The sequence below is a fragment of the Lampris incognitus genome, chromosome 15 (assembly GCF_029633865.1).
Source record: "Lampris incognitus isolate fLamInc1 chromosome 15, fLamInc1.hap2, whole genome shotgun sequence".
Lineage (NCBI taxonomy): Eukaryota > Metazoa > Chordata > Actinopteri > Lampriformes > Lampridae > Lampris > Lampris incognitus.
This window is the reverse complement of record NC_079225.1, coordinates 30,445,006-30,511,297: the sequence shown is the minus strand read 5'-3', so window position 1 is coordinate 30,511,297 and position 66,292 is coordinate 30,445,006. Positions and strand designations below refer to the sequence as shown.

The 66,292-nt window shown below is 41.2% G+C and overlaps 3 protein-coding genes across 5 annotated transcripts; 1 reads left to right on the top strand and 2 right to left on the bottom strand.

Annotated features, from left to right (window-relative positions):
- The first annotated feature begins 13,716 nt into the window (after positions 1-13,716).
- Positions 13,717-25,723, top strand: gzf1 (GDNF-inducible zinc finger protein 1). Its single transcript, XM_056294259.1, has 8 exons — positions 13,717-13,741; positions 14,309-15,337; positions 16,045-16,228; positions 16,638-16,807; positions 17,448-17,542; positions 19,551-19,718; positions 20,117-20,274; positions 24,997-25,723. The coding sequence occupies exons 2-8, from the start codon at positions 14,322-14,324 to the stop codon at positions 25,702-25,704; spliced, it is 2,499 nt and encodes an 832-aa protein (XP_056150234.1). The 5' UTR covers positions 13,717-13,741; positions 14,309-14,321; the 3' UTR covers positions 25,705-25,723.
- Positions 25,724-27,207: 1,484 nt separating this feature from the next.
- napbb (N-ethylmaleimide-sensitive factor attachment protein, beta b) lies at positions 27,208-34,009 on the bottom strand. Its single transcript, XM_056294260.1, has 11 exons — positions 33,835-34,009; positions 32,155-32,234; positions 31,779-31,895; positions 30,250-30,296; positions 29,420-29,497; positions 29,083-29,138; positions 28,494-28,578; positions 28,262-28,366; positions 28,108-28,176; positions 27,952-28,002; positions 27,208-27,346 (listed from the first exon to the last, which is right to left on the bottom strand). Exons 1-11 carry the CDS (start codon positions 33,933-33,935, stop codon positions 27,245-27,247), a joined length of 891 nt encoding a protein of 296 aa, XP_056150235.1. The 5' UTR covers positions 33,936-34,009; the 3' UTR covers positions 27,208-27,244.
- A 1,288-nt stretch (positions 34,010-35,297) lies between these two features.
- gpcpd1 (glycerophosphocholine phosphodiesterase 1) lies at positions 35,298-62,172 on the bottom strand. 3 transcript variants are annotated; one of them, XM_056294029.1, is made up of 21 exons: positions 62,122-62,172; positions 61,627-61,768; positions 61,309-61,496; positions 60,753-60,843; positions 60,508-60,592; positions 58,942-59,017; positions 57,819-57,860; positions 57,508-57,631; positions 56,991-57,231; positions 56,070-56,232; positions 54,439-54,568; positions 51,876-51,930; positions 51,690-51,782; positions 51,235-51,312; positions 50,865-50,904; positions 50,551-50,609; positions 49,114-49,179; positions 48,061-48,197; positions 47,351-47,486; positions 46,490-46,650; positions 35,298-36,756 (listed from the first exon to the last, which is right to left on the bottom strand). In XM_056294029.1, exons 3-21 carry the CDS (start codon positions 61,379-61,381, stop codon positions 36,558-36,560), a joined length of 2,049 nt encoding a protein of 682 aa, XP_056150004.1. In that variant the 5' UTR covers positions 61,382-61,496; positions 61,627-61,768; positions 62,122-62,172; the 3' UTR covers positions 35,298-36,557. The 3 variants fall into 3 exon arrangements, with proteins under 3 accessions (XP_056150004.1, XP_056150006.1, XP_056150005.1); XM_056294031.1 differs by lacking the exon at positions 62,122-62,172 and adding an exon at positions 61,874-62,087; XM_056294030.1 differs by lacking the exon at positions 62,122-62,172 and adding an exon at positions 61,882-62,087.
- Positions 62,173-66,292: the final 4,120 nt, after the last annotated feature.

The following is a 66,292-nucleotide window of genomic DNA, read 5'->3' as shown; positions in this document are numbered from 1 at the left end:
CCCCTCTCTCTCTCTCTCTCTCTCTCTCTCTCTCTCTCTCTCTCCCTCTCTCTCTCTCGTCTCTCTCCTCCTCTCTCTCTCACTCCCTCTCTCTCTCATCTCTCTCTCTCCCCCCCTCTCTCTCCTTCTCTCTCTCTCCCTCTCTCTCTCCCCCTCTCTCTCTCTTCCCCCCCCTCTCTCCTTCTCTCTCTCTCTCTCTCTCTCTCTCTCTCTCTCTCTCTCTCTCTCTCTCCCTCTCTCTCGGAGTAGGCGGGAAGCAGGAATCCGCCCTCACACAGCAGTAGTGATGAAGATCTATTTTGGTGCACGCCACACAATGGCCACGAGCACCCACACAGACTCGCTGGGTAAGGTGATCGGTAAGCCTGGACAAATAGTCTATTTATGAGCGTTGCAAGAGTGGGTGTTTGTCCTTGAGCGGGTTTGTCTGCCTTCCGAAGTGCGAAGTGCTGTATACAGTTACAATGGACAGAGCATTCACAAGGACAACTGAAGGGAGGGAGGGAGGGAGGAGGGAGGAGGGGGGTGGTGAGGGGGGAGGGCTGGGGGGGCGGCAGTGGGAATAGAGATGGTGAGTCAGAGGCCATTTGGAAGGTAATCTCATCTCTGAATGCTGTATATCTTTTTCATCAATGAAAGGAAAGTATTTTCTGAGCCAGGCAGAGAAGAGGGGGGGAGGGGGTGGGGAGGGGGGACATGTCTGGTTGGTGAAAGAGAGCTTATTCGATGGGGTGAAGGGACGGCTATCATTCACAGGTATTTTTGCCTCCTGAAGGTGCAGGTGGGGTTGTTTACGACAATGCACCGTGCAGAAAGAGTGCCAAATCTAGAACGGTCCTGACCTCCGCCCGGCCTGCTTGTTCTTATCTTGTAGCGTGTACGGGGCCCTGTCCTTCTCCGGTCCCCCTAAGAGAGAGTAAAAAAAAAAAAAACCAACAAGGAAAAAATATCCTTCAGAAATCTTTGCCAAAGAGACAACATTTCTACTTTACGGCACTAATAGTCCTCTGCAATTTTTGGGAAGTCATCAGTTTCACATGGCCCAGTCTGAGTTTGAGGTTTGGTGAGTTCCTGCCATATTCTGGACAGGCTGACTGCGGTGTGGCGTGCGGCCATTGGAAAAGGGGAAGGCGAGGGGAGCGGAGAAGGAGCCAGAGTGAAGTGGCGACAACAACCACCAAAGTCAGACCTGGACTGCTCTGTGTATCCTGGCAAAGCCCCGGCGTATCAAGGTCTGTGCCTTGGCCTTGACAGGACTGTACAAACATGTGAAATATTTGACTCTTGTCCATTTTCCTTTCATAAATATGGGTGGAGATCCACGTACACTGGCCAGAAAAACAACGAAAACGACTTGGATCTGCATAAAATCAACAAAGGCTATGCCCGGGCAGGGCAGCGGAAAGAAAACACGGCGCTGATAAGATGCCTTACATGGAAATCACAGAGCAGGAATAAACTATCTCATAGGGCACGGTCTCTTTAAACTCGTGCGTTCAGGGCGTCCGGGTGGCGTCGCGGCTTATTCTGTCGCCTAACAACACAGAGATGGGGCGGTTCGCACCCCCCCCGTGTTACCTCCGGCTCGGTCGGGTGTCCCTGCAGACACAACTGGCCATGTCTGCGGGTGGGAAGACAGATGTGGGGGGTATGTGTCCCGGTCGCTGCAGTAGCGCCTCCTCTGGTCGGTCGGGGTGCCTGTTCAGAGAGGAGGGGGAACTTGGGGGGAGTACCGGGACGGCTCGGAAGAGTGGGGGGGGGGTGGCTGGATACAGTTGGGGAGAAAAAGGGAGAAAATTTATTCTGCTGTTGTTGTTTGTCAGGCATTAGCTGTTTGGCGGAGCAGGCAAGCAGAGAGAGAGAATGCTGTGGTTTATATTGGACCACCACCGCCACACTTCCATGTGATGTTCTAGTGTTTATCGTGACTCCTTCAGTTAATCTGCTTCGATTATGAATCAGCCCATGCTGGAGAATCACAGCGAGGTCCTGCGAGGACACAGACTTATCCTTAGTGCATCCAAATCTATGTGTTTGTACGACTCCAGCGCACAAACCAAGCCAGAATATTTCTCCAACCACCACCACCACCGCCATCACGCTCCAAAATTCTTCGTTTTCTGTGTGTGTGTGTGTGTGTGTGTTGGTTCACCGAAACCCCACTTTTAAATAGGCTGGCCTTTTTTTTTCTCCAGGTTTTACTTCTTTTTCTTTTTTGTTTTCTTTTTTGCTCTCACACAGCGAACATTTTGTCATGTTGTTTGTGCACCGTGGTACGTCAGCGCAGATCGTTTTGGTCGCGTGGAGGAGTCGACCCCGGCAGAGTAAACACAGCACAACGTCGGCAGAGTGTTTTGCTCGCCGAGCGATCATCTTTCGACGGGCGCAGCAACACATCCTGCTCTGCGGCAACAACCAGAGATAAATCTGTGAGACTTTTAAGTCGTAGCTGGGATGTACCGATGGCATAGGTGGGCTCGGAAGCACACTATATAGTAGACCGGGTCTGGGGTCAGATGTAATGCCTTGACCTCGGCTGACGTCCAGTGACATCTACTTTCCTCTAATTTTCAATAAACCGAGATCCCTAAAAGCCTTGTTTGGTCATAGTACATCAGCCGTTAATTTTACCGTGACCCGGCGATAGTTCTGACTGGTTTTGGTTCGCTGATGCCCACTCATGGCAGCAGCAGCTCGGCTGTGTTGTAATGACAGCGCTGACTTACTGGAGTTCAACACATTTCCGTCTGATAGGTCATTTTGATTGGTTAGATCTGCACGAGCAACTTTTTCTGTGACATATACCACTCTTCTGCGCTTCGATGCCCAGAGCCGTTGTGTCCATACGAGATGGGCCCTGAAGACTTGACTCTCCCGTGCACATTGTGAGTAAATCATTTATCCTTCTCCAAGCCCGAGTCTTGGCCTTGGCACTAGATAGATCTTTGCATTATTGACACCATATTGAGGAACAGTTTTGCTTGCCAAATTGGAATTAACTTTCAGGCGCTAATGTCTGATTTGCAGCAACTTGATGAAACTCTTGCTCCAAACTATATTTGTGGTCACATATACCTTACAGTAGACTTCACAGAGTAGCAGGCGAGGCTCTCATACTTTGCGCCATATACAAAGGCACTTGATTCCCCTGAGCGAGAGCGGTTTTAAGATTATTAAATCTGTTAGACCTTTCATGTAAAATACAATTGATATATGCTGTTAATGAACAAAATGAATTCCTCTGAATTAGCAGTAGCGGAAACGGGAGGGAACCATCGTCTGAAACATTGATTATGGCACGTTACATGGTGTTATATGAGTCTGTGTGTGTGTTCAAGTTGTATGCATGCATATCTTTCTGAATCGTCATTATTAATTTGCATGACAGAGGAAGGTGTGTGTGTGTGTGTGTGTGTGTGTGTGTGTGTGTGTGTGTGTGTGTGTGTGTGTGTGTGTTTGTACCAGGGTCGTCACAAAAACCTGAAACCATATACCTTGTGGGGACATTTTATGGGCCCCCATGAGGAAAAGGGTCTATTTTAGGGTTAGGACCTTGGGTTTAGGGTTAAGGTTAGAATCAGGATTAGGTTACGGTTAGGGTAAGGGTTAAGGTTAGGCATGTAGTTATGATGGTTAAGGTTAGGGTTAAGAGCTAGGGAATGAATGTAGTCAGCGAGGGGGTCCCCACAAGTATAGGGTGACATGGTGTGTGTGTGTGTGTGTGTGTGTGTGTGTGTGTGTGTGTGTGTGTGTGTGTGTGTACTGGTAATGAAGCAGGAGACAGGCAGACACCGTGTTCCAGGTCAGCGCTTAAAACTGCACAGTCTCTGGTCCAGAGAGTAGCATGAGTCACCGGAACAGAGCAGATTGCTAGCTTGCAGAATTCATTAAGACAAATGTAAGGTATATGGATTTCCTCTGCCGGGGAGAGAAAAAAGAAAAAAGAAAAACCTTGGCAGCTGCAGAACAGCACCCCAGTGAATCCTAAAGTAGCTTTCCATACACTCCTTAAAATGAAAGCGCACAGTCTGAATCTGTGTTGATGATTTATGTTGCCCTTACTCTAAACTCGGTAGTTTCACCTAAATCATTTATATTTTTTTTCTGTACAACAAGGCTATACTTTTTTCTAAACAGTAAAACATTTTCCAAAATGCGCTGTATGCCTGTTTCTGCAAGGATGCTCACGTAGGAGATACTTCACGACTGAATCTGAATCACATTGAATGAAAATGCTGTTTATAGGCTGTAAAGGTGAAAGAATCACTGAACTAAGTAAATGCTATAAATTAGTATGGTGGTGGTGTCTAGACAGAAATAACACGTCTTTTCCCCCCATCTGGACCCAATGTGACAAGAGAATGTAGACAATATTAGAAAAAAAAAGTACTATATTTGTGTGTATGTAGTTTAACACTGAAACTGGGAAAGTTGTTGGAAGATAGGGATGGACGGACGGGTCTTTTTTTCTGTAACTATAAGAAATGTACACCTGAATTACTGGATGTTTTTCATGGTATTGGCGTTTTGCAAATTAAAACGATCTTAATGCAATGGTCGCTGGGGAGCTTGGCCATCGTCTGGCGTCTGTCTAATGCTGCCATCTTGTGGACAAAAGGAAGCAATGCATACCAAAAACACCAGCTTTATCTCCCAAAATACTTCCAAATCTGTAGGTGAAAATAAAAATAAATCAATAAATTCTGAGAGCCGATAAGCTGATTGCGCAGGCTATCGTGTCGTAAGGTGGATTATGTAGGACAGAGTCCCTTTATTTTTTTTTCAAAAGGAACATAATAGTGGCAGCCAGTTTGAAGCAGATAAACACAATATACTACGAAGTTATACAAATATATCAACTATTAAAGCATACTTATAATTATTATATGCAACTTATAATAATAATAATAATAAACTAAATGATACTATTATACTTCTATAGTAAAGATGGTATACTTAAATCACCATTCGGTTAGCTGTGATATAGTCACAATTTATCACGGTGAGCTATTGCTTTTATACAACGGTTACCAAGTATGGCAATATGAAGGATCGTTTTTATTAACATGTTCATAAAGCATTGTTCTTACAAAGAAATAGGTCCTCCTGGCTGCCTGCACATAGTGCAAGGCGGTTGCTATGCAACGAACTAGCTTATTAAATGTTTTCATTTTGTAGCAGTTTACTGGTTAGCTAACTAGTTTGTTAGGCTAACCCCCCCACAACCACCACCACCACCACCATCTCACAAGCGGAGTGATACTGAATTGTGTAAAGGAATTGGACTTCATCGCCGTTGTATACAGTTATTGTATCACGGCTAACAACCAATCAAGTTGCTTGATTTGAGCTATTCCTTTACTGTGTTACACAAAGGCTAATATGCTTATGTTTTTTATTGATATACTTAACTACTTACCAGTCACTATATATTGTAGTATTTACTATCTACTATACTGATACCATTAATTAGTATAGTAATATACTTTATCAATACTATAATACTATGCTATGATAGGATTAGTAACAGTGTATTGTCAGCTGATCTTTAATTTAGCGACCTCACATGTCGACAAAAAGCAGTTCCAGGGATGAGATATATTTGCCATTATGTGTTTCTGTCTGTGAATTGATTAAGGGACAGTTTATCATCGGCAATACAACACCTGTAAAGGCGACGCTTAGATGGAGGACTGATCTCGGATCAGACAATAGGTTCCCATTATCGGTCAGAGAAGCGCCGACTTGCACCAGTGACACGTGTGCGATGGTGGTGATCTTCTATTATCGAGTCTTTTAGATAACCTAGACATCTCAAGTAAGACCAGATAATGAGGAAGCAGAAGAATCAGTTGCTGGATATGGCATCGGAGTCGGACAGCGGAATTGGAAATGGAAATGAGGACACGAGAAGATTTAATACTAAAAAGAAAAGGAAGAATACATCAAATTACTCAAGTGATTCTAGTCAGTCACCGAAAACTGGGGAGACCAGGGGCAGATTTAAACATTCTAGGGCGGGCCCAAGGCAAACACAGGCATGGAGCCCTCCGCATCCCTCATTCTCCCTCTTTTTCAATCCTTCTTTATCTAAGAAAGACCTACTTGTAATGTCTTCTCTTCGCCAGTCTTCACACAGCAATGATGTCCAGACTTCTAGTTTTGCATCTAGTTTAACAAATACATCAACGGTAAAATCTTATTTTCATAAACAATATGATCTCTGTACAGTAAGATTGTACTTTATTGTCCATTCACATGGAAGGTCTGTCATTGGTTGTCATCATTCACCTTGATCTTCAAGCAGGTTCTCTAATAAAATATCCTCAGTGGACCTGCTTGCTGCTGCCCAAATTGGAGAAGCTGTTTATAGTCTTCTGTCTTCTATCTTGTGTTACTAAAGGGAGAAGATAACACACAAGGCAATAAGAGGTCAATTATGGAGACACAAAAATAATAAATATAACATACTGTTATAAATGTCTATCTCTTTGTCTCTGTCTTTCTCTTCCTCTCCCTTCAGTGTTTTAAAAAAAATGTTTTTAAATTTACGTCAGTTGAGTTTGTCTCGCTTTCTCTCCCAACTCAGCTTTAGCATTTGGGGAAGATATGAAGGGACTCTTGAGCTGTTGCTGTATTGTTGTGTCTAGAATAATCAGAACAGTGATTGGTCTCTTCCATGGATTCTCAGAAGTTGTGGTACGTCATACATGGTGAAGCTATATTGTGTATGGCTGGGAGGCACAGTTTAGATGGCCATGCTAAAATTTGACCTCGCAAACCTTGGCCTCAGCAAATCTTCAGCTAATTCCATATCAGGTGACTTCCTGACTTCATGCTCAACTGAGAGAACAGAAAGTGTAGATAGCCTGTCCTGTGACATAGTTAACCAGAGGTAGGTTTTAATGAGTATCAATGATGAGAAACTTCTCTCAACTTAAGCTACTGTCATGGGCAGAGTGAGACGTCTGAGAGCTATACTCAAATTTGGATAGATGTCAAGGATATTCTCCTCATATATACGTATATGTATAACCAAGCATCTCAGATGGTGATGAGATATGTGTGGGGAAGGCTCTAACTGTACCCTTTACCTCAAGTTTTGGATCCTCTGCATCAATATCATTCATTCTCTGCTCTAATCTGTGGCAGCATTCACCCAGCTTCCCTCCCTTCTCAGTGCTTCACGTTATGTTAATGGAGTAGAGAAATCCATACAGCTCATAGAAGGTGCCCATGTGTGAAAATCTCTCCTCTAATGTGACAAGGGCTTTAAGGGCAGGAGAAAACTCTCTTGAAGAGATTTCTGCAGTTGACTGAGTTTGCTGTCTTCATTCATACTCAAACTGTCTAGTTGTTCTTCTCTGATGCACCTCTGGTCAGCTCATCTCCACCTCAAGCTTATCCGCTATCTCCCTAGCATCTGTTTTGGCAGAGTTGAATCCACGATCTCAAAATTTCTGAAAGAATTCTGTCACTGCCCTGATATCGTTCCTCTGTCTCAGCTGAAATTTTGGGGCTCTGCAGGATCTTGCTCACTTTATCTGGAATAGCACATTGTACCACACAATGGTACTTAGCACAAAAGGCCATCCCTGCATCTCCTGGTCGATGCTTCCAGTTGTTGAGACAACATCTGCATCCCATTTCTCTGTAGTATACTCCTTTAGAGCAGTCAATACCTTCACGATTTCAGGCAGCTGGTAGTGAACAGTTTTAACAGCTTCAACCCTTCACTCCCATCTGGTTGTAGACAATGCCTTCAGTGTAAAGTTCTTGACAAGTTCTGCGAGAATGGTCCTGCGGTGAACTGAGGAGTCGAACAGGGTGTAAAGTTACTGTAACAAACCAAAGAAGTTGATCGATGTCATAGCTGACTTGGCTGCGTCACCAGCAACAAGGTTCAGTATGTGGCTTCCACAAGGTACACATAGTTCCAGCACTCTCTTTTGGACCCCCCCCCCAACTTTTTTACCCTGCATGTTACTACCATTATCACAAGACGGGCCTCAACAGCTGGAAAGATCCAAACCTAGTGTTTCTAGGTGCCCTAAAAATGACTCACATAAACTTTTTCCTGTTGTGTCAAGCACGTAAAGAAAACCAACAAAGTGCTCATGAATGGAGACAACTTTTGAGGTGTCGCAATTTAAAATTTATAGAACCACAGATAGATGCTCATTGTGACTGAGGTCTGGAGTGCAGTCCATGATTACTGCATAATATTTGGCTTTCTAAATTCTCTCAACAATTGCATCAGTTGTACACTTTGCCACAAGGGAAATTAGTTCATTTTGAATATTCTTGCTTCAATAAATGTCACTTAGCTAGTTTTCCTGAATTCTCCTCAAATGCTCTCGCATGGCTGGGTCAAAATGAGCCATCGGTTCTACTTGCCCAAGGAAATTTCGATTGCCAGACTCAAACAATCTGTCTGAGTGGCCACGAAATGCAAGATTATGCTGTGCCAGATGATTCACAATTGCAATTAATCTTCTTGAAATCTCTTTCCAGCAGCTTGCTTCAAGAGCAATTGTGGTTAATAGGATGAACATTAAACATTATGGCTTCCAAGTCACTACATGGCACATCTAGAATGGTACATGATTTTTGTGGTAGAAGTCAACACCACCATGTCGTTCTTTTTGTAAACCTGAGCAAATTGCCATGTTGCTGTATGATTGAGACCTAAAAACATTCTTGGTTCACCTGATCCTTAGCTGTGTGTGTTTGTAGTTTCTGTGATAGATTGCGCCAGGTATCGTGTTTGTGATGTGTTCAGCAGACTTTTCATACTGTCTCAAGTGGGCTGAAAGATTTTTCCAGTTATTGAACCTATCCCCTTAGCTGAGTGCTCTTTTCCCGGTTTCCAAACAGGCGACAAAAAAGCACATAGTCTTTTTTCTTTTTACTGTTCACAAGCCAGTACCTGCTTGTCGTTTGTCCATTCTTCATTTGTATGTAATAGTTACTGCTTGTAAATCTGTGCCACTCTTGATTTTTTTTTGTTGAAAAATCCTGTGCTTGACCTGAACTAGTCCTCTCTGCAATATTGAGCAGCACTCTTTGAAAGCTGTTTCAACCAGAGAGCTGGGTCATCTTCAAGTGTAACACACTGGTCAGGTAGGGTGACTGCTAGTTGCTGATCTGTAACGCCATCTTCGTCATAGCCATAGTAATGGAAAGGGAACACAGCAGTTCTGTTACCATCTCCAGTCGAAGGATCTTGTAAGGTTGTCTTGCATGTAGCAGCAGCAGCAGCACTTGAGCAACCCGGACTGACACTAACTAGTATTAGCAATGCCCACACTAGTTCTAGTGCAAGCAGCGGCTTCTTGCTGCTCTTTAGTAATGTTAATTTCCTCGGTAGCCGCTGTGAAAAAGGTTGTTATCTTTGGCAGTTTTGCTAATAGTGTTTTGATTTCCTCCCCGCTTCCTCTTTTTTCCAGCTCAGCTGGGGTAGCTTCACTTCGTTTTTCAACAGTGTGCACACCATGGCCAGCCTTTTTCTTTTAAATTATTTTTTACTCGAGTTGGCTACTGTCTCCCTGAATCATTTATGCAGATGCGCAGTAAGATCGTGGTATAGCCCAATGTATTGGAGACTGGGGGGGAAGGGGGGGGGCTGAGACACTCATAAATTAAGCATTCTGATACCATTTTAGCGTATGGGTTTTTAGAAAGAGATAATTAATTAGCAAAAGTAAACAAAAAAAACCCTTTCTCCTCTAGAGCCCTTAAGATGATGTATTTGGAGGTAGTTGCTGTGTGTCTTGCTCCCCACTCATATCGAGAACAAAGGTGAAGGGAGTGATAAGTGGCGTGCCACTGTCGGTAGAGGCTGGGTAATTTCGGGATGTTGCAGGTGTGTCTGAGGCAAGAATAATGGGTAGCTTTCGAGAAGGGCAGAAGGAGGACAGTAATTCTGTGTGTTTGACTTTTGAAGGGGAATTGCTGGAAAGAGAGTACGTTGAGCGTATGAGTTACAGGGTGAGACAATATGAGAGAGCACCTCTCAGATGTTTTTTTCTGCCAAGAATATGGGCATGTTGCTGCATTTTGAAGGGGAGTCGGAAGATGTGGGAGGGACAACTGCAGAGTGGAGGAGTTTAAAGTTGAAAAGGAGCAAGCAAAGCACCTGCATTGCAAAGGAAATCCTGATACGGGGTCAGCACAGTGTCCAAAAAGAATTAGGGGAAAAAAGTTAACAAGATGAGAGCAGAAATGGTATTGTCGTACTCCGAAGCTGCTATGAGAATGGAGAGAAATGACGAGATGGTGGAAGTGCAAAAAGAACCGGAGCAGAAAAGGAATGGAGCTGACCAGAATAACTGCATGGACAAGAAAAGATTTTTTTTTTTTTGCATTCATTGCCATGGTCATAAAAAGGGGAAGTTGGAAAGAGTCAAGATGGTGCTGGACGCTGCCAGGAGATATTTGAATTACGGACAAATCAGAATCAGAAACATATCGTTTCCCCCAGCCCAAAGCACTGCAACACAAAAACAAAAACATCCAAAAACTACAAGAACTTCAAGAACACACATACCCAAACTAACACATATATCTAAACTACAAAATAAGTAAGTAAGTAAATAAATAAATAATATATATATATTAAATCACCGTCCAAGGGAACGAACGCCAGCCAGGATGACTGTCGGATCTGCCGGTCTCCATGGGCTAGCAGTTAGCTTAGCCTGCTCCGCTTCCGCGTCCTGTCAGACTGCCCTCGGTGCTTCTTTCTCGGGTGCAGTTCCAGGCAGGGTCGGTGGTTCTTGAACCCAGTGGACGCAGCAGATCAGGCCCCCCAGCTGATACAACGCTAGCTCCCCCAGCCAGACTCCCTCGACACACCTCCTCGCACTCCACACAACGACGCCAAAAACACCACAGTCAACGCCAGGCAGGGCCGCCGCCAGACAGCCCTCGGTGTTATCGGAACTGCCGGTCTGCATTGGCTAGCAGTTAGCATAGCCTGGCACGCTTCTGCGTCCTGTCAGACCGCCCTCGGTGTTACCTCCTCTGTCGCAGCTCCAGGCAGGGCCGTGGTCCCTGGGCCCACAGGATGCAGTAGGTCAAGCTCTCCCAGGTGATCCAGCACCAGCTCTCCCAGGCCATCAAACGAAAACAAAACTTAAACGCAGACATGGACAAAAACACTGCATGGAAAGTACTGGTTGAGGCCGCCGCAAACATTAATTCGCGCCGCCGTCTTCTCACACCGGTAGGGTGAAGCCGCTGCAAAAGTGAATTCGCACCGCCATTTCCCCACATGGATTATCTATCTGGAGAAGCTCTAGATGTTACACTACGGAAAGGATTTGCATCAATTTAGGCTGGGTCTGAGTTCTAGAATGGACGTCGTGAATGGGATCACTTTGGGTGTACAATGTAAATAATCAGTACTGTGAAGTTCTTACGTTTCAGTAGGTGGCGGTAATGCAACATTTCGGATGCTGATTGCCAATAAAAAAACATCAAGAAGAAGAAGAATCAGCGGGGGAGAACCACAGCGAGATGTCCAAAGGAGTTGAATCAAGTGCAACTGGACTTGGTATATATCCGTGAAGACGTTTCGCCTCTCATCCAAGAGGCTTCCTCAGTTCGTGCCTTTCTGACTAGACCAAGCTAGTCTGACCGGCTGGTGATGAGACTCAGTATTTATCCTCTAGGAGTCGTTGTCAGAGCTGTTGATATGCGTTGCTCTTTGTGATCAGAGCCATATCTATGGCAAGTCCAGTTGCACTTGATTCAACTCATTTGGATAACCATGACCTGGATGAATGAGAACATTCACAGACACAACGAGATGGCATCAGACAGTGGAGAGGAGACTCGGGAAATGGAAGTTGAGAATTTTGAATTTAGAAGCGGGAGAGCCTCAGTGACGAGAAAGAAAAAGAAAGTAGATTCATCAAGTCATAGTGAGAGTGACGACGAAAAAGAAGCCTACGTGGTTGGAATGAAGATTCGGGGTTTGAAAGAAAGTGCTGGATGTGGAGCTTTGTCAGAAAAGCACACTGTGGCAAGATGGCTTAAGAATGAAGTGAGCGAAGTTAAATTGATCGACACAAAGTGATACGGCTTGATAGTTGTCGAAGTGCATGTTAAAGTCACAGATGGAAAAGGCCTTGAAAGTCGTTTTGTTGGGTGTTGGATGGGAAATAGCAGCGTCATTTTCCGTTCAGCAAGAAAGCTCCCAATTAAAGCTGTCGTTGATGGCGTTTCACGCAGAGTGGTTGCAAGGAGATTTTATTAGTGTAAATGAGTGACTGACAGCTACAGAATGAATAGGTTTGACGAAGTTGTTAATGAAAAGTACGAGACTAAATCTGGTATGATACAATTTGATTTGGAGTAGTTTCCTGATAGGGTGTTCTTGGAACCCCTGTGTTGTACGCAGCAAGGCAGCATCCAAACCTTTGCAGTGTAAAAATTGTTGGAAATTTGGTCATAAGTTATTTGCATGTAGGGGTGATTTTACCACATGTGGTAAATGTGGAGGGAATTTGTGCGAAGGAAAACTGAGAGATCCAGAATATATTCTTCGCAAAGAGAATCATACAGCATGGGAGGCTAAATGTTCAAAGAGAATAAGGGTGGCAGAAGTAACCAGGGTTAGATCTAAGAGAACTAATCATGAGGTAAGAAATATTGTGATGTGAGACAAGAATCTAAGGGGACAAGTCAGTCAGGAAGCATGCTGAGTTTTGCTTTTGTAAAGATCAGTTGAAGATTTTGGCAGTGGTAATTATCTGTACAACTGGAGTAAAAAAATATCTGAGAGAACTGACATAACTGTAGATGACATAATTGTAGATGCAGCAATGGCATGATTGTAGATGCAGCAATGAGAGCATAGAGAGAGCATAATGGCCATCTGCATCTCAGTGTGGTACGGCAACTGCACCTCAGTAGACCAGAAAGCTCTGCAGCGGATCGTCAAGGCAGCCCAGCATATCACCGGTACCCAGCTCCCAGCCATAAAAGACATTTATCACAACGCTGCCTTCGATGGGGTCTGAGCATCAGCAGAGATACCACCCACCCCAACCATGGACTGTTCTCCCCCCTGCGCTCTGGGAGGCGCTACAGGAGCCTCAGAGCCCGCACTACCAGGTTCAAAAACAGCTTCTTTCCACAAGCTGTTGCCCACCTGAACCTGGCTACCCATTGAATGTCTGTAGATATTTTAAAATATTTTGTACTCCAGCTCTTTTCTAACTTATTTTTAGCTTTTGGTCTTCATGTGTGTATATCTTATACTGTGTTTGCTGTGTTTGTCTGTGTCTGTCTTGCACTGTTTGGTGAAGCCACAGCCCTCATTTCATTTTTAACATGTGCCTGCACATTGTTTTTTAATGACAATAAAATTGAATTGAATTGCATGGAATTGAACTGAGGTTTCTGGGTGTTGGCGTTTCCGGAGAAGGTATGCAGCAGCTGTTGATAGATGCTTTAAGCCCCCCTCAGAAGCCAGAGAAATAAAGAAGTTACAGCAGAGTGGGAAATAGGTGGGAAGGACTTATTTTATTTAGTCATTAAATGTTTTAGTTTAAATTCAGTAGATGGCGATGATGCAACATTTCGGATGCCAACCGCCAATAAAAACTAAAAAGAAGAAGAATCGGAGGGGGCCGGATGTTGGGTGAGTGTCGTTTACGGTAGCACTTTCTACCGGATATACACTCCGTGGTGAAACGTATTTGTGGAGTGCTGCCATTTTACCGGGCTTACGGTAAGAAAACCCGTTTCGTGATGTGTATCCGAGCGCTACGCGTCCATGTTATGACAGAATAAAGTTTAATACGAGATGACCTTTTGGATTTTCATTTAGATGACAGTTAGCCTTAGCTAGCTAGCTAGTTCTTGTGTCTGTGAGGCTAACGTTAGCAGCTAGCTAGTGTAAGTTACATGATTTATCAACGAACCCAACGGGTCGACTAGAGATTCAAGTTTATGGCACAAGTCAGTTGTTATAATTTTTTCTCCCGGGTTTGCTGTTTTTTGCAGAAACATAAGCTATCGGTTTTTTAAGTAACAATATAAACAATGTTAACTTTAGCCGCTCTTTGTGACACTTGAGCAAGGTAGTTAGCCATGACGTTAAAGATGAACCGAGCCCAATGAGAACTATCTAGTCAATGTGTGTGTGTGTGTGTGTGTGTGTGTGTGTGTGTGTGTGTGTGTGTGTGTGATGGGGGGGGGTGATGAGGTGATGTAACGTTAACAACCGGAATATTTGCTCTTTAACAGGGAGCATTTTGTTGCGCTTCATCATCATACCTTGTTTTTTTCCCAGCAGCATCACCGCAAACATGGGTGACAAAGTGGTCCAGCTGTTCTCCAAGAAGCACCATGAAAACATGTTGAGCTCCTTGCATCAGCTGAGGTTGAGAGGACAGCTGAGTGACGTGGTTGTGCAGGTAGACTACCATGGAGAGCTTGAAGAGTTTCAGGTCCACCAAGTAATGCTTGCAGCGTCCAGTGGCTACTTCAGCAAGATTCTCCTCAATCAAGATGCCACACCTGAAAAGCTGTTCCTCTCAAACATACGCACCACCGATTTCTCCAAGTTCTTGGATTTTGTGTACACTGGCAAAGTCGAGGTTATCAGAGAAGAAATCGATGACATACGAAAAGCAGCGCTGCTGTTGGACTGTAGGGATCTGTCAGAGGTTTGTGGTGAGGCCATGGAAGATGAAGGCTCACAAGAGCCCGCCAAGAGAACTAACCCCTTGTCACAAGAAAAGGCTGAGTCAGATGGCACAATGACTGCTAAGAGAGGCCAAGGGAGGACTCCATTCCAAAGGGTTCTTCTAAAACAGCACCTGCCTTCAGAGAGTGCTGATAGTGTGGGCATCCACTTCAAGAGGTTGAGGGCAAACGACACAGCTAAGGGTAAAGGAGCCAAACCTGAAGGAAAGGCAGGTAGGCGGCTGAGTAACAGACTGGCAGGCCGCAAAATCCCTGCGGGCATATCATGTAGGAAAACTAAGGAGTCATACAAAGAGGCTTTGGAGAACACTAAACAGGACACCGCTGATAAAACAGAAAAGAATAATGATGGGGTTGAGCCCAACACCCAGCAGGAGAGACAGGACAAGAAAGAAGATTTTTCAGTGGATGTGTCAGTCTATAATGATGATGATCATGATGAAAATGAAAGGAAAGAGGGTGTACTGGAGTATGACCCCTTATATGTGTCTCTGGAGGGAGAGTGGGAGGAAGGGGAGTCCCAGAGGACCTCCAAAAGACCATCCAAGGCCCAGTTCCTGTGTGAGAAGTGCCTGCGGACGTTCCGCTATGAGAGAAGCTACTTGAAACACATCAGGTGGGACATAATGTGTTTAGATTGATGGAGTGGATGAATATGTTTTTTACATAGTGAATGAGTTTTATTATAGTATGTATACATATTGGGCCCATTTTATGCCCATGACTGCATTATGGCACCATGTTAAAACATGATCACTTCCTGACTTGCTTTTTTTACACAGTCATCTATTGAATTTTAGACTTTTGTCATTCTGAACTTTGTGGTCATAGTATTTTCATAATTTAAGGTGTGTTTACATTCCTAAACACTGGGTGAAAACACACTTGTATTTTCAGACAGGCTATACAAAAGTACATTTTGTAACACCTAAATCCCATCTTTATCTCTGAGTCTTTGTCTGTCTTGGGAGAGAGAACCCTCCTCTGTTGCTCTCCCTGAGGTTTCTTCCTATTTTTTTCTCTCCCTGTTAAAGGTTTTTTTTTTTTTAGGGAGTTGTTCCTTATCCGATGCGAGGGTCTAAGAACAGGATGTTGTGTTGCTGTAAAGCCCCTTGAGGCAAATTTGTAATTTGTGATATTGGGCTATGCAAATAAAATTGACTTGACTTACATATGCTCAGTGAATAGTGAATTAAATTACAAATAGTATTTTCAAGGAAGGACCTATGTTTCATGCATTTATATGGTTATCTACACTGACCCATATAGAGGCAACTGGTCTTTTGTTAAATCCTGTGACCTGTGACTGCTGTATTTCACCAGCACCTACCACGGAGTGAAAGCCAAAGTCACATATCGCTGCGAGACCTGCCAGCAGACCTTTGCTAACCGCGGGAATCTGAAAATCCATGAAAAGCATGTCCACAATGATGAGAGGCTGTTCACCTGCCAATTCTGCATCAAGACCTTCAAACGCAAGAAGGACGTTATCCGCCACCAACGGCAGGTGCAGAGTAATAAGATGACCCTCTCTCTCTCTCTCTTTCATGTTACAGTATATCAGAGAGACATTCGAAATGCTACTTAACTAATTCAGAAATGTGATGTGTGTGTGCGTGTATGTGTATATATATAAAATCCACTGGATTATTTTGCTCGTTATTTGTTGAGCACTTCCCTACCGTTGAGTATTTCTTTTAACAAAGTTATATTTATTTATTTATATATAGATTTTTGGGGGGGGGGGGTGTTCACCTACCAAGAAACCATGCGTGGTGAAAATTTCAATTTGTAAAGAAGATTTCCGTATTCTGCATTTACTCTAGATTTTAAAATTTTTTTAATATTTGACTATTATAATGTTCTCTTTCATTATCACATTCTGTTTCTATATTCACATTGCGGCTGCTGCCCAGGTACATGAAGGTGGTGGTCGGCGGCATGTCTGTCCAGATTGTGGCAAGATGCTGAGCTCTAAAACTGCCCTGGTCCTGCACGAGAGGACACACACAGGTGCCAAGCCCTTCGAGTGCACCGAATGTGCGGCAAAGTTTACCCAGAGCTCTGCTCTCAAGATGCACCAAAGGTATTGGGCTATTAGTGATAATGACTCATAATATGAAATACAAAACTGGGACTTTTGGTTTGAGTGCTAGATAAAAATGGGAAACTCCATTCCTACTGTTGAGATTCTGTTGATCAAGGTCTCAGTTGACTTTTCCTTTGCTAGTAAGGGATTGATGAAAATGGAAAATTTAAAGACTATGCAATAGTAGTAACATTTAAAGTACTTGTAGCTCTTAATAAGAGCAGTGTGTGAACTTCCCTTCATAATTATTCTCATGATCATAATCATTTTCTAACAGCAACCAATGATTTTGTTTACTCATTAAGCTGTACATTGATAAACCCTCTCAACTTAGAGAGGGAAAGACTAGCGTTTGTAATATTGCTGCTAATTCTTCAGAAGTACAGCACTCATTACATTATGCCATTATTTTGAACAGCTGTATCAACTGAGAAGATGGATTTTGACAAAATCTAATAGAAACGGATATGAATGATTCATTACACTACTTATTACCACAGGATGTAAAACCTTTGCTATTATACTCTTCAAAGTAGCATATTATCCATATTTGCACATAAAACCTCCTACAGCCTTGTACTCAAAGTCTGAAACTCAGTTCTTATCCATGCAATATTTTCTGTCTCCCAATATTTAGGATCCACACAGGGGAGAAGCCGTTTGCCTGTGACGAGTGTGATGCCAGGTTCACCCAGAAACACATGCTGTCTTATCATAAGAGATCCCATACAGGTAAGACTGGCAGCAGTCTTAAGGACTATATTTGAGAAGTCAGTGTTTTTAAATGATATCCATCCATTATGGGAGAGTCTCTCTATAATTTATCATACCCAGCTTTTAAGAGTGTTATTGTATCCTATGTGCTATCCTAGTCACCTGCGTTGGTTTCACAAGGACACACACTGTCACTGATGCAAAGTGCCACATAGCACCCCTGGGACCAAATGTATAAAACTCTATATATATTTAGGTGTTTAAATCTGTGCACACAAAAAACAGGAAACATGCATATGCAGTCTTTTCATCAGATTTATAAAACCCCACGTACGTCTGTTCTCATGCTTTTTCGTCATACACCTCAATCATCCTGGAATTGTGCGCTCATGCACGAGCCTTCTGATCATACCCACAATTTACTATAAATGGCTTCCAACACACCCCTAATTGCCTGCTTTGCATATAAAGGGCCAGCATTTAGTTAAGTTTTGAGGAGAAATGGCAGAAGAATTTAAAAAGCAATTGAAGACAAAAAAGTAAAATTTTACTGACTGTGAAGCGAACTTGAAATAATGGTTGATCAAATTGACAGAAGAAAACATGTATTATTTGGAAGCCTAAGCTCTGGCATTACCAACAAAATGAAACAAGTTGAATGGCAGAATGTAACCAAAGCAGTGAATGCCGCTAGTTGAGAGCCATGGACCCTGGAGGAGATTTAGAAAAAAGTGGTCTGTCTTACAAACTCCCACCGAAACATCCCTGTTGCCAAAAACCCAATTGTTGCCAATACCTATAGATGGACGGGGATGGCATGGTTTTTCCGAGATTGCTGTTCCAACACAGGGCCCAGTTCAGCACACAATTCCAAAAGAACAGCTCTTGGAAATCAAAAGCGGCACATTAGCCAGTTATCAGCATGGGCCAGAGAATCGGTATGGTCTCTGAAGACTCGTTCTTGCCTAAATCGTGCAATAGCAATATCTTCCAGCAGTGCCAAAGCAGCCATTGTATAATTTGGCACAGCCATTATGCAACAGCGTTTATATGATTATATGTTATCAGGTATAGTTTTTTAATGACGTGTTAGTGGGTCACACCTGAAGGTGTAGGTTATTCTTACTTCCCATTAATACAGAATATTTATTTATATAAAGACCATGTACTATTTGTTTATTTATTGATATAAAGATCATTATCATTGTAATTATTATAATGCATAGTGACAAACATTTACTTGAGATAGAACAAAATTAAGGCTTGTTAAAAAAAGGTTGGTAACAATGTAGTGAAAGAAAAAAGCTCGAAATAAAATGTCACACAAATTCACACTTTTATTGTCCTTTTTTGCCAACTCGCAACATCAACACTAATCTCACTCAAAAGACTTGCATATACGAAACGCATGGTGTGAAAGATGTGTACTGATGCGCACATTCTCACCATGCGTGCATTTTTATACATTCGGAGACCTGCATGGAAAGTGGCGCAAGTACATTTTTTCGTGTGTACGCATGGTTTATACATTTTGCCCCTGGGGTTGTGCATATGGTCAGCTCCTCTTTCTGAAGGCCAAACAGTAGCGAGTGTGTGAGTTACAAGCCTGGGTCCATTAGCATCTCATAGGAATACTTGCTTTTTTCATTCTGGGTTATCAGTGTTTATGGAAAAACATGTTGAACCTTTTCCTCCTCAAATGATTTATTGTCTCTCACTGAATGAAGTCCCACATTATATAGCACCCTTAACAAAATTCCAAAGAAACCATTCCGAAGAAACCATACTTTTAGCAACTATCAGCCTGTTGGCAGTTGACTTCAAACTAGCTATTATTAAGGTTGGGGGTCACTGTATATCTACCTCTTAAGGCACCACTAGTCTATTGTGAAAGGCATCTTTGAATCAGGCCTTATCAACAGAGACTTGATTAGTGAGTGCTAATGAAGACAGTGATATGTACATATAACAGACTAAAGGGGATCATATTATTCTTTTGTGGTATCTGGTTTTGTCTCCTACTCAGGCGAGAAACCCTTTATGTGCGAGGCCTGCGGGAAAAGCTTTGCATCTAAGGAGTACTTGAGGCACCACTCGAACATCCACACTGGCTCCAAGCCATACAAGTGTGATGTGTGTGGTCGGGGCTTCGCTCAAAGAAACTCCCTGCACCAGCATTTAAAGATTCACACAGGTAACTACTTGTGCAGAAATGGAACTTATGTTATCAACCTATATGTTATTTGCATGAAGACAAAGTCCTGGTTAGCAGTTTAACCAGATAATTTGATTAAAAAGAAGATTGTCTTCTAAAATGTTTTTCTCTGATTGTGATAATCAATATGCATTCCCAAACCATATTCTTAAACCTCCACTTTAAGATCAGGTTCACAAATTCAAATCATTGTATTCAGATATTTCACAGATATTTGGCCAACTTGCTGATCCCGTTTAAGGAGATACCCCACAGGTTTCCAACTAAGAAATCAGTCTTAAATCTCGAAGTATTTGTACTGTTTGCTGATGTGCCGTTTCTTGCTTTTATGTGTGTGTGTGTCTATGTGTATGTAATCTGTCTTTGTTGTCTTTTAGGTGAGCGTCCCTATAGCTGTAAAGACTGTGAGAAGCAGTTCACTCAGCTCAATGCCCTCCAAAGGCACCAGCGCATCCACACAGGGGAGAAGCCCTACATGTGTGGCCTTTGTAACCGCACCTTCACAGATAAGTCCACCGTCCGCAGGCACACTATGGTGAGTGAGGCCAACATTAATACAGTAATAAGTGAGACCATGTTATTTCTGTGATTATATGTACAATGTCTGAAATGCCTTATACCTTTGGTAGCACAAAAATATTTAAAGCAAAAGTAAAGAATGTCTTCAAGGGAGTTATGCGATTATAGGAAATGCATAGTAGGGCTGAACGATTAATCGAATTCAAACTGATATTGCAATGTAATGGAGCACAATTTTCAAATTACAAAGGCTGTGATTAAAAACAGTGTTTGTTTTTTTATGTTATACAATCTAACCAATCAGAGGGTCGGAAACACCTGGCCATGTGGGGTTCATGTACACACACACTACACTCAAGTGACATGTGAGTGAGAGCAGTAAATGAAGAAAATAACTTGCCTGTCTGGACCAATTTCGGGTTTTAGGAAAGAAGATGCTGCACAGAGTCAGGTATTGTGCAGAACATGCCTTGCTACCATACGGGGCAACACTACAAACCTGTTGCAGCATTTTAGAACGCATCACAAGGCCATGTATGACAATTGCATGTCTAAAAACCCGACGACCAGTGTGTCAAGTAGGCAAAATATGACCCGGCAGGAATCACTGACCGAAATTTTCGAGAGTATATCTCCATATGAATGAGATTCAAAATGGCATCGTGAAATTACTGAGGCGATAGTGGAGTTCATAGGGAAAGCTATGACGTCCCTCAACACGGTGACTAAGGCTGAGCTTACGGTTTTGGCAAAGACACTGCATAAACGGTACAGCATGCCACCCTGCATATATTTTAGCCAGGTTGCCACACTAGAGCTATATAAAACGTGTAGGCAGAGAGTCACAGTGGAGCTAAAAACTGCAAGAATTTTTTTCGCTACTACTACAGACATGTGGTCAAGACGTACAGTGGAACCCTAACAGTCTGACCATGCATTTCATCAATGAAGAATTAGACCTCAAAGTCTAAGTCAAAGTCTGTCTTCAGACTGCTTAATTCCCGGATGACCATACTGGGGAGAACATTGCAGCTGGCCTGAGAAAAGGGTTAGCCAGCTGGGACCTCGCTGAAGAAAACCATGTCGGCCTAGCGACAGAAAATGCATTGAATATGATGAAGGCAGCACAGCTTAACAAAGTGGACCAGGCTCCAGTGTTTCAGCCAACGATTGCATCTTGCAATTGGTAAGTTTTTTTTTTCCAGTATGTGTGTGTGTGTGTGTGTGTGTGTGTGTGTGTGTGTGTGTGTGTGTGTGTGTGTGTTTCGCACAGGGTGATGTGATGCGTCTCGTGCAGTAGTTAAGAGGAAAGATGCATACTTGCTTACCGCCTGCTTTTCTAACCTCTCGCTTACAGCTTGCTGCTGCTGGCTAGCGCTTGTGGTGAACAAGGAAGCAGCCCAGTGCATAAGCCTTCCCCTGCCAGTACATAGCCTCTCCTTCGCCAAGAACCCTGCCAGGCCTCCTCGTGGCCACACGTGGTAACTGGGTGCCTCGCAGCCTCAGGCACCGGTGCTGGCACTGGTACCCTTCAACGTTTACCTCCTATATGTCACAAAACTTTTTTCATAAAGATCTGGAAGACGGTACTAGGATCACAATAGACTTTAGGCTAGATGGAAACCTCTCCAACATCTGAAGGTTCCAGGCAAACCACCAAGTTGTCTGCAGTGCAGGTCTTTGAGCTGCAGTACGCTGATGACTGCGCTGTTGTAACTCACACACCAGATGACCTGCAAACCACCCTTGCCGCAGCTGTGAATGCCTACAGCAGGCTGGGTCTATCAGTCAACACCACCAAGACTGAGGTGTTTTGCCAATGGAGGTCCAGCCCCCCAACCACTATGCCTGTCTTCACTATAGAACACCAACCACTTTCAGTTGCTCCATCTTTCAAATACCTGGGCAGAATCCTTTCTGAGGGCTGCAACACTGATCACGAAACTCATAATAGAATCAAACTAGCCTCTGTAGCCTTTAGAAAACTCCAATGTAAGGTCTTCCAAAACAAACACCTCCACCTACACACCAAAATTGCCATTTACAAAGCCATCTGCATCACAAATCTCCTATACAGCTGTGAAGCCTGGGTCACATACAGCTGCCACCTAAGGTTGCTGGAGCGGTTCCACATAAGGTGTCTGCAGCGAATAATGGGGATCACGTGGTGTGACTGTGTTGCCCCGTGCGGAGATCTTGCTAGGACAAACTGCAAGAGCATAGAAGCCACGGTCACTGAACACCAACTGCGCTGGCTTGGGCATGTAATCAGGATGCCTCAAGAACGCCTGCCACGTCAAGTCTTGTATGGACAGCTTCATCTGGGCTGCCGGTCCGCAGGTGGTCAGAAGAAGCGATACAAAGACCAGCTAAAAATATCTTTGAAGAAGTGTTGTATCAACCTCTTGAGACTCAAGCAAGCTGCTATCAACCATTCCAACTGGCGGAAGATCTGCCACAAAGGTATAGAAATTGAGAGGAATGTGAAAAAAAAACAACAGAAAAGACTAAGGAGACACACAACCATGCCTGCCCCCACTAACTCAGACTTCATATGCCCAACATGCATAAAACTTATGGATCAAGAATTGGACTCTACAGTCATCACACACCGTTAACGAGGAGGGACGTCATCATCGGACTCGACTACCAGCAAGCGTGTGTGTGTGTGTGAGTGAGAGTGAGAGAGAGTGATAGCCAATTAACACACAACTTAACTTGTATGAAGTACACCAGTTTTAAATTTTTTAAAATTTCTTTCAGAAAATGCAATGAAAAATTAGTGTCAAGAGCAACAGGGCTACGCAAGAAGCTGGTGGGGCACTTCTTCTACAGTTGGAAGAAGGCAGCCATCACTGAGGCACAGGGAGCTCAATCTTCCTGAGCACATCCTCATAACTGAGTGACCAACAAGATTGGGATCCAAAGAAATGATGATTGCAAGAGTGCTGGAATGGACAAAGGCCATATCCCAGGTATTGTCAGGTGATTGAAATGCATGCCCCCTTGTCCCAACATCATGTCATTTCTGGACCCGAGGTTCACACAGTACGTCAACTCCCATTAAGACCCGACTAAAGACTGACATGGAATAGTCAGCAAGATGTATAAAACCAAGTTAAGATAAAGTCTAATAATAATAGTAAAACTAATAATGTTCTTGAATATGGTAATGACAATGGTATCCTCACACATACACACATATATATATAGTGTATGTTCTTTCATAGTAGCTTTATTGACAGCTGATGATTGCTTATGGCATGAAACAGGCTGGTACTGCCTCATAAAGAATTTACTTGACTCACTGGATTATATATGTATATCCCTCATTGCAAAACTAAAGGCTATTATTTTTTAATCTGGCAGGAGAAGAGGTCCCGTACTGAAACCGTTTTGAAGCCTCAAAGTGCAAAGCCCTCTGTGGAAAAGGCAAAGATGTCTTTTGGCAGCTTTTTCAGAACCAGTGCAGCATCTCCTGCTTTGTCTGTGCACATTGAAGATGCCGTGGAGGCCAAGTTGAATAGTTACCTGATGACCTCTGCCATCGATGGAGAAGAAGATCCCCTAGCCTGGTGGAAGCTACACAAGATCAACTTTCCACGACTGAGCAAGTTGGCCCACAAGTTCCCCCTCAGAATGTCAGTTTAGCACCGGAGGGAACATAGTAACGTATAGTCGTTCGTCCTTGAAACCAGCAAAAGTTGATATGCTGGTTTTTCTGGCAGAAAACCTGTGGGCTACTGAGAACCATACAGTAGGACGAGCTAGTGGCTGGCAGTGCCATACTCCTTGTGCACTGTAGTCTGTGTGGTTTGTTACTGTTACTGGCTGCATATAAGTAATGTTCACAGTTTTTTTCTTTTTAGATTTTATTAAAATGCAACGTACATGTTTACATATTACATGCTTATTACAATGACGGCGTTATCAAAATATTTTGAGTGCCACAGATTTGTTCTTTTTTATATTGTGTGATTTGTTACCGTTACTGACTGGAGATTGGTAAGATTCGTATTTTCATATTTATGGTCATACCAGACCTGTTGTTCTGCAGTGCTTTGTTGTTCCTTTTGCAGATTTTATTAAACAGTTAAGTCATGATAATTATATTACATGTTTACAAGGCTTGAAATTAAATCAGTCAGTCAATATTCTACTGTGATTGAAGGTTTTTTCTTTTTACAGTTCAATAGTTAAAGATGTTATATCAATCTATGCATCATTTTATTTCATTTCATCATAACATGTAGGCCTGGCCTACAGGAAAGAGCAGTTTATAAGTTGACTGTTCATACCGTAGAATGATTTATTGCTTGTGTTTAGTGGATAACAGAAGATAATGAACTTAAAGGGAAAAAAAACTCAAGCTAAATCGCAGTTAGGTTATTTCCCCAAATTGTTCAGCCCTAATGTATAGGTACTGTTTTCAAAATAGCGTCCATACATGGCTCCTTTTACTGATGTATAATGGACCTTCAGGAATGATGCTATTTTTGTAGGGGGCTGCTGGACTGAAGGCATATAAAGTACTTGTATACATATAACACAAGTGCTAATCTAAATTTGCTTAGTAATACAAGTCATTTGAATTTATTCAAAAATTGTTTAAATATTTTTATTCATGATGACATTTGGATAGACAAGGTCTATTGGAATTTTGGAATAGAATTAAAATTAAGATCTGTTCTGTCAGAACCTCCTGTGTTTAAACTATATTGAAATTTGTAACCCTCAGACTCATGACACGGATGCCCCTTGGAAGAACTACCTGGTGGTGCTGAAGGATAATGTGGAGGAGAAAAAGCCCAAACTTTCTCCCAAGGGGAAAGCAGAAAAATCAGGTGCTGTTGAGAGACAGGACAAAGGTGAAGGTGATGGTAGCATTTGCAACAGAGGCAGCAAGGCCCAGGCTAAGACTATAGCGGTGCCAGCTGAGCCAGTAGCACTCTCAGCCGACTGGGCCAGCCATGGCACCATTGCCCTGCTCAGTCACAGTGCCCTTGGTGGAATCACCGTCATCCACACTGAGGTGCCAACGGGCACCCAGATCCAGCCGATCGTCACCACTGACAGTGCTGGAGCCAGCGTTATTTCCATTGATGGCTCAGCAATCTCTGTTCCCTTCTCTCTCCCTGTCTCCATGGGTCACCCGATTTCAGTGCATTCCACGTCTGCATCCTCCTCCTCCTCTCTCACTGTGCCCGTCTCTGTCGCCGTCTCAGAAGCCACGTCGACTTCAGTTTCGAAAACCCCCACTGTATCAACTGCATCTGTCCTGGAGGCAGCCGTTTCACAGACTATTTTGGCTCCAGTTTCAGGAACTGATGCTGCTCCTGGGACTGACATGATGGAGCCTGATATTCAAACTGTGGTTGTATCCGGAAAAGGTTGCATTACAGAGCAAACAGCTACCCTCTCAGCTGATGGACGGGATGACAGCTGAACACTGTGTGTAGAAAATGGCATTTGAATTTAGGTTTTTTAATCAGGGTGTTGGAAGGTTTTAATCCATTTCACTCCTTGTACCTGGTGCAATTCTGATTGCACAAGATTTTTCAACAAGGCCTGAATGTGACATGTTGAAAAAAATCAATTTTAAACTGACTTGAGTGCCAGGCTTTGTGCTTACTAGTCTCGTCATCTAAGTTCAAGAATTTGTCTTACACTGTCAAGTCTGTCTTGAATATGTCTTAATGTTAATATTTCACTGTAAACTATATATAGGCTAAAACTAGGTATGCAAGTCATAGAAATTAAAGTTAATGTACGATATAAGTAATAAGTTTAAGAAAAGCTTCATTACGTAGAATTGACAGGTTGGGAGATCAATCTTTATTCCACTGGTATCCCTTCTGGAAGAGGCTTGATATATTGGGTGGTTGACCCTTTAATAAAAACTTTGGTACAGCCCACACTGGTGAATGTAGCACAATGCTAAACTATACACAATGACATGCTTAGCAGCTGGCTATGTGGAAGGTGCACTACACTGGTAAACCTTCAATGATATGGTCACAACACGACACGGCACAAGATGAGGGAGTGATGCACATTTTCTAAAGTCTCCAAGTGAAACTGCCCTGGAAAAAAAAGGTGTTGGGGTTGCCTTTTCCATTTCTCTTCGATCAAAAATACATTTTTCCACAGAAAACCTGAACCGCAGCTTGTAGATTTAAACATTATAAATAATATTGCATCTTAAAGCCACACAAGTATTAAAAGAACAAATTCATTATTGAATACAATGTAAAAAAAAAGGACTGAGTTTCTCCAACAGTCAAATGTTTTTGATTGCCCATTTTGTAAGTCTCCCTGGAAACAACTTCACTCTCATTATGGCTGGATTAACTGAAATGACTTCCAAAAGCTGTTGATAGAGACTAAATTTTTCTGCTCCGAAACCCTCACAAAACACATTTAGCCGATAATACATTCTTCAGTTGAAACCTGTACACACGGAACTTGGATGTACTCAAACTTAAAACTAAATAAAATTACCTTAAATATATGAAAACTACTTTGAATTAACAAAAAGCTGTACAAATCATGCAGTGCTCACTCTCAATACTAACGTCAGATAATCCTCAGTTTCAATACAGTTTCACCAGTTAGAAATCCCCCGGGTCAGAAGTCAGCGTGGAGGGGAAATGCAGCTGTCCTCCAGAGGCGAGGCGAGGGCCAGAGGGTTTTGCATCCTAGCTAGGTTTAGAGACCTTCGATAAAAGAGGGCGCCAGAGGAACCCTAACAGGTGGCGAGTAGCACAGCATTCAGACATCAACAGAATATACTCTTCAAGATGCGCTATGGACTTCGTCAGAATTTAAACTTACTGTATGACAGAAACCTGGGCTGACTAGTACACAAAAAAAATGATACATATAGTGAAAAGGTTGTGTGAGTAGCATGCCATAATAAATTGACCCTTTCATGCGGCATTGCATTACTGTCCTGGGTGCCCCCATCCTCACCCCCAATTCCTCGCTCACTTTAAGTCACCCTCATCGCCCTGGATGGTCTTTTTGATGCGCAGCAGAAGGGTGGTGTGCCACTGGTCCAGACGCGAGATTGAATCAAACTCCTTCACCTACAGACAGAAGGCATAAAAATAAAATCTTGAGATTAGGATTATAAAATCTGCTCAATTTATTCTGGCCTTACCTACTGGAAATGCTTGGTAATTGGAAACCAGTTTTTTTGGCAAAACATTTTTTACCAGTATTGCTACGCATTTTGAGTATTCTTAATTATGAATCTTGTGTATTCATTTTGATGCATTGGCATGACTTTCACTCTCAACAGAAAATCATTTTATGTACTACATAAATACATACATGTACATCGAAATTCCGCTGCCTCCAACTTGGGGTGAACTTGGAGAAGCATCTCTGACTCAGTCAATCAATTATTGAGAAAGTACAGTAGGCTTTAAGAGATTCATAACAGTTAATTCAGTCAAAAGCAGGTTCTATAAATTAGGATTTATCTGTAATTCCCTTGATGTGAGTGCAGCAGAGAACAGAAAAGGGTGAGCAGTGGGATTCCTGTGCTCACCAGTAGGAATGTATAAACAGTGATTAGAGACAGAGGAGGAACTGTCATTGGATCAGTGGTGACTGAGTATGTTATGTTTGATCCAAAACAAGACCTGGTTTGGGACTAGAAATGTTCCTTGGGGCATATCAGACTTACTGCATCTGTGAATGCTTCACTGTTCTGCTCCTCGTGAGCCTCCAGAAGTTTCTGTGAAGCAAGAAATGTAGGTCAGACGAGGAAACAGTCGATTGAGAGGGAAAAGTAAAGACTTCTGTCAAATTCTGCCAACTTATAACCATCTTATAAAACTACCTTCAACAGTTTGCACTCTCTTGAGTCTGAGAAGGCTGGGAACATTTCCTCGTACTTCTCAACGGCAATCTGCGGAGAGACAGAATGTTAAAATCCTTCTGTGTGGCTCTTCATCTCGATTTCCTAGGACTGTGGCACACCGGCACAAACTTGCCTTAGCATTAAGCTCGTCGACAATGAAATGGCACAGTGCTGCTTTGAAGAAGTACTCTTTGGCGCTATATTTCAGCAACGGGTTGTCCATGGTGTTGGCACCGACCTGTACACAGCCAAAACATACATGTGTGAAGATGTCAGTTCCTGCAGCACCACTCAAAAAAAACAAAAAACAAACAGAAACCTAAGCAGGCCACACACCCACAAAGTAAATAAGCTACCAAACACACCTGCTCATAGATTTCAATGGCCTTTTGGTACTGCTCCAACTGAGCGCTATAGGCGCCGACCTTCAACAGACACTTGTTGGCAGAGCTAAATGAAAAGCACAGAGGGGAATTAAACAACACTCCAGTGTGCATATGCATAAACTGTACAAACATGGATATATAACTATAAGCAATAAATACCACAGGCAATAGGTGATGAATACTTGGCCTGCACCGACACCGCTATTTGACTGCAAATCCCAATCCTGAGTATCAATCATGAGTTACAAATCAAGTATATCACTTTATTGCCGAAAGATAGACCTCAAGTTTGAGGTGAATGGATTAAAAAGGAATTCATTTGTCTCCATATCATCCTCGTTCGTGCATGTGAAAAATAGTGGAATTTTGAGTAATTTCAATTTTAGTATGGGAAACTGCTCAACATCACCTCCATATTCCAGTATTGGTATTCCTGTACCCCAAATAGGAATGAGAATACTTGGGAACCGTGTTTGAGACTAGTAACATTTAGATTTTTTAAATTCCATTTACCTGTCATTCATAATAACAGAGTTGTTTATGATGTTGTGTGGTCCTGAGAAAGTACCTGTTTGATTCTTCTCCCTTGTAGTAGTCTGCTGCTTGCTCATAATGTGCAATAGCCTATTTGAAAAAAAAAGAAGTGGCGATTTAAAAACATTCATGCATTGTTATCATCATCAGCAGTACTATTAGAATAGTTGCTGTAGCGAGATTTCAAACAGCACCCATTTAAAAGCAGAATGCTTCAAGGAAAAGTCTAAAAGCAGAAATAGGGTAATATAGATATTAAAAAAAAAAAAGGTGGCCAAAAGTCAGTAACATTTACATCGATCCTCTATAGATTGCCATTCCATTAAGAACTGTTTAATATTACAAATCTTACTCAACTCTCACAAACACACCTTTTCGATATCCACCAGTTCAGACTCGTAGACCTCTGCGATGCTGATGTGGTGTTTGGCAGCAATGGTGAACCGTCCCTGGAGTCGGAGAAATCATTACTAAATGGATGTAAAAGGTCAGTCACAGTCCAAAACGATATTCTTTTCCACAGCACACAGATCAGGGAGGGGCACCTTGTGGCTTCAAAAGGTAGGATTAGCACTGCACATTAAACCCCACTTTAATGTAAGACCTTACAAGAGGGATTTGATCAAGGTACTAACACTCAATTGTAACATGGCTCAAAGTTCAGCCTTTATGAATAACTGGTAGGGATCAAAACTAAGACACGAGAGAAGGCTGAAAGTTTAATCAAGTAACATGGGACTTTTAAACTCCTTTAAAAATGCTAGTTAGGATGAGCTCTAGGACTTTTGCTGCAAAATGAATACAAAATGAACACAAAATGAAATAAATGGGACCCTTTCAAGACAAACAATCGTCATTTTGCATGCTATAAAATGTGGCATCTTGGATTCATTGTGAATTTAACCTGATCCAGAGACGGGCTCTATAGAACCTGATGTCAAAAATAATCAATTTGCAAAATGTCAAAGTGTAAACACACATGTTAAAAACATGTTTTGCCAGCTCTCCAATAGCGTCACAACAGAAATCATGTTCTCCCAATTAACTATCTGGCAACATCTGTTGTCAAAAGGGCAAGTTAGCTCCTCAGATAAAAGTAAAAATGTCTCACATCAAATGATGGGCACATTTATTAGTAAGGTTAAAACAGCTGCTGTGGTTTAAAATCTGGATGGAGTCCTTCTGTCCATGTGCATCTTACCATGTCTGTGTAAATGTCGATGGCTGCATTTAAACACTTGATTGCCTCTATTGGCAGCATAAAGGGAAGAGGAGGGAACAGTTAGACAACATTTGTTAGCTCTGTTAAAAATAGACAGACCCTGCAATGGCACAGCATACTTTATTAGTGTAAATGTTAGTAAAACAGGCTTAAAAAGGGAGTTATCAGAGGCCTTTATCCAGATTATTTGGATAGGACAGTTTATATTTGGAGTCAGCAAAGCGCTACACGGTGGAGTCCTGTGGTTTGTGGTTAAATTGTGGTGACAAACACCTCTTTTTTTCCTAGCTTGTTGGCTTCAAATGGGCAATATGAGATAAAGCTTTTGCTTTCGACGGCGACAATGTAAAATCAATGCCAGAGGTAAACAGCATGGCAGACAGAGCCGGATGATCCCAGTCCAACCATCCAGCATCTGTTGACCTAGTAGTTAAACCTCTGCTTACGATTATGGCAAAAATGATCATTCCAATTATTTGTGGTAAATATTTTGTTCATGACTGTTGATTAAAATTGCTGTGGTTTCAGCAAATAAAACTACTTTGTTGAACATTTGCAACTTATCCTTACATTATCTTATCCATTCTTTTTCACTTTACTCATTGCCACCATTTCCAAAAAACACAATGTTTAGCTTTTCTCTATTTCGCCTGTTACCGCAGACTTCTTTTGCTTTGGTCACATGGGTAAATGTTGCACACTCAAAGGTCGTGATCGGTCAGACATGGGACTTTCAGATGCATTGAAAATATAATTCAAAACACATCAATATTAACAAAAACATAAAATCCCAATATCCGACTATTTACAATTATGCAGCACTGCTATGTGTCAACGAAGAAGCAGAGAGGACAAAGAGCACCAACAATCCCCTGAACATTTCATTCAAAGGCAATATATTTACATCACATTAGAATTAATCACTTGTTTCTACTAACACTGGCAGATCAAAAAAAAGAAAAAGAAAGAGGGATTAAACAGATGAGATTCCTCCGACATAATCAGGTGCAGAGTGGTGGTTGGAGACTCCAGCATTGGGAAACTGTCATGATTTCTAACTGCTGAACTATTAACTGTGCGATCTCGGCCCAGTAAGCCCTGAGATGAAGGGGGGGGGGGTTAGTACTCTAGGAAAATACTTGATCACAATGGCTCATCTCTAATGACTGAACTACTTTCCTGACAGAGGACTTGTCCCTCTACCCATTTATCCATGCTGCTGGCTGTGGGAATCCTCTGACTGCCCAACTTTTAAGACGGTCATCCATAGTTTCACAGAACCCAATAATTCAAAAAGCTTTTAGATAATGCACAGGTAATGCATTCTTTTTGAAGGATGAATACTGCTACTGTGATAAGCAGATCAGTAAACTATTATATTTGATATTTCAAAGCCCTTTGATAATGCCGAGGACCTAAATGGATATGAAAAATGGAAGTAGTAAAAGGCCTGAAAAGGTTTAGAGTTAAAGAGAACAAGTAAGTGATGATGTGACAGCTAGCCTCACCATTTGGGTCTGACTTTTTGAAAGCATTTCCTGCATCAATGAAACTGGTGGCACAGTCATGTTTGTTTTGGAGCTGCAGGTGGAGACGAGCGGCTTTGCAGAATGCATTTCCAGCACCTGTGAGGAAAGAAGAGAATGAAATCGAGGGCAGAAACAAATACCTTGCATTTCAGCTTGCAATCAACATAATGCACACTGTGCAATCCTTTCCCTTGAGACACCTCCAGAAGTTCTGTGCTTTGCAGTTACAGAGTTCAAAGAATAATGCCAAAAAATCTCCACAAGGTTAAACAGATTCCACGCAATGCAACAATTTCAATTCGATTGTAAATTACTGGCAGGCTATCCAGGGATTAAAGAAAATTGACTATTGCACCATTCCAGTTCTTTGCCATCTTGAACATGTTGGCTGCTCTGCAGTACATCTCGCACGCCTCCTCCACTTTGTGTGGTCCACTAAAAGAGATGAGAAAGAAAATAAATCATGAATAAATAATTAAATCAACTCATACACCAAGTCAGACCGGTTTACAAAAAAGCCTGTTCAATGTCACATTTCTCATTAATTAAACTGCACAAATTTTCTTACTGCTGCAGAGGTTTAGGGTGGCCAACTATTAAAAAAAAAAGAAAAGAAAAAAAAAGAAAAAAGAAAGGCATATCTTGTTGCTTTTGTTAACTCATATGTATGTTGCATATCTGAGTTGCATGGCTTAGACTGGATGACAAGCTTATATAAATCCTGCACTTTATGTGGCTCTCTCTCCTTCTATGACATGGATTGGACCCTGGGAATCTCCTAGAGGCTGTAATGATGCTCTGGCTATCTAATCATGACAGAGAGTGACATCAAAGCCCCTCACTGCACAAAAGCTAAAGGCAACATCTGGGGTCATGTAGGACTAAAGCTTGCAGAAAAACTGACTCACACAAGCAAACAGGCTCTTCTATTTTCTGTGTTACGTCTTATAAATAAACCCAAGACATGCATGTCTGACTCAGCATTAATGTCCAAAATCAAAAGTATGTATTACCTGCATTTACCTGTAAATTCCACTAGAGGATGTGGAACTTGATTTGCTATCATTACAGCCTTTGCCATAAAAATCACTGGTCTCCATTTGAGCACCAACCCAAAACATCTGGTGTCATCCGGGTTTTCCAGATACTTCTTTAATGACTGACGTTTTTCTTTTTAATGGTTATACTGGTGAAACACAACTCAATTTGTCATTCACTAATCCATAACTACAATACAGATGAGTTTTTGGTATGAAATGAATAGATTCCTTAGTGCTTAAGAGTAAAAATGTCTGAAAGTGGCAGTGTTTGAGTATTCACAAATGGAAAAACTCAGGTTACTTGTAGTCAAATGCAAGGCATCTATTCTCATTACAGCAAATCCATGCAGACACAGGGTGTGTTACTGCAGAAATGTGCTCAGGTACTGCTTAGAAAAAAAATCAAGGTAGACAAAAACCTGGGTTCAAGAGGCCAATGATCAACAACCACCTTTTAACTGAAAACAAAAAATATATATGAATGGATGAATGAATGGATGAATGAATGCATTTATTTGTCATTGCACAGCAACTTCTCAGTGGTGCAAAATTTAAAAAAATTCATTCATTCATTCATATTCTTTTTTACCAACACCATTGATGGTTTAATAAAAACGTTATATATATATATATGCATACATATATATGCATACATATATACACACACACACACACACACACCCTAACGTTGAATACATACATGGCTTGAGTCCAGAGGTAACCGTGAGCTGCAGTTCTGGCTTATTTACATTATCTTTTTGCATGAAGGGAACATTTTGCGTAGTTTGTTAGAATTAACCTTACGTGGTTTGTCCTTTTAAGATACCGTTAACTAGATATTTAACGTTTTTCTTTAATTAGCTGGTAGTGGGAGAAATAAGTGAACGCGTAGTCCGTGAAATATAGGTAGGCAGCCAAGTTTGCTAGATTTCCTGAGCCGTTGACGCCAGCTAGCTGTCAGCGTAGCGGTTTGTTCTTTGGTGCAGTGCTCTTACCCTCCAAACATCCCTCCTAAGAAAGATCCAGAGGACTTGACTTTTTTGTCGGCATCAGCCATCAACTGGATCGCTTCCTTTTCTTTCCCGGTGTTGTCCATTCTTGCTGTAATAATCGATGTATTCTTGCGAAAAGTTTAAGAAAATACCCGCATAGGAGTCGGCTCTAGATGGCACGGATTACGGACGACGGTTTTATTTAGCGTAGGCGTGCACCTGTTATTGGCTTCGGCGCGTAACCCATGCATCATGGGTACTGAAGTGTTTCCGGGGAAAAATAGAATTAGCTTTAACGAGTTCTCAACTACAACTCCCAGCCAAACACCAAACGCATTTATCTGCCGATATTACATAAGTTATCGTTTCGTAAAAGCAGATTTTTGGAACAGTGCGTTTCCAAGTTAGGATTTTTTTTCTTAAACCGTCAAGTTATTATTATTATTTTTTTTACTTTAGCACCCCTATGGCATGAAGCAAAGTACCATACAGTAAAATTATATCGTGTATGTAGGTTGCACTTATGTGCAGCAGAGGGCGCCAAATCATTGAAAGAAACGGTGTCAGGCGATGACGGTGACCTCGACCTCCAAAGGGCTCCGCAATATAACGAATGCCATACGAATTTTCACTCTATGGACACGAAAAACCTTTGCTGTGAACTGCAAAGCTTGGGGAATTCTGCAAAAGAAAGGGATTGATGAGTAGTCCCATAATTTCATGAAGGGTCTGCAATTAGTTACCTTAAAAACGACAGTAAACGTTCACTCTGCAATGTTACGATAACAACTGCTACTACAACTCAAATCTGTCTCTCTGTAAACAGGTGACAGTGAATCAGCTGTTTTCAAGTGAATATAGCTGCAGCCCTTTCCACGGGTGCACATCGATATTCTTGTATACTTAAATACAGTTAAAAAAACACCCTTTGTAAGCCTCATTGTTTACTTGAACCATGGTCTGCACTTTGCTCAGTCGATGGAAATAAAGGCTAATATTTGAGAGAAATCTATTTTGCATTACAGGTCAGTAAAACACTGTTGTTTAAACATGCCTCACCGAAAATCACAGATTAGTGGGTTTTTTTTTCCAGAAATCAGTGACCAAATATATACCACATACATGTTTGTCAGTTAGTCCCTCCCAATTTAAGTGTCCATGCTAAGAGTTTAGCATGGGCACCATTTTCAGCAGTTTTGCAAAAGAACAAATCTTAAGGATTAGCTGCTTACAAAACTTGCAACCAAGTACTGTCAAACTGTCACATACCACATTCTAATTAGGGCCTATTCATTCATTCATTATCCAAACTGCTTATCCTTACTCAGGGTTGCGGGAATGCTGGAGCCTATCCCAGCAGTCATTGGGCGGCGGCAGGTGGGGAGACACCCTGGACAAGCTGCCAGGCCATAAAAAAAAAAAAAAAAAAGAAGTTCAAAACAACACACGTGGGAGCTTTATTTCAAGTTTTTTTTCCCCATTTGCACTTTTTATTTTTCTGTCCAGAAGCATCAGTGAAAATACTGGTATAATGGACTCATTTATTCCTATTAATTCAATGTTACCTGTTCTGATAGTGCATGCAATGCTCAAAGTATTTGGTTTTACTTTCTCAGTTCCTGTGATAAAATACCAACAGCCAACATACAGAACAATGAACTTGTTCTGCTAAAATCAAATGTAGCATTAACATTGCATTATGCATAATCATATTGTTATGTGTAGTGTAGATGTAAAGCTCTTCCTAATGATAAGATTAATGGAAATTTATAGGTGCCAAAAAACTGTTTAACAGTTTCTTTGGGATGCAATCAAACAGTATAATTTCAGATGTAGGCACCTTACAAGTGCTGTTGTTTCACCACCAAGAGGTGAGCTTTCATAAAAAGTTACATGTGCAGTTATCCTAATACACTTCTGACTTCAACGAATAACATAGTACTTCAGTTTTCTTACCAAGAATCTCTGTATCAAAGGATATTGCCCTGAATGATTTTGTTATTTTTCTAATACATAAGCATTACTTGCTGCTATTTTAGCACAATAAAAATACCAGGGGGAAAAAATCATTTGACTATAAAGCTGAAAAGAAAATTTTTTATTGCATTACCTGTAATATCGTTAACTTTGATATCCCTTACTATAATATGTGAATGTAATCATCTATGCCCATGTACACCCTTCATTTTAATTTAGCACTGTGAGAAAAAACACATGCAACAATCCAGCAAAATAAGCATCCACCTTTAAGAACAGTGTTGTGAAGACACTACCTGACTTTTATAGGGTTGGTCTTGGAAAGTGTCTCTATCTTTAAATATACTATCTCTCAGTCTCATGCATTAAAAAAAAAAGTAAATACATTGTATGATGTTGGTTTGGTAAATGTTCCTCAATTTCCAGGGAAAAAAATTAAGAATTGTGTGGATAATGGTCTGCCTCAACCTCTGCAAACGTGTTGCTACAGCATGTTTGCTGAGGAAAGAGTGGAGTGGAGGCTTGTTCAAGTGTAGTCAATGCTGCCTGAAAATGCACGGAGGGACGAAAGACACAACAGACTCTTTGAGTAACATCACTTGCTCAAATCTTGGCCTATATATACACACACACACACACATCCTTTGACTCATTTATGAATCAGTACATACTAATTTTACCATCCCATTCCCACTTCAGTCCTGCATAGCACCGACAGTCAAAGGGAGGTTAAGTTAGTACTGAGGTGTTTAAGAGGAGCTGAGGCCAGAGTCGGACTCAGCGCTGCCAGCGCGGGCTTTTGAGGCAGGGCAGGGTGCAGAGGAGCATGGAATAGAGTAACAGGAGCAGGTACAGCTCTTCAGGGTCTCTTCTGTGATCACCTCCTGCAAGGAGTGTTGCTCCTCTACTTTGAAGATGTTAGGCTGCTCTCCTTGGTCCTCACAGATTCTGCAGGAACAGGAGGAAAGCCAATTTTTAAGTTAGACTGGTCATTTGGGTTCTTGCATAACTGTATATCAACTGGAATCTTTTTAAATTCTATCAAGTCAATCTCTATTAAACTGTACAAACAAAGAAAGTTTGCTGCAAATATCTCATTGTTCTTCAGCATTATATGTGGACAAAAGAGTTAGCTCGAATTTATAGTGCCAAGTTATAATATCCATCCATTATCTGAACTGCTTATCCTGCTCTCAGGGTCGCGGGGATGCTGGAGCCTATTCCAGCAGTCATTGGGCGGCAGGCGGGGAGATACCCTGGACAGGCCGCCAGGCCATCACAGGGCCACCATGTTATAATAATAATGCATTTTATTTATTTAATGGTGCCTTTCATGACACTCAAGGTCACCTAACATCAAACACAATAAACAAAGCAGTAAAAAAAACATGAGTGCAATCAATAATTAAACACACAATAAGCAACAGAGCATAGCTCAGCAAGGAGTTAAATCAAGATGACGTGGTTAATGCAGCTGAAGTGAGTAAGCTAGTTTAAAAAGGTGGGTTATAAGAGTAGTTTTGAATTCTGTAATGAAGTCCAGTACGCAGATGTGATGGGGAATGGAGTTCAAGAATTTGGGTGTAGCATAGGAGAAAGCCCTGGCACCCATTGTGCTGAGGTTGATAGCTGGTAGTGCCAATAGACCTGCTGGCAAAGACTGCAGGGAGCAAGAGGGAGTTAAGTCTGAAGGAGGTCTGTGAGATACACTACCGTTCAAAAGTTTGGGATCACATTGAAATGTCCATATTTTTGAAGGAAAAGCACTGTACTTTTCAATGAAGATAACTTTAAACTAGTCTTAACTTTAAAGAAATACACTCTATACATTGCTAATGTGGTAAATGACTATTCTAGCTGCAAATGTCTGGTTTTTGGTGCAATATCTACATAGGTGTATAGAGGCCCATTTCAAGCAACTATCACTCCAGTGTTGTAATGGTACAATGTGTTTGCTCATTGGCTCAGAAGGCTAATTGATGATTAGAAAACCCTTGTGCAATCATGTTCACACATCTGAAAACAGTTTAGCTCGTTACAGAAGCTACAAAACTGACCTTCCTTTGAGCAGATTGAGTTTCTGGAGCATCACATTTGTGGGGTCAATTAAACGCTCAAAATGGCCAGAAAAAGAGAACTTTCATCTGAAACTCGACAGTCTATTCTTGTTCTTAGAAATGAAGGCTATTCCATGCGAGAAATTGCTAAGAAATTGAAGATTTCCTACACCGGTGTGTACTACTCCCTTCAGAGGACAGCACAAACAGGCTCTAACCAGAGTAGAAAAAGAAGTGGGAGGCCGCGTTGCACAACTGAGCAAGAAGATAAGTACATTAGAGTCTCTAGTTTGAGAAACAGACGCCTCACAGGTCCCCAACTGGCATCTTCATTAAATAGTACCCGCAAAACACCAGTGTCAACATCTACAGTGAAGAGGCGGCTGCGGGATTCTGGGCTTCAGGGCAGAGTGGCAAAGAAAAAGCCATATCTGAGACTGACCAATAAAAGAAAAAGATTAAGATGGGCAAAAGAACACAGACATTGGACAGAGGAAGACTGGAAAAAAGTGTTGTGGACGGATGAATCCAAGTTTGAGGTGTTTGGATCACAAAGAAGAACGTTTGTGAGACGCAGAACAAATGAAAAGATGCTGGAAGAATGCCTGACGCCATCTGTTAAGCATGGTGGAGGTAATGTGATGGTCTGGGGTTGCTTTGGTGCTGGTAAGGTGGGAGATTTGTACAGGGTAAAAGGGATTCTGAATAAGGAAGGCTATCACTCCATTTTGCAACGCCATGCCATACCCAGTGGACAGCGCTTGATTGGAGCCAATTTCATCCTACAACAGGACAATGACCCTAAACACACCTCCAAATTGTGCAAGAACTATTTAGAGCAGAAGCAGGCAGCTGGTATTCTATCGGTAATGGAGTGGCCAGCGCAGTCACCAGATCTGAACCCCATTGAGCTGTTGTGGGAGCAGCTTGACCGTATGGTACGCAAGAAGTGCCCATCCAACCAATCCAACTTGTGGGAGCTGCTTCTGGAAGAGTGGAGTGCAATTTCTCCAGATTACCTCAACAAATTAACAGCTAGAATGCCAAAGGTCTGCAATGCTGTAATTGCTGCAAATGGAGGATTCTTTGACGAAAGCAAAGTTTGATGTAAAAAAAATCTTATTTCAAATACAAATCATTATTTCTAACCTTGTCAATGTCTTGACTCTATTTTCTATTCATTTCACAACATATGGTGGTGAATAAGTGTGACTTTTCATGGAAAACACAAAATTGTTTGGGTGATCCCAAACTTTTGAACGGTAGTGTAAACGGGATAGATTATGAAGAGCTTTGAATGTTAATAATAAAATCTTAAAGTTAATTCACTGTGACACAGAAAGACAATGTAATTGAATCAGTAGGGGAGAAACATGTTCAGTGGACTATGAACATGTTATAATCCATGCTGCAGAATTCTGGATGAGTTGAAGTCGGTGAATAAGTTTGTTGGGGATGTCTGCTAGGATCACATCGCAGTAGTCAATGTGTGATGTGACCAAAGCATTGACTAAGACTTCAGTGGAGTGTTGTGTTAAAGCAGGGCACAGTCTGGAAATGTTTCGCAGATGGAAAAAGGCAATTCGGGAAACATTGCTTATATGACTAGAAAAGTAAAGGGTACTATCAAGGATAACACCAAGGCTCTTAGCCTGTGTGGAGACTGGTATGGCAGGTCCAGCAATGGGGAGTGAGCAAATATTAGTTTTCAAGAGTGTAGTGCCAATGAGGAGTAGCTCAGTTTTACTGTTGAATTTCAGACAATTGTTTGTCATCCATATCTGTAAATCATGGAGACAAAGCAGTGAGGGTACTGGTGGGGAGAGTGGAAGTAGGCTTAGTGGACACATAAAGCTGTGTATCATCAGTGTAACCGTGGAAATGGATACCATAGTGCCGGAAGATGTCAAGAGGGAGGAGGTAAATAATAAACAGGAGTGGCCCCAACACTGATCCCTGTGGGACTCCATAATGAACTATGAAACTTTCTGACCAGTAATTCTGAATCTGTACAAAATGTGTCCTGTCTGTAAGGTAGGAAGCAAACCACTGACACACAGTGCTTCCCACTCCAATGCTGGCCAGACGATCCATGAGGAGCTGATGGGATATAGTATCAAAGGCTGCAGTGAGGTCAGGGAGGATGAGGATAGAGAGTAGACCAGTGTCAGCTGCACGAAGGTTGCCTGTGATCTTAACCAGGGCTTTTTCTGTGCTGTTTGGGGCGAAAGCCAAATTGGAATTATTCAAAGAGATTATTGTTGTCAAGGAAGATCTGGAGTTGAGATGAAACTACCCTCTCAAGGATTTTGGAGATGAATGGTAAATTAGAAATAAGCCGATAGTTGTTTTGGTCAATAGAATCTAAACCAGTTTTTTTTCCAGAGTTGGTCTGATTATGGCAACCTTCAGTGAAGGGGGAACTGTACCAGTGGACAGAGAGGAGCTGATGGTGGAGATGATCAGGGGCAGGCATGTTTTAACTGGGGTTGTGGGAATTAGATCAAGGGGCCAAGTGGAGGTGCTGGACTTGGTAATAAATTCAAAGATGGGATTTTTAGTTTGAAGACTGAAGCCAGATAGGACAGTGGATGGGGACAGTTTCTAGGCGCTTGCTGATGGTAAGTCAGTCTGCATGATGTTAGCAGAGGCCAGCTGCTCACGAATTGTAATAATTTTGGAGTTGAAAACTTCAAAAAAGCAGAGCATTGTTCATTAGAAAGGTTACTGTTCATACTGGTTTCAGGTGGGTTGAGTAACCTTTTCACTGTGTAGAAGAGAGTTCCAGCATCCCCTTCACATGTACTGATATTTGCATAACAGGACATTTTAGCTGTTGAAAGAGCATTTTTGTAATGGAGCACATGATCAGAATACATTTGTTTATGAACAGCAAGTCCAGTCTTGATGCAAAGCCTCTCAAGGCGCCGACCTATAGCCTTGAGCTGACGTAGTTCAGGTGTGTACCAGGGAGCAGTACAGGCAAATGAGACAATTCGTGTTTTCAGAGGGGCTGAACTATTGAGTGCATAAGATAAACTAAACTATCGTTGTAGTAATCCATAAGATCAGGGAGCGAGGAGGTGGGAGCAGGAATGGGGTTCGAGAAGTTATTGAACAAACAACCCAACTACAAAGCGACAAAAACAATACTTCATCTGATTGCTTTTAAACAGTTCCAAAGTTTTTTGTGTCGGTTCAGTTGACTAACAAAATGTACAAACCCCGATTCCAATGAAGTTGGGACGTTGTGTAAAACGTAAACAAAAAGAGAATACAATGATTTGCAAATCCTTTTCGACCGATATTCAATTGAATACACTACAAAGACAAGATATTTAATGTTCAAACTGATAAACTTTGTTTTTTTTTGTTGCAAATATTCACTCATTTTGAATTTGATGCCTGCAACACGTTCCAAAGAAGCTGGGGCAGGGGCATGTTTACCACTGTGTTACATCACCTTTCCTTTTAACAACACTCAATAAGCGTTTGGGAACTGAGGACACTAATTGTTGAAGCTTTGTAGGTGGAATTCTTTCCCATTCTTGCTTGATGTACGACTGAAGTCGCTCAACAGTCCGGGGTCTCCGTTGTCGTATTTTGTGCTTCATAATGCGCCACACATTTTCAATGGGAGACATGTCTGGACTGCAGGCAGGCCAGTCTAGTACCTGCACACTTTTACTGTGAAGCCACGCTGTTGTAACACGTGCAGAATGTGGCTTGGCATTGTCTTGCTAAAATAAGCAGGGACGTCCCTGAAAAAGACATCGCTTGGATGGCAGCATATGTTGCTCCACAACCTGCATGTACCTTTCAGCATTAATGGTGCCTTCACAGATGTGCAAGTTACCCATGCCATGGGCACTAACACACCCCCATACCATCGGCTTTTGAACTTTGCACTGATAACAATCTGGATGGTCCTCTTTCTCTTTAGCCCGGAGGACACGATGTCCATGATTTCCAAAAACAATTTGAAATGTGGACTCGTCAGACCACAGCACACTTTTCCACTTTGCGTCAGTCCATCTCAGATGAGCTCGGGCCCAGAGAAGCTGGCGGCGTTTCTGGGTGTTGTTGATATATGGCTTTCGCTTTGCATGGTAGAGTTTTAACTTGTACTTGTAGATGTAGCGATGAAATGTGTTAACTGACGCTAGTTTTCCGGAGTGTTCCTGAGCCCACGTGGTAATATCCTTTCCAGAATGATGTCGGTTTTTAATGCAGTGCCGCCTGAGGGATCGAAGGTCACGGGCATTTAATGTTGGTTTTCGGCCTGCCGCTTACGTGCAGAGATTTCTCTGGATTCTCTGAATCTTTTGATGCTATTATGGACTGTAGATGATGAAATCCCCAAATTCCTTGCAATTGTACGTTGAGAAACGTTGTTCTTAAACTGTTGGGACTATTTGCTCACGCAGTTGTTCACAAAGTGGTGAACCTTGCTCCATCCTTGTTTGTGAACAACAGCCTTTCGGGGATGCTCCCTTTATACCCAATCATGACACCCACCCGTTTCCAATTTACCTGTTCACCTGTGGAATGTTCCAAACAGGTGTTTTTTGAGCATTCCTCAATTTTTCCAGTCTTTTGTTGCCCCTGTCCCAGCTTCTTTGGAACGTGTTGCAGGCATCAAATTGGAATTGGAATTGGGGTTTGTACCACACTCCTAACTAGGGTTAGGTAGTTTAAATGTAACTTGGTAACTTGGAGTAAATGACAATGGTACACATTTCAACATAAACTAAACTTCTGTGCCACATCTATCTACTAAACTATAAGCCAATTATTTGTCCATTCACAATTTATGATAGGGTGCACCTGCCTATTTGGTCAGAGAATTACAAATGTTTCACTTTCTGTGTAAATTCGGGTTGGACCTTCACAACCAACTATATAACAGGTGCTTTCACAAAAACAACTGAAGAGCCTACAAACGATACAGTGATGGAATACTGGTGCAGTGGCAGCACACATGTATAGCCAAAGAGATGATGTCATTCCACGCAGTGGACAAATTGCCATTTAAAGCTATGATCCAACTGACTAGTTGCCTGGAAGGAAAATCTTGTCTCTTCCAGACTTTCATAACAAACTTCGATAGAATATCCATGTAGCTTAGTATGAAACAACTGTCAACAACATAAGATTGCAATGACCACATCTGCAAATCTGCATGGCAGTGTGGCAAAGGCTTTCCCCTCCAATGTATTTTTGTTAAAATCTTTTTTTATGTATCCATTTTAAAGCCAGTAATACTGTATACCCTGGTGCATTTTAGGGGACTGTTTTAACGGTATGAAAAAATTGATACAGCCCAACCCGACTCCTAACTACCTTGCTGCAAAAGGAAAATTGAAGAGTGGCAAATTTGATTTCTTAATGCCTCCCAACTGCAGCATATCAAAGAGCTGCTGGCATTTACAATGGCTTCGTAGCAAAACAGCAGACCAAGTACATCCTCCCATACTGCAGAGGTATAAATAAAAAGGAACCAACATCTTACAATTTGGCATCTCTTTTAGACGCTGAGAAGTGAATAGAGACAAATGCAAATTTGAAGCCAAAATTCAGGCTTCAATTGGACCCTGGCGTTTTTGACCATCCATCTTTTCACCTGAATTAGTATATTAAAATTACACCACAGTGAGTGAGCTTGGTATCTACAATCGTATGGTACATACAAAAGCCAAATTATAAGCAAGATTTGTCTCATGCATCATTCAAGCCATTCACTCTGTGCTTCCTTTGCATGGCAAAATGAAGTAAAGTATCACATGCATAAGAAGCATGAGAGATGTTTTATAACAAACTCCAAGCAACATACAGGCATGAATAAAGACGGGATGTTTATCAATCAGGGAAAGTAGTCGATAGACAGGGCAGTTGACCAATCAAAGCAGTTCTGGTATGATAAAATAAAGTTTCATAAGAAACCAAAAGTAATTTCATTTGGAAAATGTCTCCTTTAGGAAGAATGTTAAGTACTATAGGGTTTAGGAGACTGACTTGTGAAAAGTCAACTGTCTTGTATCATTATCACTACTATTCTCCTCCAACTGTTTATAAATAAGTGAGATATAGCCTTTCAGGCAGTATTTGACGGGTGGGACCAAAAAGCAATCAGGGGGTAGGAGTGAGTAAATCACAAACACAACCAGGAACCAGAGAGACATTACGGGCATCTGGAGAACTTGAATCAATTCTCGACACCAAGCATTCACAAATTCTGAAAGAAAGAGGCACAGTTATGACAATACCCTGGAGATTTTAGGAGTTATGAGACCTACAAGGAAGGTGCATCTGAACTCCACAGGGAGCTTTGGGTTGGAATATTAAAAATGCCTATTTTCTGTAGGAGGTAGGGCTGGGCGATATCTCGATATTTTAATATATATCGATATATTTCTAAACGAGATATAACACGGGACAATATCGCTTGTATCGATATAGTTCATTTTGCGTTAAAATGATAATACATGGGCCGCAAGCTCGCACCTATTTCTCCCCTTCCTCTCCCCCGTGTCCCTACAGTACACACACAACCTTTCTGCAGCTCCGCCTCCGACACTTTGTGAGCACAAGCCCGAAGGCCCCCCCCCCACTCTCACACTCAGCGAGAACATGGAGACACTAAGTGAGAACATGGAGACGTGCGCCGCAGAAGAAGAGGAGTTGGTCAGTAAACGAAAGAACAATGGATCGATAATTTGGAGATGGTTTGGTTTTAAAGTGTCAGATGACCAGCAGCAAAATGTTTTCTGTAAAGAATGTAAAAAACCTGTTGCAACTAAAGGTTCGAGCACGACAAATCTCTTCCACCACTTACAACAGCGCCATAAAGTGCAGTACGAGGAGTGTGTCAAAATGCGTGCTGCGACTTAGGCCACAAAGCCTCACCAGCCTTCTGCCCCGAAACAAACCCTGCTGCAAGCTTCATTCACCCATGGTGTGCCTTACGAAAGAACAAGTGACAAGTGGCGTAATATTACCAAAGCTGTGAATTTCCATATCGCTAAAGACATGGCCCCCATATCAACAGTGGAGCAGACCGGCTTTGTACAGCTGCTAAAAACACTGAATCCGAGATACCAATTGCCCAGTCACAATTACTTCGCAAGAGAGGCACTACCCAAAATGTACACAGATGTCAGAGCCAGTCTTACTGCCCGGCTTGCAAAAGTGTCTCACTACGCGCTGACCACCGACATGTGGTCCAGCAGGATCTGCGAACCTTACATGAGTGTGACGGTACACTTCATGGAGGACTGGGAGATGAAAAGTGCCTGTTTTCAGACCAGCTACTTTCCGCAAGATCATACAGGGGTGCATACATATTTTATTTGAAATGTGCGCAAAGAAGGAATACCCTGTTTACATGTTTGTTGAAATTTGCACAAAGAGATGCACTTAAGGTTCTGTTGACATGTTGTATTATTTACAGAACTGTAAACCTCAGTGGAAAAGTGTTTATTGTTACTGTTAAATTATAACAGTATTATATTTTTGAATTAATTACTATATATTTTTGTCATGCAGGAAAGGGATTTGTTTTATTTTATACAAGGAGCATTTTTATTTCATATATGAGACAGTTTTTTTGTTCAATTTGTTTTATACATTTTGATATTTTGCAGAGTGACCTCTGTTAATAAAGGTGCCTGTGTGACATTTGGCATATGGCTTAAACTTATAACTGACTGTTTGTTTGTTTTTTAAAGGGTTTACTTCTGGAAAAAATGAATCTAATATGCTATAATGCTTTGGGGAAAACCCCAATTACGTCACAGAAAAAATATCGATATATATTGAGTATCGCCATTCAGCTAAAAAATACCGAGATATGACTTTTAGTCCATATCGCCCAGCCCTAGTAGGAGGTCTAAGTTTATGACCACAGTTCACATAATACAAGTATCATGGTACAGCAAAAGAGAGCTGAAACGGCTGAATAAACAGCTGACTACAAACTTCTGGTCATGTCCAGACAAGAAAGTTTTTTTTTAGGGAAGCATCTTTCAATCAGCTAGCCATCACTGCTTGACATATATCAGCATTTCTACACTTTATCTACAGATTTCATGTTAGAGAATTATGTAACAAATATTGAAATTAATTTCATTGAGAACTGTGGTTCATGCCAAGTAATTAGGATGTCTGACCATACTTGATTATGTAATATCTTAACCATGTGATAAACCCTGGCGATAAAAGAGCATTGTATTCAAAGCACAGTAGTTTGACATTGACCAAGTTGCTACACATGCACAGGTCAGCTTGGTGAAAGCCTTGCTAAACACCTGGAGTTGTAGTCAGGTCTGACAGACAACATGAAGTGTTCCCTGATGGGTGGCGATTATAGCTCAGTACATAATTCAGCACGTGCATTATTGCATAACAACACACTTTAAAGGAAGTCTATCTCATCTTTGACTAGGCATGGCTATAACCAAACAATCATAGACTGAACCTTAACCCCAGGTATATAGGATGTTTAAAAGAAGGCTGAAAACCACTGTGTACTTGAGTAGGTGAAGAGCTTGTGTTCACTGAAACAGAGGTTAAACAGGTCAACTCGCTGTCAGCAACAATTGGAAGGTTTTCAGGTTTTAACCAACCTATCGTAAATGAGCCCATCGATCCCCTGTTCTCTCAGCTTCCTTCTGGTCTCGTGGTCATTGTTGTCATCACCCCAGCAGAAGACCACCAGCCCTTTAGACTGGGCCTCCCGGATGTAGCCAAGGTTCTTCAGCAGTTCCTCAGTATGGGCACTAATACCCTAGAGGGGCAGTAGAATAAGTCCCATCAGTGATATATTTAGAGATTTAGTTAAATTTGTACGGAAAACAAAAACGGAATTAAGGGAAAAAATAATACTGATTTATGTCAGCTGAGATAAAAAAACAAACAAAAAAAATTGGGCTTGAAAGAAAATCTTACCACATAGGAGAAAACAAGAAAACTAAGAGTCAAATAAATAATGAGAGAAAAAGCAGTAAGGATTTTGAGGATGAGAGAACAATGGAAGAACGATCAATAAAGAAAGAGGAGCAGCACAAAATTAATCAATAGAGATGACAGCTCAAGGACAAAATCAAGGAAAAACCCATAGACTTGGAGGACTCTCAAATGTCTACAATAGCTACAATTCTTTCATTACAATGCTGGGACACTGTCTTCTTCTAAACAATTTGTTTTCTAGGAAAAGTGCTTTTTTTCCAGCAACAGCCTACTTAACTTTAACACAGCTTTACAAACACACAGTCTTCTACTGTTAGCCACTGAACAACTCCATGAGAACAGTCTGGGTTTAAGCAGATGTTTTCCCTTCCTTACCCACTGGTCTAGCGAGTCAGACTTGCGACTTTCTGATCACAGGCCTGCTTCTCTAAAAACTAAGCTATTGCCAGTAACACCCTATTACTGCTGTGTTAGATCAGACTGAACACAATCAGCTCCAAGAGCCAGCTACTGCTCACCAGGATGTTCTCGCTCTGGGCAAAGCTCATGGCAATCTGGGTAGTCTGACAACGGATGTCCATTAGCTCGGGGTAGATGTCTGAGATTCCCTGAGTCAGGAACAAAATGGGGTACTTGTTCTGCTTTTGGCGCACCCTGAAAGATGAAGGATGGCACACAGCCATCAGGAAGATCAGTAGAGCTCATTATCCATAACCTAAGATTGAGGACATAGTGGCCATTCACTATACAAATCAGTCCTCCTTTAAAAAAAAGCATCCTTCAGGCAGGGAAGCAAAACATATTTTATGTTTTGAGGTGAGTGATGTTTTGTCATAACAGAAAGACTGAATTAAATATTGGGCTGAAGATTCATCGCTAAGCATAGCAAAGATAAACCTTCAAGGCAATGTATTCTATTTACAAATTCTGGACTGATGTGCAATTACGAGTACTATTGTATGTTCAAGAAATTATAGAAAAGATCAATATGGCTCTTTGTTAAGGCTTTAAATAGTCTAGAGTCCAAATAAGCTAAACTATCTTTTGAGGAATGCTAATTCATATTGGACAATTACCATGACTACAGCGTTTCTGCCAGCAGGACACTGCATCTTCTGTTTAAGATGTTTTTTTCTCTTTTTTTCTATATAGCTACTTCCACAACATCATCTAATTTTGAATATACTTAACATACAGAACATAATCAATTGTTAGTGGATGTGCTCACATGGTGCATATGTCCGGGTCAAAGCAGGAGAAGACGATGCGTCTATTGCCAGCTCTCTGCAGAACACAGGACAGGATGATGTCCAGGAAAATATTCATGTTGAAGTAGGATGACAGGTTACCTTCCCATGATCCATCCTGGCAATACATAGCAAAAAAAAAAAAACAGCAAACATTTCATCACAAAGGCATCTTTTATACAGGTAAGTATGGCTCAGGTGCTTTACAATAAGTCAAGATAGCCATACACCTGCGCAACCAAATAACAAAAGGACAAAAACACAGTCACAACAATATCAAAATACTCAGTGACTATGAGACTACTATGTCTCGATGCATGCTCAATAATCCAGGTAAGAAAATCAAAGAAGTTTGAATTAGTTCATCTGGATACAACATTTATTGACAGATACATTTCATCACTCAACTAAGTTACATCTTCAGTCTAAACTGACTGCAAGCATCCTCACCCCTTATAAACAATACAGTAAAATACAGTTGCATAACGACCGACTCCAACGACCAGTTTCATATGCAAATATGGGTGTGACCATTAACTAGAGTTTCAATGGCCATATATCACAGAGGATTAGGGAATGTTGCAATCACAGCATTGTAAGATGGCGACAGAAACCAACAACCAGTTTCATGTGCAAACTGGTCCAACTAACACATTTTATTGCACATGAAACGTGCAATAAAACTTGTGGATTTAGAATTGGACTCTACAGCCATCAAAGAAGACACCGTTAACAAGGAGGGACGTCATCATCGGACTCAACGCACTACCAGCAGGCGCGTGTGTGTGTGTTAATGCATGTGTTGGAGCAACCCAAGATTTAAACATTGATTTATATGACTTGATTGTTTGTATCTGAACTTGAAAAAAAATAAGTGAATAAAATAAACACTAAATAACACACCCCCCTTATGTTGTGTGAGACCCAATAAATATCCTTCTGGACTAGAGATTTCTTAAACCCTTTGTGAGAACAAATCATGTATCAACAGCCATTATCTACATTTTCCACTCAGGGAAAATGGCAACACCCACCTTCATTTGACAAATCCACTTCAGCTCAATGTTGAAGCCCACGTGCTCTGGAACTGCTTGGAAAATCTAGAAAACAGACGTACAGGATATTATTCATTTATTTTTCTTTAATGTGACAGCTGGCAGTAAAGAATAAACAAAGAGAAGATCTGATTCATTGCACTCAAAATAACTGACTTGAATCTTTGATATTTGTAAAAGTTAGGGGGAAAGGATATCAACATTTTGATATGCTCCCTTTGGGAAACCCCGCCCAGCAAAATGTAGAAAAGGTGAAAAACCATTAAAGAGCTTTGGCAGCGTTTTCCGAAAGACATTCAAAGACTGGATAATCATCCCTGAACAAAGATGCCATTGAGGTTTTCTAATTGTTGAATTTGATTACATTATGGCTTTGGAGTTTTTCTTTGGAATCTTGAAGAGATCTTAATATATTTAGTAATGTATTTATGACTGGGTTATTTTATAAAGTTACTGAGCCTGCTAGTTTTCAATTTACTGAGCATTATAGGCCATTTTCTGCAGGTGTGAGATGATTCATGAATGTCTCACATTAAAAAGGCACATATCAGGTTCTTCTCTGAAATTGAATTTCTATATGATGAAATTTGGTAAATTGAGACTACTACCAATGAAGCTTTTTTATGCCTATTTTAGGTTTCTCTCCCATTCTAAACGTCCTTAGGTAGTCATACATGCTTAGCAATTCTCCACTAATTGAAGATCTTTTGCTATAAAGCCCCTTGAGGCAAATTTGTAATTTGTGATATTGGGCTATACAAATAAAATGACTTCACTAGAATGACAGTCATTTTGACTGTTTTGGATTTTCAAAGTTTAATAACTTTGCGGAAAAAAAGATACAGACCTGCCGCTTCCTGAATGCTTCCCAAATTGCATATATTTGCATTAAAATTAGTTTTAGATCAACTGCACAAAAAAAGCTACAAGATCTAGCTAAAACGACCATGAGCTGTCAAAAAGATGGCTTGTAATTTGTGCGTGATCGTGCGCATCATGTCACTATTTACGACGTGTGTTGGTTGCATCACTTTTTTCGCGAAGTTCATTGCTCTAACCTAGAAAAAAAAAACTAGCATCCTCCTGTGCAGAGTAATAGTCTAAACTTTTTGATTTTTGATTATTGCCAACATGTCTGGTTACAGCTGCCATTTCTGACGCACCATGACTACCACTGACACATTGCCTTTGGACAAAGGCCATTTTAAATTGTTTGAAAAATAGTCAGTCATTTCTTAACAGACATACTAACATATGCAATACATTAGTATCTCAATTGGGTATTTATCTTGACAGAATATAGAGTTTAAAAACAGTGGGTGGTCATTTTGAGCCAGTTAACCTTACCTGTGAACCTTACCTGTGAAGATAAAGTTTATGACCGAAATACACCATTTAACTTATCACAAAGCTCACCTGCGAGAGGGAGGGGAAGGGCTGATGCTCATCAATTTCGTCTTCATCATCCAACAGATCTAAACAAGAAACAAAGGGGATGACCCAAAGCTTTAGGCTAAGACGCGTAACTGTCAACTTGCCGGCTTATCATGTCTAAAAGCTACTTTCCAGTGATGCAAACAAGAGACATACAAAGCAGTCTTTCATCCCAATAAGGAATTGGATGCATGCCATTCTTTTGATCTAGAGAAACATATACAAGAAGACTAGGAGACCTGCTGCAATAAGACTGCAATAACCTATGAATTCAATGATGGCGTGAAAGATTGTACCTTTGTGATCATTCACCTTAATGGCAGTGGCATGGGCTAGCTGTGAAACAAAAGTCCATACATCATTAACAACAACTGAAAATACTGAAACATTTTATTACGATTCGACAAGTTAAAAAAAAAAACAAAAAAAAAAACAACAACAACAAAAAACGAACATTCAAAAAACATGGTCTACTTAGTCGAGTGGTTCAGTATTAACAACAGCAGATTGTTAGTGAAAAGCACACATTTGTATTAAGAGGATAGGATCACCTCATCTGCCTCCAAAGGCACCAAGCTGTAAATGAAATCAGAGACAGCGGTCTCTTGATCAGCATATCCTGAAAACACCCATGTAGGCTGCTTTATCTAGCAATGCCCTTTTTACCTTCAGAAGCTGCAGCTGATCGAATGTCAAGTCTTTGACTGGCACCTCTATCAGCTCAAGTGAAGTTTTGTCATTCTTCTGCAAAGGACAAGAAAAAGAACACTCAAACCCTGTCGGGCACAAATTGATACTGCAACTGGAAAACCTGAATAGTTGCTGTGCTGGGATAAAGTTTTACTGTAATTTTTAAGACCATTTTAAAATGTATTTGTAATATACTGAAAATGCACTTGGTTTTGCATAACTATATAATATACTACCTGTTTTTGCGAAATGTACCTGACCCATGCTCAAAATTTAAAAAATGCTCAAAACACACTTTGGAAAAACAAAAAAATCCAAATGACCCAACAAAAAAGTTTTGATCCTCATACTGGTTGATGCTTTAAAATGTTTATGATGCCAAATTGCCAGTTTCAGTGGGGCCAATCAAGCAAAGTAACCTCATATTTTACCTTTTTGGTGGATATACAGCAGGTCAGATCATGGTACACAATGGGAATGGAATCCTTTGAGAGATGAACATCAAACTCTACATAGGCAGCACCCTATGGGATCACATAAACAAAGACCAATTAGAAAGGAGGTCATTAAGGGACTGTCAATGTTTATTCAGGCTTTTAATCGTCTAAAAAACTCACATGCTTGGCAGCACTTTTGAATGAGGCAATAGTGTTCTCCCTGACTTTGTGGTGCCTGTAAAATGCACAAAGTGAAAATAATATCATCAGTTTTACATAAATATCAACAAGTAAACCCATGTCAATGTGTGTGGATAGTTTTTTTATAACGTCACACAAATAAGCAAGTGAAATCATAAACCAAGTTGTCAATACTGCAATTCATTTGACATTACTTAGGTATGCTCTTAAACAATAAAGTAATAAAATAAAATATAATAAACCTTGTAATTGTAAAATTAATAGTGAACTGGATCTACCCCCCCCTTCTGCTGACCTGTTGTGGTGTTAGTTAGATTAACAACTGTGGTTTGCCGTCGCCACAGAACCCTTGCATAGCATTTCGATCCAACCCCTCATCAAAGGTATAGTCAGACACGTACACGAACACAAATTGTCATTACATGCGGATGATTTATTGTTATACATAGCCGGTGTTTCTGTTTCTGTTGCTCTTGCCACTTTCATATCCTTAAATCAGGGTATGAATCTTAGAAAAAGCTTCTTAATATGGCCGCAAAAAGTTTCCCTTTACATAACTTACCATCTAAAATTGCTCACAGTAGTTTTATTTATCTTGGTGTGCACGTCACAAAAAAATCTGTAAACCTTTTTCAGGCCAACTTTGCAGTCTTTTAACCCGTACTAAGGACGATTTGGAACGCTGATCTTTGCTACACCTCTCTTTAGTCGCAAGAATTAATTCTATCAAAATGAATACTCTCCCTTAATTCTTATCTCTTTCAGTGCCTACCGATGTTTCTTCCCAATACATTTTACAACAAGGTTGACGGCCTAATTCTACCTTTTATATGGGATAAATAGACTCCTAGGATATGAAAACAGCTTTTGCAGAGGCCCAAACCAGATGGCGGTCCAGCACTACCAGATTTCAGGTTCATTATTGGACCGCTAGGATCATTCAGTACTGTTGTAGAGCAGAGATATCCCCACCCTCAATTTGGTTAGAGATGGAGGTCGCCTCATCTATACAGGCATCATTGTCTTCACTCGCTCACTTCTCCATTACAGACCCTTGCTCCTCCTTCACCAAAAAATTATGTGTTTAAACTTATCATTAATATTATTAAAAATTATGTGTTAAAACATTGAAGATCTGGAATCAATTTAGACACCACTTTGGTTTCCAGACAACCTCTTTTTACGTTCCGGTAGCCTCAAACCTGGCTTTTCCCCCATCCATGGTTGATAGTGTTTTCTCAACATGGTCAGGTCTCGGCATAAAAAGATTTAGAGATCTCTATATTAACAACACATTAACTACATCTGAGCAATTATCAGTTAAATTTGGTCTCCTCAGACATCATCTTTTTAGGTTCTTACAGATCCAGAGTTTTGTCTGCAGCATAGATCCCTGATTCCCCACCCTTCCTGGTGAGAAACACAGTTTGACACTTTTCTTATCCCACTTCCTATTCTGAAAGGTATCTTGACAATAATCTACAGACAAATTTGCTCTTAGCAAATCACCTCATCAAACGACATCAAGTCCTCATTGGAGGAGGAAATGGGTCAGGAAGTATCTGATGAACTGTGGGAAGGGGCACTCTAAAGGGTACACGCCTCCTATTTGCGCTTGGCACGGTCTCATTCAATGTAAAATTCATTCATAAAGCTCACTGCACCAATGCAAGATTATCCAAAATGTACAAGGATATGAACCCTAACTGTGTTAAGATGTAACCAGGCTCCTATAAATTATGTACACATGTGTTGGTGTTGCCCATCTCTTGTTGGTTTCTGAAAATACATCTTTAACACACTCTCGATAATAAGCAGCACATAGACCAAACCAGACCTCTTTATTGAATTATTTGGGGTTTCCTCACCCACATTACAACTGACCAAATTGAATAAGGATGTAATTTGCCTTTGTCACTTTTTTGGCAAGATAATTAATTTTGCTTAGATGGAAATCCTCTGCACCCCCTTCTCATGCTCTTTGGATTAAAGCCATTTTAAATTACATTAAATTGGAAAAAATTAAACACACCAAGGGTCTATAAATAAATTCTGTGCAATGTGGGCCCTTCTTTTCTTATGTTAGGTGAGTACATTTCCCAGCAGTTTCAGAGTGATTTATATTTATACTATTTTTTTTTATCCTTGTTGAATGGAAGTGACGACATGACATTCTGCTGATGTAAGAGGCCTGGTATGTGTATACACGGTATCTAGGATGTTAAGGAGGACTGTAGTGTCTGATCTAGCTGACCTGTAAACAATTGTATCAAAATATATTTTTGTTTCTCTTATTTTTATATATTTCTATAAATACTTAATCATTTTTCTGTCTTAATATTTTTTGCATTCTTTTTTTCCTGACACCGTGTTGCTGTATCGTTGTTTTTGATGTGCCGTTTAATACTACTAAAGAACTTACAAATGCAATTATTTTATAAATGCTGGTTACGTTGAAAATCCAATAAACAAAGGAAAAAAAAGATTAACAACTGTTTATCCTGAGATTTTAGGCACAAAAGTGTTTCTCTCAATATCTCACTTGGCTGCCTGTGTGCTGCCAGCTCCTCGATGGCCCACATCTAGGGCAGTCCTTTTTCTCCAGTGCTTGGTGAAGGAGGCACTCATGTCACACTGAAGACCCTGGATAGGGCGGATCACCAAGTAGTCCACTGGAAAGGACAGAGTGAGTTTGACAGCTCTTTTCTACATTGTAGGCAAGATGAGATAAAACCAATATTTCAAGAGGCTTTTAATACAAGTGGTACAGCTCCCTTTCCTTCAGCAGAGGTGACAACAGCCAACATAGACTAGCTCCCTACATTCCCATGGATAAAAAGGGTAATAATAAAAATATAAACTACAAGAGCGCACTCAGTAGAGTGCAGGGCTCCACCAGGTGTATCTGCCCTTCTCTGGTGCTCGGACTTGGGTGAAAAACCAGCTGAGGAGTTAGCACTCCATTGTAGTATAAAACAGGTTTTTCAAAGGTTTTGAATCACCATGATCACGAGAGGTCCTTGATCATACAGTCATAACTGCTCATAAAAATTATTAGGCTGACAGGCCCAGTAGTATGTGAGATTAGCAGCGGACAGATACACGTACACACAGACAGAAAAACCAGTGTTTTTCCTGCCATTGTAACACTTTTGCACAGTGCCCAAGTCGATCGAACGGGAAATATGGAAAATAAGTTTTTAATATGCAGTGCCAATTTTTATAATATAATAAAGGTGGGAAAACTTTATGCTTGTGCATGCATGACTTGCATCTACGGTTGACTCAGACCAGCAGTGACAAGAGTAGGCAACACTTCCTGTTTCGATTGCAACCTAGAGGAAGTTGTTCCTTCATAACCATTAATAGCTTTTGATCATGTCACTGCCCGATCTCAGTCACCTGTAGATATGAGTCGCGCATGCGCAAGCATAAATGATTTACCCAGGTTTATTATATAATGAAAATAAACACAGAGGTTATTATTTTTGGTTCATTTAGTGTTCCTCTAGTTCTCCTGTTCTAAGATCAGCAGTGAATGATTTGCTGACTTGTGAAATACAATCAACTTCTCGTTTACTGTCAAGACACATACCTGAACACATAATGTTTTGACAGTCGCCGCCCGATATAAGTCAACCGTGCGCATATGTGTGCATGTGCGACTCACATCGAAGGTTGACTCAGATCGGGCAGCAACAGAGAGCAGCGCTGGTCGGGCGAGCTAGAGAGTGAAGGAAGAGAGGGAGCGGCGTAGCAAAACAAATGTTTTTCAAAAGTTTTCAATCACCGCAACCACGAGACGTTCTCGATCATACAGTCATAACTGTAAACAAAAAATATTGGGCTGATAAGCTAAGGACACACGACACGCACATACACAGTGGTGGTCAAGCGAGCTAGAGAGTGAGCTGGAGTGCCCTGAAGAGAGGGAGCAGTGGTAATGAGAACAAACATTTTTCAAAGGTTTTTAATCACTGCAACCACGAGAGGCTCTTGATCATAGAGTCATAACTGTGCACAAAAATATTAGGCTGATAGGTCCAGTAGTATGCGAGATTATCTGCGGACAGATGGACAGATACACACACAAACACACATGCACACACGACCAAACAACAATATGCCCTCCAGGCTACCTCCTGTCAGAGATAATCTGATGCAAAATCTCACCTCGGACTTTCCCGATGGTTTGTCTGGAATTTCGTCCCATGATAGGAAGTGTGACCACACCAATGTCCTTGCCACTCTCTAGAAAAGATGAGGACAGGAGGCACGCTGTACCCACATGTCCTGGATGGGCATCACCCTGGACTACATGCTCACTCAGGTCCTCCTGCAGAAAAAAAAAAGGGTGGTACTAAAACAATGGCACTTAACCAGCTAACGCTAGGTAGTGTGCACCTGTTTCTTTAGTGTTTGTTTCAAATGGCCTGTGGGAAAAAAACATGGTTTTACAAGTTTGATGGCATTTAACCAGCCATAAATAGTTACTTAAATAGTTGCTGACAGCACTGGGACTTGGACTGACCAAACACTGCCACAATTACCACAGTGTCAATAAGTTAAAACAAAAATGTAAAATGTTCATAATTGTAGCTTTAGTTAATGAGTCAAGAATCCTAATTCATAGCTTAATTTAAAGTATGGTTGTAATGAGCAACCCAACCCCCCCCCTTTTTTTTTTGTTGTAGACATGATGAACCCCTATAAATGTGGGACATAATTTCAACAACGGCCAAGAAACGTCAAAAACCAGCTTCCATTTGGGAATAGAAAAAAAAAACAAAAAAAAAACAAACAAACAAAAAAAACAGCCACACTGCTGTCTTTCAGTTAAATTTATCTTCCCCTCTGCTGCACCGCCAGCCCCACTTTGAATGGCGAGATCTCAAAGTAGTCCAGCAAGTTCATCTCAACCCCACAAATCTGCATTTTTCCAAAGAGAGCGTAATTCATGGTTTCAGCAGCTGAAACCATGAATTACATTCTCTTTTAAGTAATGCGTCAAGAATCCTTTCTCATGGCTTAAAGAACAGTGAGGTTGCACAAGGTTACTTGTTTATCAGAGGGAATTAAACACATCAGTGTTACCTCAAAGAACTCAAAGGTGAGCTCCAGGTTGTCCGGGTCCATGGTGTGGATGCTGTACTCAGTCCACTGTGAGGGCTCCAGGGCATACCCACATTCAGGCTGAGAGTGACGTGACTTGTAGCAGTTGCCACTGATCATACTGATCTCCAGGGTGGTAGTCATCTTGTGCCAGGATGAGGGCACAGGCTCCTCCACTTCCTCCTCTTCCTCTTCCTCAATACCCTCCAACATGAGCTTTATCCTGGACAGGAAGGAAGAGGGTAAATAAGTTGAAATGTTGGCAAAAGACAGAAAGATGGATAGACAATGTAGAAAAAAGGATTAGGGAAATATATATATATAATCCATCCGTATACGCAAATACAGTGGGCTAATAAAAACAGAAAGAGACAGCTTTCTGAGACCATGTAAGGTAAAACCAGAGGTTATATTTACACTTCACCACTCGCCCTCCTCTCCCTTTCAGCTGGGACTTTCATTTTTGCGGTGTTGAATTTGATCAGGGTGACAGACTTACCTGAAGCGGGACTTCTTGTATTTCTTTTTGGTGATGGACACTGGAGACTTCTTGGAGTGGTGCAGACGCAGACGAATCTCTGTCTGGCATGTCAGCCAACCAGAGTCTACACAGTCCACCCCATCTGTAGGGAGGAGGGATGCATCAGGAAGGATTTGAGGAGAATTTGGACACATATGCACGAACACACATGGTTCCCACAGCCACTTAGTATTATCAGCTCATTATGATTTAATTAAGCCAATACTACTTAAGGACTTCTATGTATTGAGTCAGTAATATCAGTTTAAGCTTTACAATCATCAACTTACTGTGAATTCCAAACTGCCCGTCATCAATTTTCAGGTGGGATTCTGCAATAAAGCAAAATAAATTAGGAGAACAGAGGACTCTCACACAAGTAACCATTAACAATGAGGAACAGCCACAGCAGAGCATTTACACAGCATGAAATCATTTTTTTTCTCTGCCCCAATTTTCCTCAGCTTAATCTCTGGGTGCATTTGAGTTCACTGTACTTACAAAATAAGATCCCCATTAGTAACTACACTAATTTTTGCTCTGAATATGATCTGCCTCCTCAATTTTAACATAGTTAATGGAAATGACATTTGATGCTTTTGACCACTTAAATCAATTTAATATAGCTTTACAGTAGACATGGCATTAAAGTGAAATTTTTCCTGTGTTCTGTCCAGAACACAGGAAAAAAATCTCATGTTTAAAACAGATTTAAATTTTACTGGGAAAAGGAGGCCTCCTCTGAGAAGTTGGAGAAACAAGCCATAGTGGTACAACTTAATCCAAAACAGTTTTTTTTCCCCCAAGTGGATTTTGCTCAAAGAAAAAAAGGGATGGGGTGAGAGGGGACAGCAAGCAGGGTAGGGCATGACTACACTATTGTTTGTTCCTACTGAGCTCATTTTGATTGAGCTTTGTTTGAGTTAGACTAACACAATGACGATTCAACTAGAGGGATCTAAAGTCTGGCAGTGGCATCTACTACAGTGTTTCCTCTATAGCTCTAGAGTATTCCAGTTTCAATTGAAAAGCAATCTCTCTGACCCCTGCCTAAGCAAAGCAATTCATTGATACGTAACTATCAAAAGGAGGCCTAAAAAGCGCAACGAAAAAAAAGTTCTTGAGGAGCAGAAGTGAGATCCCGGTTTAGAGGAAACACTGCGGTCAACAGCAGGGATGTTAGCCTTAAAATAGAAGTTGCCCTTAACTACAGATTTCAGATCAGACTGACCTTTCCCCAAAATACAAACCTTCTCCTTTAGTGGGGGGAGCTTGCTCTGACCCTACATCAGTGGTATGGGGCAACTTCTATCTCCAGTGCTAGGATAGGGAATGGGAGCTCTACAGCAGTTTTTCTGTATCGTACACTTCACCAAACACAATCAAACCGTGCAGTTTTCTAGTGTTCTATACCTGTGGGGGTCATCGTGCGGGGCTGCTGATGGGTCTCCCACTTATTGACTATCACTTGACAGGGACCACCTGCACTCTGCAAGTCCAATGTTTAGTACAGTGTTAAGGCTTTCAGATCAGATACAGAGAACTTGTTTTGAGTCTGGTCTCAAAGCTGTCTTTGGACCAGAGTGTGAAAAAGGAATCAGAGCTGGTATAGTCACCAATCCCCAGGTAGGGCAGTCAGCCACCATGGGTTGAGATCTGAAAAGCGGATTTTATTAGTGAAGAAAAAAGAACTTGGAATCATTGCTTCAGTTACACATTAAGTTGCACTTTTATACATCTGTGCAGTACTGATTTGCTTCACTATCCCAGCAACCTCCATGTAGCTCCATCTTTCTTGCAAGTTGACAAATACAGTTATAGACCTGAATGGGTTGGGCAGCAAATACATAAAACTTGAAGTCAACTCTGAACAATTCTGAAAACAGCCAATATTGTTGCATACAACTAGTTAATACTGAAGCAAGAGCATCACTGCATAGGCATTAGAGCAACTTATACTGAACGTTTTGAGGAAAGAAACTGACAATTAATTAGAAAAGGGAAAAATAGGACCTCCCCCAAACTTGTACGAATTGTTATAAGCCAGCTAATACAATGCTCAGGTGACTATAGGTTTTTAGGCTCATGTAAGGGCATGTTAAAGTGCCTCACAAAAAACAAAACAAAAAAACATACCTGTCTTACAAACCTAAATTGTGAGCGAGTCAGTGCAGTGTCCTTATCTGACATATGAGCTCCACATCCGTGACTTAAAAATGGGGGGTGGGGGGGACGACCTCAGATGAGCTTTAGGTCTGAGGACTTGAATTATACCTCTCAGGTCCCAGATAACAGTTGGACAGGGTCAGCCATTAGTAACTTGTGTTTGTAAAAAATTTCTGTCCCTTGATCCCTGGTATGTTTTTGTAAGTATCTTTGCTACATACTTGGCTCACGTGCTTACATTAGCGTGAGCCAGCTGGCAGCAGTCCCAGGCCTGCAAGTTTGATGACTTTGACCTGGGGTCATTCATAAGGGAATAAACACAGATGTGGAGAAAGCAATACAAAAACCATGTGAGTGATAGTTGCTTTAACTCTGACATGTGTAATGCATTCTAATGCTCTTTCCCAAAGTCAGTGCACACGCTTATAATACTAGGTTCATAATGGCTTAATATAGGATTTATCATCTTCAATGCAGCCATGAAAAGACTGTCCCACCAACCTAAACAGGTTAGCAAGACTCATTCATCTCCTTTCTAATCATGAGCTATAAAGGAACAGACATGAATTAATACGGTACACACATCTCAAATCATCAAACACCACATTCACGTTCTTTGTCAACAAAACACAAGCAATATTGATAGCGCCACAAAATCAACTGATAAAACTAAAAGAATCAACAGCTAATAATGTTTAAATAAGTTTAAAATCAGACTGAAATAAGCCAAATTATCATGTAGAAGCCTGAATCCAATTTGACTTTGCTATATTTAATTTAGTTCCTCATAATATCTGCATTCTCTCAGCTCACCTTTGACTCAAGGAAGAAGCCTTTGAAATAGCGATACTTGGAAACAATTCCTCCGGGCATAGTAATCGTCTTGGTCCACGTCATACTGTAAGCAGAAACAACACACATTCAGTTATCATATCATAAAGACAACATAAACAGAAAAGCAGCTTACTCAGTAACTTTTGCAGACACTTGCAAAAATGGTTATTCTTCTAAGAGCAAGCCGTTTCAATATCATGCAATAAGCATAATGTTAAACCTACTGTTCATCACAAACAGGCTGTAAGATCACAGCTTTTTGATGGCACCAGCTTCCCAGGACCTCACAGCTACCAACCACTGCAATGACCTCACCTAAAGCAGTCCACAAATATTACTTAGTAGAGCAGCATTAGTTCGATAAGCAGAAATGCCGTCCATATTTTGAAGAAAAAAATCATAAAAGCTATTTTTTAAACAGTAATTCAAAGAAGTCCCAAACAAGAAAACTTTTTTTCCCCACTGGTCACATCCCCGGACAGCAAATAAAATGGCACTCCACTAGCACCCGTAATTTTAAACACATTATTTCCACAGGTGATTAAAAATAAATCGGCTAAAAATAAAGAAATGCAACTTGATGAAAACTCATCAAACACAAACGTTTTTATAGTTTAAAAGAGCAATAGTTTTGGCAATGTTTAACGTCTCGACGTCAACACAATTCGAGCTGACATGCCAACACATTTCAACATCTCTAGGGGGGAAAAAACTGGAGGCAAAATTTTCAATACAATCACTTTAAGTTGTGTTTAAAATTTCAGAGTTAATTAGACCTACCTGGGGCTGTCTCTCCTCTTACTGTCAACGTAACCTGAGTGGTCTCCATAGTTGTCACGGGTAAAAGCGGCATGCGGAGGAATGGCGGTGTACAAACACTGAAAGTAAAGCAGTTCCGGCGCCACTGCGCAACTGCTTCACGTTGTGGACAACTGGAACGTCTGATCAACTTCAGCTTTCACGTTACACTAAACAGAGAGCAGAATTTGGCCAAACTTGACATTAACGCTGAACATCTTTACAAAAACAGGTAGAAATAGAGGCGGGACACTACACTGTAAACGCTACTTTGGCAGGTTAGAGGATGAAGTTCGGTACCCTTTGCTTTTCGATGTGTTAGCTCTCTGAAAACCTCAGGAAGGAAGATCCCCAAGGGAAGTCTCTATTTTATCCCGCAGACAAGCGTCTGTCTGGGTGAAAGCAACACCTAACAACTCTTCCAGGGCCAGCCATTGTTGCCCTGCAATTGAATAAAACAAAACAAAACAACAGTATAGAGGTGTAAAATGACTGTGTGTGGAAAAGACCTTCTTAATCTGCCAGATTAAAAAAACAAAAAAACAACCTTCATACATTTTCTTAGCGACGTAGCAACGCGTGTAACGGCGGTGTATATAAACAAGCGCCGGCAGGAAACGTTAGCGGCAGCATTGTCTCATTCCGCCCTATTCCGGATCACCAAGCTAACATTAGCTGTGCAACGGTAATCACTTGACTTTAGCTAGCTCGGGCTAAACAATGTCATTTAAGCGGATTTGCGTAATTGTAATATCAAATGGCATAAAGTCACAAACAACGCGAACACGGCATTACCGAAATCAACTCGGCGGTTCGACGGCTGAAGCTATTCTGGGCTTGTTTTCGAAGCTGTAAGTAGGGGTGGTCTAACCCCGAAAGGAGGCGTAAACTTTAGCTTGTTGACATCGACGTCACGGCACGCAGATAGATGATATCTCTTCCGAGGCTAAAGCGAAACGCTAATCGGCGAAATGTATACTTTTTTCTTCCAAATGTATACAACAGTGGAGTGACACATAACTTGTTGGATAGTTACCAGCGAAGTGGAAGTATTCTCCTCGTAAATAGTTGTTTATATCTGACTTGTAGTTGATGCCGGGCACCGAGGGACATTTCCGTGTGTAAGTAAACTCGGATCAGCTGTCACTACAAGAATTACCCTTATCTTTATACCCTCTCCTCCCCTCAGCCTTAGGACATTAGTAGTTCATCAGTACAAACCTATTAAACAATGTTTTCTGTTCGATGTGTCGAATTTTGACATCTCCATGTCTAAGTGAGACTACGTACATTGTTTCTCTGGTAGTAGCCTACTGCCCCAATGACTCCCTTTCATTCAGCAACATACACGGGACACTTTGTTCTGACGATTGTATTACAGAGGAATCATTCAGACATCCAAGTTAGTACCTGGTCCTTACACTTCACTGCAATTTCCAATTTACCCAATTTCCCCTCCGGGGTGAATAAAGTATTCTGATTCTGGTTCTGAATTACATCGCAACCTCATCAAAATTAAAAAATAAATAAATCTGTATTCATCTCAATTTACTGTAGAGTTTACATCTTGATGAAGTATAATGCTGAGACAAGCTGTACAAGAAGTGAGTCTTGTTGATAATGAATGTATTTCTAGGGCAGATATACTATTGGATCCTATTATTCTCTCCAGATGCAAAAAAAAGGACCCCTGGTCCAGACAGTAAAGTCTGAACCTCATATGGGAGGGGTAATAGAGAACAATTAAAATAGCACCAGCGCACTGAGGCAAATTTGTAATTTGTGATAATGGGCTATAGAAATAGAATTAACTTGACGTGTGTGTGTGTGTGTGTGTGTGTGTGTGTGTGTGTGTGTGTGTGTGTGTGTGTGTGTGTGTGTGTGTGTGTGTGTGTGTGTGTGTGATTTTGTCAATTTCAGTCTATGGCCTCCTCCAGTGTTCAAATAAAAATCATAGAGGACATCTGAGATGGGGGACGAGAGCAGCCAAGTGATGATAGGAAAAGAGAATTTAAAAAAAACCCCACTCTAATTAAGATTCCTCTTTGCTTGCAGCGCAAAAGGCCTGTTACCCAGAACCTTTATCTAAAACTGTAACACAAGAAAATCTTTATGTTGAATCAGCAGTTCCAAAATTCCTTCGTGTGGCATTTGTTTAGGATGAGACAGTTACTGCAAGATACCAGTAGTTATTGGGTGCTTCAGTAAGCTGTTGTTTCCCTCTTTTCCAATGGTGCATAATGAGCACCAGTGGGACTTCTTTCACATGTCAGTGGAAAGTGGTTAAGGATATTCATACTGATTTATTTCTGTCAAAAATGTCCTGTTTTCATGTGTGTTGAGGTTTACCCATAGTTCAAACTATCTGTAACAAACTCACATGTTCCAAAAACCATTTATAAGTGTGCTATGATGATACGTTATGTAGGGGTCTTCCTCTGGATCGCCACATTGCCGTGTTGGAGAAGCTTTCGTGGTAGAGAAGTATACCAATGATCCTAAGAGCTATGCCGTCTGGAGCTTGGCTCCTGGTAGGGTCACCCAAGACAGATTGGTCAAGGGGGAGGTTCCAGATGAAGTGCGATCCAACTAAGACTTCAACAGCGGAAGTGGTGGAAGATGTCTCCAGGTCACAACGGCAATGAAGATGCTTAAGGCTGCAATAGAGGGTAGTCCCCAATCGTCTTGGTTCTCCATGCCATTGGACTCTGGCTACCCCCTGCTAAGGACCATGTGGTGGCTGCAGGCGCATCAGCCACGTCACGTAAAAAGCTGTCACGCATAGGCGTCCCCACATTGTGTGACTCCAGGATCAGCCTCTATGCCCACCCGAGGACCCAGAGGGAAGACGGTCATACTCGACCCTGAGTGACCGCCGATGATGATGAGGGGTCATGTTGTAATGGTCATGTCACATAGATATCTGGGTCATCCCCTTATGCTTATTTCTTTACACACATACCCATTTCCCACTGACACAAGGCATCAGTACGGTAGCATGAGTCTTTGGTGAGCAAAGGGCAACTGGTGATAGAAGAATGTGCCATCTTGCTGAGGGAACAGGGGGATATGTTGAGACTATAATTTGAAGGTCGCAGGGTTTTGTGAGATGACTGGGTAGGTAAATTTCCAAGTGTTTTCCTTTGTTTTTTGGTAATTATTATGTCTATTGGTCATTGTCTGTACTGAGGGGACTTTTGTTTTTCAAAGTTTATGAAAGGAGGCCACGGCTAGGCCGTGAGCCAGGCTCCCAGGCTTTTGCTGTGCATAAGAAAAAGTCACATTTTTTTTCTGCTGATGTGTTTATTCTATGTCCATCAGATGTTACTAGTTGGGTGCAAATATGGCAGCGCTGTCGCAGCATGTAAATGTTAGTTTGGATTGGTAGCCATTCATCTGGACCAATGTCTGGCTGTGACTGTGGCTGAAGGCTGCTGTGTGTGTGTGTGTGTGTGTGTGTGTGATGTTTGAGAGAGAGAGAGCAAGAGTGGGAAGGGAAGCATGTGACGAAAAGAGGAGTACTGCAGCATTATGAATATTTAAGGCTGTCTCGGAGCTGAGAAGCAGTGTCACGACAACTTTGATTACTGCTAGCAAAGAGCTTAAACAACTTTCCAAACTCTCTTGGTGCATGCTCAATAATCCGGGTAACACAATCAAAGAAGGTTGAATCAGTTCATCTAGATATAACGTTTATTGACAGATATGTTTCATCACTCAAGTGACTACTTCAATCTAATCTGACCTCAGGTATCGCCACCCTTATTAAACAATACAGTTGCATAACGACTGAACCAACTATCAGTTTCATATGCAAATAGACGTGATCATTAACTAGAGTTACAATGGCCATGTGTACTATTCACCGAGGATTTAGGAATGGTTGCAATCACAGCATTGTAAGATGGTGACGGATGTACTCTTAGCCCCCCCCACCCCACCCCTCGGTTCAGTGATGGTCGTTCCCTCTTCACATAGATGGCCTCTTTGACTCCCCTTTCAAACCTGCGTTCCTCCCTATCGAGGACGTGCACATCCTCATCCTTGAAAGAGTGGATGAGGATGACCATTCCTAGTTAATGGCATGACCAACTTGCATGTGAAACCGATCGTTGGTTTCAGTCGTTATGAAACTGTGTTGTTTAAGGGTGGGGATACCTGCAGTCAGTTGAGACTGAGGAGGCCACTTAGATGAGTGATGCAACATGTCTTTCTCAATAAACTCAATAAACTTTCTGTGATTTCATTACCTGAATTATTGAGCATGAATAAACGCATGTTCCTTTATTTTATTGCTGCAAAGTCCAGTTTGATAAGACTAGAATAAGCTGGTTATGATTATGACACCATATTGGAGTTCAGTCGCCGTGTTGGCATATAATCAGTTCCACATAAATGATCTCAGATACCTTTAGATAATAACTGCATTTCATAAAGTAAGAGGATTACAGTTTTTGTCACATGTCAAAGTCTCACCACAAGAGAGAGCTGTTTAAAAAGTCTTGTGGCAGTATGGACGAAACAACCTTCCCATTTGTTCTCTCTGATTGTAACTGCAGGTTGCTCCATCGGTATGCCATGGAGAGTACGGGAGGGGTTGTCTGTGATGGCTGGTAGTTTGGATACTAGTGTTTTCTCCACCGATGTCTATAGTTAGTGTAGATTGGGTCTAGTGATCAAATTTATCTTCTTGATGAGCTTGGTCAACATCTGGTCATCACCTATATATATATATATATATATATATATATATATATATATATACACTACCGTTCAAAAGTTTGGGATCACCCAAACAATTTTGTGTTTTCCATGAAAAGTCACACTTATTCACCACCATATGTTGTGAAATGAATAGAAAATAGAGTCAAGACATTGACAAGGTTAGAAATAATGATTTGTATTTGAAATAAGATTTTTTTTACATCAAACTTTGCTTTCGTCAAAGAATCCTCCATTTGCAGCA

Coding starts and splice junctions, on each gene's coding strand:
- gzf1 (XM_056294259.1), top strand. CDS start 14,322: ATGGGTGACAAAGTGGTCCAGCTGTTCTCCAAGAAGCACCATGAAAAC. Junction 15,338..16,044: donor AGCTACTTGAAACACATCAG/GTGGGACATAAT, acceptor GTATTTCACCAG/CACCTACCACGGAGTGAAAG. Junction 19,719..20,116: donor GCATTTAAAGATTCACACAG/GTAACTACTTGT, acceptor GTTGTCTTTTAG/GTGAGCGTCCCTATAGCTGT.
- napbb (XM_056294260.1), bottom strand. CDS start 33,935: ATGGACAACACCGGGAAAGAAAAGGAAGCGATCCAGTTGATGGCTGAT. Junction 28,579..29,082: donor AAGGGAGAAGAATCAAACAG/GTACTTTCTCAG, acceptor CTTTTCATTTAG/CTCTGCCAACAAGTGTCTGT. Junction 28,367..28,493: donor CCATTGAAATCTATGAGCAG/GTGTGTTTGGTA, acceptor GGCTGTGTACAG/GTCGGTGCCAACACCATGGA.
- gpcpd1 (XM_056294029.1), bottom strand. CDS start 61,381: ATGCCGCTTTTACCCGTGACAACTATGGAGACCACTCAGGTTACGTTG. Junction 51,313..51,689: donor GCTGTATATCCACCAAAAAG/GTAAAATATGAG, acceptor TGTCCTTTGCAG/AAGAATGACAAAACTTCACT. Junction 49,180..50,550: donor CCTTCCCCTCCCTCTCGCAG/GTGAGCTTTGTG, acceptor TCTGTTTTCTAG/ATTTTCCAAGCAGTTCCAGA.